The sequence below is a fragment of the Camelina sativa genome, chromosome 17 (assembly GCF_030686135.1).
Source record: "Camelina sativa cultivar CO46 ecotype springtype chromosome 17, ASM3068613v1".
Lineage (NCBI taxonomy): Eukaryota > Viridiplantae > Streptophyta > Magnoliopsida > Brassicales > Brassicaceae > Camelina > Camelina sativa.
In genome coordinates, this window is record NC_141896.1 from 23,469,806 (window position 1) to 23,540,074 (window position 70,269).

Genomic DNA, 70,269 nt, shown 5'->3' on the forward strand with positions numbered 1-70,269 from the left:
TTAAGTAATTATATTTATAAAGTCCGCAGGAGCTTGAGTTGGATCCCACTTCACATATGTGTGTAGGTATTGGCTTGTTTTGTTTTTATTTATTAAGACATCAACATCCATACCAAATTAATTTTAATAAATCAATTAACTTTTTGTATAAGAGAAATAAAAATTGTGGTGAAATTCGGTCATAATCTAATGTATTTGCCTAGTTTATTTTATTGGTCCAAGTCATATATATCTTATAATTCACAGTTGATAGATAATATATAGCTGGATAGATTTGTTTTTGCCATCTTGCGTGTGCTTTTTTTCATAAAATATTTGCACGTTCGATCTCATTCTAATGCCTAAGTTCGGCTGGATTGTTCGTAATAAACTAGGGTGATTATGTTATACTTTTCGTTTTCTTCTTTTATTTATTTTATGTTGCTGTTTTCCATTATTACCAATGTTTTCTAATTAAACCACACGAGAGAGCACATTAAACCATAACGTTTTATGAGTTTTTTTGGTTTCAGAACAAAGATAATTAATACAACAATATAAATTAGTAGTACTAATTAAATCTGGGTTACCTCTAAAACCGAATAAATAAAAATCCGCAAAGAACCAAAAAAATACACTAAAACCCTATAAATCGGTGGTTAAACCGGCGAATCGATCTCAAATTAATATATTTTATTTTTGTTACACTTCAAACTCAAACCAAATAAAAACAAATGTTATTATTTATAAAAGAATCACTTAGTTATTTTATCTAATCATTTAAAAGTTTAGTTTTAGTTGTTTAGTATTTAGCTATATATGTTTTGTTCATATATTTATAGAAAAATCTAGATATTATATTCATAAAATGTAAACAAACCAATAAACTAATTGACCTGTAATTTAACCGGTCCGACCAGTTGACTCAGTGACCCGAAAGACTTTGGGTTCACCTTCCGGTTCAATTTTAAGAACATTGATTTTAACTTTTAAACGTGAGGTTAATCCTACACTTACTAATATAGATTTGATTGTATATAACGTCGCGACGACACTGTTTTCAAAAATATTTCAAGTAATAATTTGTAATTAAGCATATAAATGTATAGATTCTACTATGGATTTGATAGATGAATTTCAATACACGTAAAAGAAAAGATTCATGTCGAAAACAACTCGTACTTGAATATATATATATATATATATATATATATATATATATATATATATATCAGATTTGGAGTTTTCAACAATAACATATTAACATATCGACTTGCATACAAAACGAAAACTACAAACAAAACTTAAATGAGAAAAATGTGGACGTTGATCATACACAAAAACAGTCAAAACATCACAAAAATGATACTTTTTCTTTCATTGTTAAATTTATAATGGCTTGAGAATATATATCCATCGGATATTATCGAGAAGATTAACCGAGTCAAGTTCTCCTAAATATATATATGAAAAAAAAATTATGACATAATTTAAAATTTGAAAGCATACTGATTGTATAACAATAGGAAAATAGTGAATTTTGGGCCAATAGAAACCCTAGAAAAAAAAAAAGGACATCACAGTCCCGTCCACTATATAGTTACTCCATCAACCAACAAAGGCAAGGTCCACTCATACTGTTCATGTGTGATAAATTACATCATCGGCTTCACTTATCACTATAGTGGACTGTGGACTAAAAACTGAGTATTGGACTAGATTAGGCTGCAAATAGACAGAGCTAGTCTAATCTAAAGATAATTTAAGTTTATTAGCCACATATGAGAATTTGTGACACTTTTATTTATTTATAAAACCAAATTTTAAGTGACGTTGTCAATTTTGGGTCTACTTTTGTAGCAAAAGGGCAAAACGACGTTGTTTGGGTACAATATAAAAAAACTTTTTTTTTTTTTTTTTGTCAAGGACAATATAAAAAAACTATTCAAGAGATTTTTGAAGCTCTATAGATTGGGTGTGGCCAAAATGGTTGGTTCAGACAAATATTAGACGGTGCGAGATTAAGATAGATTTGGAAGATATTTCAATTATGCTAAAGACTAGAAAGACACGAAAAAGTTTTATTTTCAATAATTTTTTTTCTTCTTTTAGTTAGTTTAAGCAAAGACTCCATCCTCTATATTTTGATACGACACTGTTCAATTAGTTTCGCTTCAAATAACATCCTCGAATTTTTATTTTTTTTTGATAAATTAAAAATTACAAAGAACAATAAAAAAGAGAAGTAAACATCCTCGATTTATGTATACATGTTAAAATCACAACATATACATATATATAACCGCTTATTATCTTTGTACATTTGATCATATTCGACAAGTTTAAACACTGATTCTTTTGAAATGTGAACCAAATCGAGACGTACGTACTCACTGCAAACCAAAAGACACCCTAGCTAAGTTGGTTTCGGGAAACCTAAAGCATTATTTTTAGGAGAATAATGCCAAATTATAGATTTAAACCATTCATTGTAATTAGTAATAGTTTGTATGTTTAAACTAAATAAATTCAGGTATACCAGAATGTTAAATACGTACTATCCTACTGATTCATAAGCAAATAGTTAGAGCTTTACTGCTTAGTGGTGACTCAAACGGATCAATCATAATCATAGTTAAGGAAACAATTAATTGTTTATCTTGTATAGATATGATTACGTTCTACTATTTCAGACATTTGTTCATCATTACGTATTACATTATCGACTAGTATTTTGGAAAATGATAAAAATAAGTAAAGCAAATCATGACCTAATTCTTCCATACTACAATGCTTTATTTGTTTTTTTTTTTTTTTTTTTTTTAATTTAGAGTTCTCCGCGTTTTCAATTAGTACACTTGGATCTTTTGTCTACGCCACTAGTTTTACTTTTCCACATTTAAATTAATTACTAATCATTAGGTACAAGTTTTCATTTTTTTTGCATATGCATCATCCATTATCTTATAACCATATACATTATTTTAGTATATAGTAACTTTAATTAATGAAACTTTTGCCTCGCCAAAATTTGGTAATTTTGCACCACACTTATAATATTTTCGTGTTATTTTATCAATCCATATATATATGGAGTGACATGTCTCTTTTCAGTCGACAACTATTGATGAGCTGTATCTAATTTATACTCTCATTATGTATAATCGCAATTATACTTCTTTGATGACCGTTGGGAAAGGGATTATGCTTCTTTAAATGTCTAAAATGACTCTTCACGTACGGCTTTATTCATCCTAGTGGTTAATGAAAGGTCATTTTACTTTGTCGAATGATTGGTTTATGGGATCTAGATCTCAAACTATCTAGATTTCATGTTTAAATTTTATAAATACAAAACATACTCATATAAACTGAAATCGATTATAGGTTATATATTTATAATTAAATTATATATAAATGAGGTTTCATTTGGTATAATTTTACACTTTTAAGTGATGCGAAAATGTTTTTCTTGATGAAATTTAAGTTCAAATAATTTTTTGGTCAAGTCTAGTCTGAGTTAGGTTTCAAAATTTACATCAAAACCAAAAACTAAACTAACTTTTTATTTTAAATATTTCTTTAAGTTCGATAGTACTCGGTATGATTAATTAAACCCAAAATAGAACCCTTTGGCATGTGTATGATCTAGATAACGATTTTACTTTTAATCAGTGAAAAAAGCAATTTTATAACTTTTTCGTAAAATTTGATTCATTCAATTGCATTAATATTGGCGTATAGACCACGATTAAGTTCGGTTGTGTAATCTGGTTCGTTTGAAATTAAAAACAATTATTCAATCAGATTGTAAACAATTCAACTCATACGATCAGGATCAGCCATGAGTTAGTAGTACTCACTACTTTAGTAGGCTACTTGTCCACTTGGTTTGTATGTATGTGGTGGTTATTAAGTACGGGCAAAAGCAGTTTTTAATTCTTATCATTTTCATTTCAAGCTTTTCAAATAGCTAGATAGGATTTTTAGTGACATTCTTAAACATTGTTGTCAGTGTCGTCTTATTGTAAAGTCTTGCCTATTTTTGTTTGGTCTTTCTAAAGTGTATCTACTTACTTCTACTGTTCATGTTATTCATTAATGTTCTTTAGACAAATGTGATGTCATATTGCATCAAACCTCACATTCACATATTAATTACTTTTAATTAATACAAGTTAATGAGAAGACAAATAGAAACTTAGGTCTTGATTTTGACAGCAAACCTTTAAAGCTATACAACTGGTAACATCGAATCTGGAAATATGTGGAGTAAAACGTACGTATTAGATAGATAAAATAGAAATTTAAGTTTCTTCCACTAAAAAAAACAATCTTTCTATTCAATAATTTATTTACTTTGGCTGACTAAAAGATCTAAATGCTGAAACATAATATGTGTATTCGATATTTTCTTTCGCATTATGTTCTATTATTAATTAACGTAACATATTGTGATCACAACTTTTATGATTAACTAAGAAAATTCCACGTGATCTTATATGATAAATCTTATAGTAGAAGCAAATATTAGTTAACATGAATATCCAATCCAAAACCAATTGGCAATGAGTTGAGGGATCCACGTACTATTTATATTGCCCCACAAATATGATTTTTCTTGATGTGGGATATTGTAATACATCCCCTCACGCTCATGATTGGACATTTGTAGCGTGAAGTGGGACTGGACATCTACTGGCGAACCCACAATCGAGAGAAATTTTAGTCCACAACAAGATATGCCACATATATGGATCACATAGGTGGGAAACCATTTTTGTGAGAATTTACTTGTTGGGCCTAACTATAGGCTCTGATACCATATTAGTAAACATGAATATCCAACCCAAAATTAATTGGCAATAAATGGAGGGATCCATATACTATTTATATTGCCTCACAAATAAGTGGAAGGATCCATGTACTATTATCATATATATGGTTAATATCTTTTGCATATTCTAGAATTTTAAACTTTATATCTGACATAACAACTATAGTTCATGATCTCTAACGCCAAAATCCCTTCTTAATAATTCTTTCAACCAAGTTAGTGTTATAACCCTTGGGATAGTTTTAGGTATCATTTTCAGCGTTATCCTTTAGATTCTCGTATCGCATATTAAAAAGCATATATATGATATATCTGAGATTAATTTGTTTCTAGGTAAAGACAAAAATAATGATTAAACTAGCATAATTAGGCTTAGAAGTTAGAGTAATTATATTTTAGATTCCATGTTTCACAAGCACCTTTTTCCAAGTTGCGAGTCATTTATATCATTAATACTAGTATAGTATCAGTATGTATGTATTTTCTAGTATAGTAATCATTTTATTATTATACCCGAGCCAAAAGTCTAACTTTTTTTTTTGTGCAACGATAATTTCATTTAAGAAACTTAGTTTTGGGCCAGGCCCGTTATAAAATGGGATAAAGCCCCTTTGGCAAGGGTATCCGCTAAAAGATTGAGATCACGGGGAACAAAAGTAAACAGACAGTTTTTGAAAGAAGCTGAAAAGTCAAGGATATCGAAATGAATCCCGTGAATCTCCTTTGGGTGGAGATCCGAAGTTAGTGCTGTGACCAGCTGAGCTGAATCGGTAGCAAAGATAATGTTTGTGATGCCAAGGGATTGAGCATGCGAGATGGCGTGTAGCATCGCCAGGGCTTCAGCCATCAAAGGGGATGAGACATGATCCGCGGAAGCCGACTCATGGAGGATCTCCGTTCCTGCGGAATCAAAGAAAATCCATCCAAAACCTGCTATCGAATCCGTTCTCCATGCTGCATCTGTATTACAAGTGACGGTAAGTGGATCTCTTCGGTTCGGGGTCAGATCCGCTTGTGATTTAGGTGGAGGGTGAGGGATGGAGGATTGAGCCAGGCTCCACTCCTTTGCTCGCGTTATTATCTGGGTGACAACTTCCATCGGTTGGGCATGCCGATCCTGAAAAACTCTTTGATTTCTCGTTGACCACAACGACCAGAATATCCAGGGAGCGAGAGGGACATCAGTTAAACCCGTTGGTGGAAGGCAGGTTAGGTGAGTAGTAGCTTCGAGGCCCGATCGAAAGTCATGGAATTGATTCAGGGGAAAAGGGGTCATTAGAGGTAGGGTTTGCCATACCTGTCTCGCAAAGGAGCAGCTGAAAAATAAGTGGACGACTGTTTCCTCCAAACCACAAACACCACAGGCATCAGATGGAGTAATGTTTCGTTTTCGGAGGTTTTCACCAACTGGTAGCGCTTGTTGTAGGGCTTTCCATAGGAGAAGTTTAGATTTTGGTGGGCATTTCAGGTTCCAGATTCTTGTCTTCCAGTTAAAACCATCATTCGGATGATTCTCCATAGAGTTAGTTTCTTCCGCGTTTAAAGCTTCATAGTATCCCGATCTGGTAGAGTACACGCCTGCGGCTGTGGGTAACCATGCCCATGAATCCGGTCCTCCTTTTGTACTGGGGTGCAGGGATAGGATCTCCTGTTCATAGTTTGGTAAGAGAGCCTGTATCCGTTCTCTATCCCATTCATACTTTCCATTCACCATTAGATTTGACACTGTATCTAACTGAGCGAATTCTATAGCAGGTCCAATGGGCATAAGGGGTTTTTCCAGCGAGAGCCAAGGTTCGCCCCATATCGGGGTGGATTCGTCATTACCAATCAGTTTTCCAAGATGGGGCTTTAAGAGGTCTCTGCCTAGACATATGCTCCTCCAGCCATGTGAAGCCGAGTTTGGAACTTTGCAGTGGAGGAAATGGGAACTTGGGCAGTACTTACCCAGGAGGACTCTTCCTAGCAAGCTATTTGGATTGGTAAGTAGTCTCCAGCTTACTTTTGCTAGCAGGGCATCATTGAATTTTTGGATATCTCTAAAACCGAGTCCTCCTTTATTAATAGCACGAGTCATTTTCTTCCAGGATACCCAGCACATCTTCTTCTTCTCTGTATTGGCGTCCCACCAGAATCTGGTCAGAGCAGCTTGGATGCGTTTACAGAGAGACACTGGGATTTTGAAGCAGGTCATCATATATGTAGGCATTGCTGAGAGCACAGCTTTAAGGAGAGTTAGCTTTCCTGCTGAAGAGAGGAATCTGGATGACCAACTGCGGGCTCGTTGGTTAATCTTATCAATGATGCTGGTGAACAAATCTTTCTTTTTGCGGCCAAATAACTCTGGTAAACCCAGGTATTTCCCTTTTCCCCCTTCATTTGAAATCTGAAGGATCTGTTTTGCTCTGTCTTTAACCGCTGGAGAGGTCTTTGATGAGAAAGTGATAGCTGACTTTTGTAAGTTTATTTTCTGGCCAGATGTTCTTTCATACTTTTGCAGGATCGTCAGGAGTTCTTTGCAGCTTGAAGGATCAGATTTGCAGAAGAACATCGTGTCATCAGCAAAAAGAAGGTGATTTACTCTAGGGCTGTTTAGAGAAACTTAGATTCCTTCAAGTTTTCGTGATGCTTGAGCTTTGTTGCAGAGTCCTGAGAGGACCTCACTGTAGAGGATGAAGAGATAGGGGGAGAGCGGGTCTCCCTGGCGGATGCCTCTGTTCGGTGTTACTAGTCCTTTGGCGGTCCCATTGAGGAGGTAAGAGTAGGAGACAGTGACTATACACTGCATCATCCATTGAATCCATCTGGTATGGAAACCCATTTTCTCTAGCACTTCTTCAATAAAGTCCCACTCTAGGCGATCGTAAGCCTTACTCATATAAGTTTTCACTGCCATATAGACTGTCTTCTTTGCTCCTGAGGTTTTTAAGTAGTGTAAAGTTTCATGTGTAATCAACACATTATCACTAATGGCTCTTCTGGGAACAAACGCGGATTGGTTCTCTGAGATGATGCTATGCAGGACAGGTTGGAGCCGCTTAGATAGGATCTTGGCTATAATTTTGTAATACACAGAGCATAAGGCAATAGGTCTGTAATCAGCTACCTTCTTAGGACTTGTGATTTTTGGTATCAGTCTCACATGAGTGTGGTTTATTTTTGGTGGCAGGTTTCCGGAGGTGAAGAAACTTTGGATCTCATTGGTGATCTCCTTGCCAATGGAGCTCCAATTTGACTGGAAGAAACTCGCAGAAAAACCATCTGGTCCGGGGGCTTTGTCAGCATGGATCGAAAAGCAAGCCTTCTTTATTTCCAAGCTGTTTGGGATCTTGATGAGAGCATCATTTACTTCAGGGGAAATACAAGGAGAGATGGCTTCATTGACTAGTTCTGTATTAGAGTAACCCTGGGAGGTAAAAAGATTCTGGTAGTAAGTGGATATAGCTCTTTCAATTTCTGAATCTTCATACACTGGATGGCCTTCCTCTTCCTCAATGACTGAATCCTAGTTATTCCTTCAACCATTAATGTATCAACCATCTTCTTTAATGTATCAACATTACAGTAAATCAGTTTCTATTTCTTAATAATCTTTTAAGTGGTTTTTAATTGGCTTACATAGCACCACTTTAATTTACATGGTTATATATGTATCTAATCATATTTTTCTTATATAAGGACCATAAGAAACTATTTCACCATAAGAAACAAAAAAAGGCACTATAAGAAAGTGTCATATTACTTCGATATGAAATCGTAATCGATGTGACTTAACGTTAATATATGTATCATACATGTTACAAACATGGATTATATATCCTAACTATCCGACGAGCTGTCTACCAAAAACTAGTTAGTGGCTTTTGATTGGCTTATGTACACTCAAACATCAACGGGATATATCAAACATCACGTTACAATCAGTATAACATATATATTATATACATTATGTTTTATCCTGTCTATCAACATATATGTCCCTAAACATGGATGTAGAAGAAAAGTGTCTTCTGTGCTTGTAAGAAAACTCCAAAGTATAATCAAGATTCAAGATACTAATCAGTCCGAGTAAGAAGGTTCAAGATTAGAATATATATTGAACCGTTCGAGGTAAAGGTGGAGCAAAACGTCAAAGACGTCTTAAGTGTTGTAATTGCTACGATCGAATTCTAGGAACATTTTCTCAATATTAGAATTTCAATATATTGTTTTTTTCTAACTTGTAAATACTATTAAAAATGAAGTTTGAGGTATTACAAAAGTTTTATCTATAGTAGAGTAATCTTGGCAAAAAGAATAAAAACAAGACTACAATGCATTAAAAGGAAGCGAAGTAGAAGATTCAACTTAACGAATCCAAAGAAGCATTAGCTTCCTCCATCTCTTCCTATGTTGTCTCCCTGATATGGTATTGAGGATCTCCCTATCAATAATTTTGAAGATTATCGAAGGAGAGAGTCTTTGGTTGTTATGAAGCACTTTATTCTTTTGTTGCCAGATGTGATAGACACACGATTGAGCCACTACTTTTCTTAGCATTGAAGGAGCCTGAGGAGAACGTTCAGACCAGTTGCAGATTTGACTGCTGGTGGGAGATAATCGGTAAAAGATCTGATGCCAGATAGCAGAAGCAAAATCGCAGAATATTAAAAGATGGTCCCTCGTTTCTGGATGGCTAGAGCATAGGCAGCAATCGGATGAAGTTGCTACGCCCCATGCGGCAAGTTGTTTTCTGGTGGGAAGCCTGTTGAGGTTGGCCACCTACATGTTGAAAGCTTGTCTGAGCATTCCACCTTTGAACCAAACTGAGCTTGCCCAGTCTTTTTCATCCTCTCTAAGCCTCAGAGCTTCCCAGGTTCTTTGCGAAGAGAATACATTGCACTCAAATCCATCAACAACCCAACTATACGTATCAGAATCGCAGACCTGGCTTGGGAGAGGGATGGTGGTAAGATGTGTGTGAAGGCGAATACCGGCGTCAGACCTTGGGACCGATAGCTTCCAACCTACATTATCAGACGCATCCTTTACCTTTGCTGAGAAAGGGATGCCAATTAATCTAGGTCCATCAACTCCAAAGAGTTTGATTAGGGGGCCGAGAGGTGTCCAGCTATCGTACTAGAAGGAGATGCGCTCACCATTTCCCACAGTTGTAAGTAGGCAATTCTCAGCAAACTTCCTCAATCTTAATATATTTTTCCAAGTCCAAGAGTCTCTCTGGTTTTTTGAAATTTCCCACAGAGATTTGTTTTTGATGTGGTGTTGTTTATGCCATCTAGCCCATAATGAGTCGTTGTCAACAAACACGAGCCAGATGAAACGCAAACACAAAGTTTGGTTCCAAACAGAGAACCGCCTTAAGCCTAAACTGCCTTTTGATTAGGTAAGCAGATTCCAGACCAAGCTATCTTAGCTCCGGTGCTACCCTCTACGCTTCCGGCCCAAAGGAATCTAGAACAAAGCGCTTCAATTTGCCTGACGCAGCCTTTAGACAGCATAAAGGTCGATATCCAGAAATTGACTATGCCAGTAATCACTGAGGCGATAAGCTGCATGCGACCATCAAAAGACAAGCACTTAACAGACCAAGATCTGAACTTTTTCCTGAGCTTTTCCAAGAGAGGCTCGTACTCCGCTATTTTAAGCTTCTGACTCATTAAGGGTAACCCCAAGTACCTGACCAGGAGGTTACCAATGGGGAAGCCATAATTTGCAATGGTGAGGGCTTTGACTTGTTCGGTTCCAGCCAGATAAATGTTGATTTTGTCTCTGTTGACCTGCAGGCCTGACCAAGAAGCAAAGTCATCCAAAGCTTTAGTGCTACCGTGAAGAGACGAGCAACCACCATAAAAAAATACCATGACATCATCAGCAAACATCAGGTGGGAGATAGATAGCTCAGATGTGTCAGGGTGGTAGTGGATATAGCCAGCGTCGAATCTTGATTTAAGCAAACTAGAGAACACCTCCATAGCGAGTACGAACAGGTAGGAGGAGAGTGGATCTCCCTGTCTTAACCCTCTAGAACTCTTGAAAAACCCCTCGACTTGACCCATGTATGGAGATGGTAAAGGTGGGAGTTGAGATACATTGTGGATCCAATTTATGAAGATATCTGGAACCGCTAAAGCTCTAAGGACAGAAATGATGAAGTCCCATTCGACTGTGTCAAAGGCTTTACGTAGATCCACCTTTAACATCCCTCTCGAGTCAATGTTCTGCCTATTATATCCATGAACGATCTCATTGGCCAGTAGAACATTCTCGGCTAATAGTCTTCCCAGAAGGAAAGAAGATTGAGCGGGGGAGATGACCTCTGAAAGCAGTTTTTTCAACCTTGTCGTTAAGAGCTTGGCTATCATCTTATAGAGGGTATTCAAGCAAGAAATTGGCCTAAAGTTGGTAGTCTTTGAAGCGTTTGTAATTTTTGGGATAAGAACAAGTGTGGTAGCGTTCCATTGCTTCAAAATCTGGCCTGAGGAAAAAAATTATTTCACTGCGTCCAGCACTTCTGGACCAACAATCTTCCGCATACTTTTGAAGAATTCAGAGGAGTACCCATCTGAACCACTAGCTTTGTTACGGGGAAGTGTGGAGAAAGCCTCTGCTATTTCAGCATCAGTGAAGGTCATACTCAACTCCCTAATTTGCTCCTGCGAACATCTAAATGGAAGAAGAAGGTCCATGTCGCTTTGTTCGAGCCTAGGGGCATTATCTTCACCGCTAAGCAGAGCCTCAAAATAGTTTGCACAATATACATCCATTCCCTACTGAGATTCGATTTTATCCCCATTGTCATCCATGAGAAACGGAATCCTGTTTACCGAGAATCTCATATCTGCCATTCAATGGAAGTAAGCAGTGTTGTTATCCCCTTGTAGAAGCCAAGTGACACACGACCTCTGGCAGAAAAAAATTTCCTCCGCATTGACTAAGATGTGCCATTTCCTGGTCACTTCCAACTCAGTGGAAGCATTGAGAACTGAGGGATCGTGTAGAGTATTCCTCTGGCAGCTTAGTACTAACTCATGGGCCTCAGCAACTCTCTTTTCAAGGTTTGAAAAGTTGTCTTTGCTGAAAGCTCTGATAAAGGGCTTGAGCGCCTGAAGCTTTCTGGAGATTCTAAACATGGTAGAACCTACCGTGTTGATAGAGAGCCACTGTTTCCTGATCAGGTGAACGAAATCCGGGCTATTAAAGAGATAGTTGTAGAACCGGAAAGGTCTCCTGTTTCGCTGAAAAGTGGACTCCAGTTCCACCATACAAGAAGCGTGGTCTGAGAAGTCTGGTTCACCAAAAAATGTTGATGAAAGCGGAAAGGCGCTTTTCCAGTTGTCATTTACCAAAGCTCTGTCAATCTTTTTTGCCACTTAGTCTAAACTACTCTTATTCCACCAGGTGAAAGTATTTTCTTTGTAGATGAGGTCAGCAAGCTCACACTCCTCCTGGCAGTTTCTGAATTCTCTTATCCGACTATTGACATTATTTGTCATAGACTTAGAGTGCTCCCAGGGATTTAGGAACTGGTTAAAGTTTCCAAGAATCAGCCAAGGTTTCCGTCCTAATGATTGTGAGGCTTTTAGAGCTCTCAACTCCGCCCAGAGCTCTTTTCTTGTAGCCACTTCATTTGCTGCATAGACAACCGATACCACGACCCACTGAGTCATACCTGGTAGCAAAACTTCACAAGTCACCATCTGTAACGTTTATTCAACAATCACAACCTGGACCATAGGGTCCCATAAGACCCATATCTTTCCTAAAACAGAGAACTCATAGTTCTCTTCCAAAATCTAACCCGGGAGAAGCTCATTGATGAATTTAACCTCCTTCAGTTGCTTCACATAGGTCTCTATAATAGCTCCAAAAAGTGGCTTATATATCTTGATCCATTTTTTAAAACCGCGTCAGTGTGAGGAAATATTGAACCTGCGGACATTCCAACAAAATTTTTTACTACACATACTCTAAAATTTTTACTACACATACTTATGTTGCAGAAGCACCTGCCTCTGAGGCCTCTCCGCTATTTTTTGGACAGCACCTTAGTGTAATGCACCTCATTAGGGCCAGAAGACATCGTGTCTAAGGAGTCTTCATCCACTGCACTATCTGATTCGGAAGACTGAACCACTACTCTAGTACTTGCCCTTTCAGTTGGATCTGGTCTTTTAGGTGTTGGCCTACTACCACTAGAGTCTCCTTTGGACTGGTGGCCAGTTCCAAGCAGGATACCATCGGTCTGGACTAATGAAGTATTAGTAGAGGCAGCTAAGGACCCTGGTAAGACAGCTTTGATTTTCCAGACATGTCCTGCTACCTAACTTGTTTCCACATTTCCTTTTGGTTAAGGTAATGGAAACTCCTTAGGCAGAGCTGGGGTTTTGGAGCGCCACCTGTGTTGTGCTCTCTTCTTTTTGGTACCAGGTACTTTAAGACGATGGCACAACTCAGTCAGGTGAGTGGTGGAAGAGCATTCCGTGCAGGTAGCCGGGGCTGACTTACAATGTTTCAGACTATGTCCAATTTGCTTACAGTGTGAGCAGACAGGAGGCATAAAAGGGCTCAGCACCAAGACCCTACTAATCTCCCCCGACTCGAATTGGGCATTCACAGCTTCAGGGAGGGGTTTTCGCGGGTCGATGATAGTAAACACTTTTGCGACTTCCAGGTTTGTTCTATTTGCGGTTGAGGGATGAAGGAATTGTGGGTCACCTACCAGCCCTGCTATACGCTCTAATCCCTCTTCGTGAAAGAATTGGAGGGGAACATTACGAAGCTCTAGCCAAATCGGAGCCTTAGTGAGTTCTGGTTTGGCTGGAACCACACCAGGTTCCCATTTAGCAACGAACATAGTCTTTCCCTCAATCTGCCACAGCCGCTGATTTAGGACTCACGTTCTGGTGAAGGCGTTGGGAATCCGAAATAAAAAATAGTTGCCCTTTATTTTAGACACAACTACATCTCTGTGTTGCTTGCTTCAAATACCATTGACAATATTGTGAATAGTTCCTTACGAAGGAGGGTCCGAATAGAACTGACCGATGATGAAGCAGTCCCATGCTTTTGGGTTCTGTTCGATGATGGAGTTTGGGATTTTCACACAGGCTTCTTCAGACTTAAGCGTGAAGGCTTCACCTTTATTCTTAAGCTGTCGTGAAGTGCCTTTAACCATATTCACCCAATTGTCCGAGCTTCCTACTGGGGCTTAGTTGACTGGGGCGGGTTTCGACGCAGCAATTGCGTCCTCAATTGGAGGGGCGGTAGAAGTACTAGCTTCCATGTTATTCTCCTTTGACGCTATCACGGCTGGCTCAGTTGACAGAGCAACTTTCACAGGGACTGCAACATTGGGGGATTCATCACTAGCTCTTGTAGCTACAGACAGATCTGGATCTATGGCCAAGACTATCTTAGAGACCGTCGATTGAGCATTAATTGAGTTCAGCGGAGGAGGAGAGGTTGAGACTGGGGAGGCAGTTTCATCCCTAGCAACAGTTGAGCAGGGCGGCAGCGGAGATGAAGGATTGGGTTCACGAAATGGGGATCGAGTTTTGGGGGTTTCTTTTTCGACTTAGATTTGGAGCTGGATTTCTTTTTGGGCGAGTTTCTCTTCCCATGAGGAGGGGAGGGCCTGAATACGACTAGAATTTAGGGTTCCGTTGTCGTGAGAGACGCCGATGAGCGGCGGAGAAGAGGAAGACTTTTTGCCCTTTCGAGAGAGAGAAAAGTCACCTTTTCAATTTCCTTTTTTAAAAAAGAGAGCGAGGGATGCAACATGAAAACTTCCCGGGAGGTCACCCGTCCTAGTACTATTCTAGCCCAAGCACGCTTAAAGAATCTGTATATTCGAGTTATCAAATCATTCAGCTCTTGTCTGTCAAATTTATATTTCTTCCTCACGCTCGAACAGGTCATCACTAGTGAGATCATTTTGTAGAGAACTTTACAAATTAGCGATGAATGCACGCAACTAAGATGCAAAACCTAGCTATGTAAAGTCCTTTTAACAAAAAAAAACTAACAATGTAGTTAACTTACAAGAGTTTTATCATTATGTAAAAATTGTGGACGATAAAAAATGTTTACAATTAGTTTTTGTTTTTTGGTGAATGAGGGGAAACAATATCTCTTATTTTTATTCAAAAAAAAATTACAAACGAATACGATGTGGGTACGCAGTTCCATTCACATTTTCCAAAAGGATTGAGTTTAAAACATCCGGATAAGAAACCACACTATGAAATATAGGAGATAAGACTACATCCTTGCTGTTAGGATTATATTCTCTAACTACCGCATATCTCTAACGTATATTGTGTGTATATCTTAGTTTAGATATCTCCTTATCTCTATAACCCTATGTATATAAATAGGTGTTGTACCTCTCTTTCATATACATACAAAAACACATTTTTCTCAATCTTTATATGAAAACCCAATGGCAAAAAAAAATATGATTAGCTAATTCATTGGTAAGATGATTAACTTTCTTATAAACATGCAAAAAGCGAACTATCCAGTCTTTTGAAATGAAGCCATAATACAACCGTAATAATGGAAACTATAAAAGATGTGAATCACATATATATCCGTGTCCGTACTAGGAACATTTTGTTTATATGCATGCAACTAAGCAAGCGTGACCTTACTTCATTTATGTATTTCTTTATCGTGTTTCAGTATGTTATTTTTGACAAAAAGATAAGGGACATTACATATTGGGAACCAACAATGGTTTACCAAAATATCATGTAAAATAAATATTTGTTAAAAATATGCATGATCTCCATGTTATTTTTTATTTGAAAACATATAAGATATAAGTACACCAATTTCGATTTGTCATCACTCGTTTCTGCATATACTGCAAATCTGCAATTACTTAATAGTAATAAATATATATTTGAAAAGTAACAAACATGCATGATGTCAAATTAATTTAATATGGTGTTTTTCTAAGCATTTTTTAAAAATACATTGAACTTTAGCTATTGATAAAAATTAAGAGATTAATCTTTTTGTTAAAGAAATTAAAATTTAATACCTTAGGACAAGCTGTATAGATATAAACTGGTATAATTGATATATGCTATTTGAAACTTGTATTTAAAGGAATATTTCTTATGCCATCCATAAATTTATATAATATTAAGAAACGTGACACGAGAAAAATATGTTATTCTGTATGTAATTATCCATTTCACAACCATACACTAAAAACTAAAACAAAAAATGTACTATTAATGAGACTTACTGTTTCGTTGGAAATTAAAACAGTGTGACCCAATTTATTATGTTCCCCTTTAATCTAACTTAAAAGTTATCATTTTAAAGTTGAAGATTTTATCTATTTTGTCGTGTGGACAGCTAACAACTTCCACATTTTGTTAAGAAAATAAAAATTCTGCAATAAATCAAGTATCGATGATGACCTCAAAAATTCAATACAAATTAGAGTATCCTACTATATTAATTGAGAAGTGCAAATATGAAACTAACCTAAAATGTGTAAAAAATTACATTCAATTACTATTAAAAAATTTTAATTAAGCTTAATTAATTAATTTAAATAAATATAATTAATTAAAAAAAAAACACTTACAGATCAAATAGAAAAAAATCTAGAAAAAAAAACACTTTCTCTCTCTAATAAATTATGGATGAAATTACTAAATAATTTTTTTAAAAAAATATAAACCAATCAGAATTTTAAAAACTAAGATTTTATATCCAAATATACAATATAATTATTTTTAATAACTAAATTTCGGAAATTTTGTTAAGATTTCAAATTATGATTCTCCTATCATCTTTATTTTATTTTATATACAATTTTTTTGGAATTTTCATATAATAATTATTATTAATAAAGTGCAGAATTTTTTCTGCATATGTTGTGATTTGAATTTTTAAAAACGAAGATATATTAATCAATCTATGAAAAATATATGTTTTAATTTCCACATTGGCGGGTTGGTAAACTAAATTTATATAGATGATAAATTAATAATTTTTATTTTCTCACAATTATAATATTAAAATTACTACTTTATATTTCACAAAATAATGATGCAAATACAACAAACAAACAATATAAAACTGTAATATACGTCAAAAATAAAATATTATAATATTCCAAAATACTTAGTATTCAAATAGACTAATAGATTAACAGAAAAATTAAAAATAAATATTATCTCAAACAAAATAACTTTTTTAAAGTTATATAACAATAACTTTTATTGTATATTATAATTTTTTTTAAAAATGTTGACCCGTGCTTAAAGCATGGGGTATCTCCTAGTTCGCAATTATTTATGACAACACAACAAGATATATATATATATATATATATATATATACATGAACAGTTGTAAAATTTTTACCATATTAATTTTTCACTATGTTCGAAGACTATCTAGTAATTGTTTTTGTTTCATAATATGTGCATAAACACATAATATGTGATTGTGTTTATCACCAAATATTTATGTTGAATTATTTCCAATTGTATATATATATATATACTTACATGTTATATATAAATAGATATATGCATATAATTTTTTATCAAAAAAGTATAATGTAATTTATGTTAAGTTTTTTACAAATAATGTTTTTAATAAGCTCTGTAAATTTTAGGAACGTATTGACGTATTGTTGTGTTTCTTGGATCCAATTAAAATGATGTTAGTTAACCAAGACTATATTTAAATAATGATTTGAAAGAAACGTAATATTTTTATCAGCCAATATGTATTAGATATGTATGGTAATAAATATATTTATAAATTGTATATATTTGAAAACAAGAAGTTCCATGTTCGACCACATTCTTACATGTATCAGTATCATTTTGTTGTTTTCTAACTAGAAAACCTAGTAATTGCTATTTAACATATGTTCCCAAAAATTTGCATGGTGACAAAGGCCGCCTTGAGCAACAACTGAAGAAACCTTGGGCTTGAAGGCCACTTACACTTTTATATATTTTAAAAGGCCACATGAAGAAATGCCAATAAAAGTTTTTTGAGTTTTAAGTTGTTTATCCCCTCTTGTATATATGATATATCACTTTTTTTTTATTAATAAAGTTGACATCTCAACCAAGAAAATATTAACCAATATATAGATGAATGTTAAATGTCAAAATAACAGTATAATTTATAGGATAAAAATTGTATTGTATTGTTGTAATGTGAAAAAAACTTGAAAAAATGAGTTTATACTAATGAAACTCTGATAAATTGATGAGAATGTTAGTATATAATTAATAAAAAAATATATTTACGCGGACTATTATTTAGTGGTATATTAAAAATGTGTTCAATATTTTCTTAATTTTAATATTAGAATTTGTTAGGGTATATATTATTTCTGATTTGCATTTCTCATATTTTTATCAAACTTTTCTACGAATATCATAAACTAAAAATTTATATAAGAATTTATATCTAAAATATCAGAGGGAATATAGGACTGGTTTTCAATTAAAACGTCCCACTTGCTAATTGCATATCATTGTCGACGTGTGGATTGGCTGGCAAATAATAATATTATAATCTTTAGGGTTAAAAGAAACGTGGAACCATAAAAATAAAATAGCCATGAAATTCAAATATGATTGATGATGACTTCTAATTATGTAATCAAGAAGTCTTCGCCTCTTGCCCTCTTGTTTCAAGTAGGTTGCCGGCCAAAAATTTCGGCGGTTTATAGAGAGTTTTATGAGAAAATCGGTACTTAGCCAACTTGACCGAACAAAGAACCAACAAGATGTTTTTGGCAATTCCGATTTGGTTAAAGTGGTGTTTACACCAATAGAATGGCAACGAGCTAGAAATCAAACCGAGTTCGCCCTAGCCTCCCCTCTCTCTCTGGCACGAACTTCGAGATCTACTCCCCCAGCGGTGCTGAGCCCGATCGGCGTCGCTAGGACTTGGATTCTTCTTCTCCATAGTCTCCTCTTTTTTTGTAATCTACTTGCTTCCGTTTTCAGTCTTCCCGGAGATATGTTGAGATTTCAGATCTCATCTCTGCTGCTACTACAGCTTCAACCATTCTATTCGCCTCCGCGCCTGGTTACTTCCCTCGGTGAACCCTCTACATCGAGTCCTCTCCGCTTTGGTTTTACTCGAGAGATCTATTAGAGTCCCTCTAGACTCGTCCTCCATCTATCCCACCACCCCCTTAAGCCGTCAAATATCACACCTTACCTATCCTCGGATTCAAATCCTCTCACCAAGTACATTGCTTGGATGCAGCTGGACGGAAGCACTGTTTTGAAGCCGGCACCGGTGACCCGTTTGACGAAGAGACCCTCCTCTTTGGCGACCTCTGATTCCCTCTCGATAACCCTCTGTCCCAGGTCTGTTCCCAATTCTTATATTGAAACCCTGGAAGGTAGTTTACATTGGTTAAACTATAAGTATAAGTCATCCATGACCTGGAATTGCCTTAGACCCCATGACGTTACTTGCTTATCTAGACCAAACCGATTAGTATCTTTGTGTCCTGCTTGGTCAAGTCGAGTTACACTCGGTAGCAGACCCCTAGATACTTCGATTGTGGTTGTATCCTCCCTATGTCAAGGCCAGTTATTTAGTTTGGTTTGGAAGCTTGCATTGCAGCGCATTGATAATGTTGTTGATCTGCCAATCGGTTTATCTCTTTTGCTGGCTCTCTCTGATCCTTTATCCTACATATTACCATTAACCCAACTGTTCCAGTGTCAACTTGTAACTAGGTATAGTCTGAATTCCACTCTTCCTCTTTCTAGTCAATGGTTGTTTAGTTTAAGGATACCGCTAGTCCGAAGACTGCTAGTGAACCTTAACCAGCATCGTTTGCTTGATTGGCCAAAGAGTCTCGTAAGAACCCTATTACTCGAAGCAAAATCAGATGACTCTCTCGAAGGAGACAGTTTGGGGAAGCTTGGCATTATGATCCCACCTCTAAGGAGTGGGGGTTACCGATGCTTCACCAACTCTATACCCATACCTTACTTAATCTTAATGATCCTTAAACAGCTAATCAACTACTTTTTGAAGTCCTCTCAGTTTAGCTTGAAGACTAGTGGCATTATGACCCTCACTCCAAGGAGTCTTCTATCAACCTTGGATCAATAACTACATGTGTAGTAACCGGTCATCAGAGCCATAGCAACCCTGTTCGTCCTCTTGGCAACTCAGCTGTGCCAGTTTCATCTCCGCCCAGTCTTCGAAGTCTCAAGACAATGGCTCCCTACTCCTTTGACTTGCTTATGGAGTCTGCATCGGTATATCTTGATCTCACAAGTTCCATATTGCTCCTAAGCAGATGGTTCACAGCTCTCAAGTTTGTCACATCGATTGCCCTTATCTATCTCTGTACTGTTGTTCCTCTATGCTTTTACTTAGCTAACCCTGTGTTGTACCTTAAACTATCATGTATGTTACTTTCTATTTAAATGGAATGATAACATCTTGTTTGATCAAAAAAAAAAAAAGAATGGCTAGTTTTTGCACTCTGTCTAGATAAAATGGAAAAAAACAAGAAAGATTTTTCAATTATTTTTTTATTTCTTGTTTTTTGTAGGACCAATATTAAAACGGATTAACTAGTATGGTCTATCCATGTTTAGTTAATTTTTTTTATTTTTTGTTAAAACAGATTATTTTTTAATTTTTTATTTCTTTTTATTTCTTGTTTTTATTTCTTGTTTTCCGTAATACCAATATTGAGAATTGCCTTTATTTTTAACTAGATAAGGCCCGCGTTAATACGCAGTTAAAAACAATAAATAAGTCGATAATAATTCAAATATGAGTAATTATCTACACATTTTAATGATTTTTAAAAACGAAATTAAAATTCATTATATCTATTTCTATTACAATTTAACTGTTTTTACTATCATAATAAACCATATTTTAATTTTTACAAACTTATATTAAATACAATCTATGCATCTTAGTCTATATCATAATAAGAATTATAATATTTGAAAATTAACAAAAAAAATAATTGTTAAAAAAGAAAAACCACTAAATTTTTAAGAAACCAACATTGGCTAAGATATTTTATCTGTATCGTTGTCCTAAATAGTAATTTACCTCATGCCAAAAAATGTTTAAAATATATATATATATATATATATATATATATATATATATATATATATGCATAATATGTTAACATATGCTTTAAGACACGTAAACACATATATATATATATATAGATTAGCTTGGTCTCATAATAAAAATGTTTAAAATATGGGATCAATTATACAATTTTTGTGTAGTTTTACTTTATAATATGAAACATCATCATAAGAATAATACAACCTCATCAGAAAAAAATAATAGTTTTACCAATATAACAAAGTTTAAGAAATTACATTGTTAGGTGAGAAAATATTAGATAGTTTAGTTGTTGGATAGAGATGAGTCTTTATAATCCTTTTCTTTTAGGAATAATAATTTACTACTTAATATTCTATGAATTAACTTGTAGTATATCCTTAATCCATTTTCTCTTTTTAAGAATAAATGTAATCCTTTTCTTTGTAGAATTAGTAACTTAATTAAAATTACTACCTAATCTACTATTTTTTTTTGAAATTATATATTTATTTTTAAAAGTTCCAATTTTAAAAATTTAAAACACATATATTTTGAAAATATCCCCTTTTCTATGTCACTTTCCAAAAATACTCTTTTATGATATCCATTTTCAAAGATGCCCATTTTTAATATATAAAATGATTAAATTCTAAACCCTAAACCCTAAATACTAAACCCTACCTCCTAAAAACTATACCCTAAATATAAAATAGAGAACCCAAACCTAAAAAAAAATTCTAAGGATTAATTTAACATATTGTAATTGTGTAAAAGAGGGTTATAGAATTTGTTATAAATACCTTTTTTGAGATACCCTTTTTCAAAATACCATTTTTCTTGAACATTTTTATTTTTGCTCACTTTTACATAATTACAATATGTTTAGTTAATTTTTAGAATTTTTTTTAGGTTTAGATTCTCTATTTTACATTTAGCGTATAGTTTTTGAGGGAATAGGGTTTAGTGTTTGATGTTAGAGCTTGAAATTTAATCATTTTATACATAGAAAATGGTATTCTTGAAAATGGACAACATGAAAGGGTATTTTTGAAAAGTAATATAGAAAAAGAATTAAAATAAAATTTTTACATGTTAAAATTACATTATTCAAAAACAAACTTCTTATATACATATTAGAATTATGTTTTTCTAGTTTAAAAATGTTTTAAATATATATTTTATAATTATAGTTTTAAAATATAAAACATTAATTTTCTTATATACATATTAGATTTAAATTTTAACATTATAAGAGTTTTTAATTTATAACCCTTTCACTTTTAAAAATTAATTAAAAATGAATTTGTTGTTTTTATACGTATTAAAATTAACTTTTTAAAAACTTGTAGAAAATAAAAGTGACACGTGTCACGATCTGATAAATTATTAACTTTGATATTTAATCGCTAAAGTTGACACGTGTCACAATCTGGTAAGTTTTTAATTTTAATCTCTGATCGTTAAAACTAACACGTGTCACAATCTAGTGAGTTACTAAGTTTAAAAACCAAGGTTTATATAATAAGGTGTTGTTTTCCTTTTTTTTGTCAAAACTTTTTATTGTTGTTTTGAGTAACATATTTTTCTACTTTTAAATCATGATAGATATCCTCTAAAATATTTATATCCCGTTCTAAATTTTTGACCACCATGTTACATAAGTATCTTATGTCGGAAAATATTGATGTATTATTCTACAATATGAGCTTATGGGCAAGAACAAGTGAGCAAATTTTAATTACTTACATCAACACAAAGTGATGCCAAAATAATTTTAAATTAGTTCAGAGAGTTAAAATATAGCAATTCACCTAAACTAAATACAAATATTAGATTTGTCTAAGTAAGGAGATGATATTAACCCACTTCTTGCTAAGGTCTGGCAGGTTCACTGTCCCCAAAAAATAAAGCATTTTATGTGGCAAGTTTTGTCGGGATGTATCTCCGTCTCGGCTAATTTGAGTAGACGGGGTATTAGTTATGAGGTTGGTTGTACACGGTGTGGGGCGGAAGTGGAAACCATTAATCATGCTATTTTTAGGTGCCCACCGGCTCGTCAGGTCTGGGCTCTGGCCCATGTTCCTGTTGGGCCTCTCCACTTTCCGACAGATTCAGTCTATGCTAATGTTGACCATTTTTTGGGTTCTACAAACCTGGGATCACAGGTACAGATTTTTCCTTGGCTTATGTGGTATATCTGGAAAGCTCGGAATGCCCGAGTCTTTGAAAATCAAATGGATCGACCTGATGAGATTGTGCGTCTCGCGCAAGGAGAAGCGAACTCCTGGCTACAGGCACAGGTGGACGACGAGGTTGAGGAGGTTCCCTCCCACCCAATAGTCCCATCTATTCGGTCGTGCGGACGTCCCGCTTCCCTCCCGGGGGTTTACCCGGGTTATCGGTGTTTTGTTGATGGTTCTTGGAAAAAGACAGACGTTTATGCAGGAGCAGGATGGGTTTGTACTTCTTCTCAGGGACTGTCCCCTATTTTAGGCGCTACTAACTACCAGCGTAGTCTATCTCCATTATATGCCGAGATTGAAGCTTTCATCTGGGCGATGCGGTGTATGATTGGCCATGACTTCCGATATGTGGCTTTCTTTTCAGACTGTTCGGACTTGGTGGAGATGGTGTCTTCCCCACACGACTGGCCGGCCTTTGCAACCTACTTGGAGGGTATTAAGTTGGATCGAGAGGAGTTTTCTTCTTTTTCTTTATCTTATATTTCTCGTAATGCTAATGTTAAAGCGGACTCTTTGGCACGCCAAGCGCGCCTATCTCCGCTTCATGTTTTGTTTGTAAACAACTTTCCGCCAAATTGGCTCACTTGAGCTGATTCTTTTGTTGACAAAAAAAAAAAAAAAAAACATAAATTATTAATACATTTTGTGGTTATTTTTGGTAATCACATGATTGTGCTGGTAGTGTAATGGTTCAACTGTTGGCTCAGATGCCATCTTCAGGTTTATATATCCACAAGATGAGGACCCGCCCGATGTGCGGGTTTTAAGTTTTATAAATTAAATTAAATTAAAAATATATATATTAAAAATTTTTGTTAGTTATTTATAAATTTTATTTTTGTTATAATACACTAATTTATATCCATTTACAAATCTTTTATGTATGTTACTATTAAAACTATATATTTTTTACACCTAAATATACTTTTTGTTACAAATATATTCTTTATCACCACCTAGAAAATGTCTATATGAATACATTAAGCCAACTATTTTACTTTCATTTCTGCATAGTTTTTTAATTACTAAAATTGTTGGCTCAAAACACATTTTATATTAAAAAGTATATTACATAATATACTAATTAATGATATATCATCAAAATAATGTATGACCACCATGGAGAAAACCTCAGCTCCGCCTTCATGCCTTATGGAGAGAACCTTGCGTGCAACCTCCTCCATCATGGAAAGAACCTTGGCTCCGCCTTCCTCCCTTGGGGAGATAACCTTGCGTCCAACCTCCTCCACCTTCCTCCCTTGGGGAGATAACCTTGTGTCCAACCTTCTCCACCATAGAGAGAACCTGGCTGTATCGTCCTTCTATGTGGAGAGAACATGTTCACGTCTTTTTGCTATCTCAAAATGGCTTGCTCCGACAACCAATGAAAGTAAAAACATTTTTCTAACATTACAAAATCTTTTGATAGTAACTAATGTTAAATTTTCTAATGTATTTGTGATAGTAACTATGCAGAAGTGAAAGTATAATAGTTGGATTAATGTGTTTATATATTACATAATATACTAATCAATGATGTATCATCACAATAATGTATGACCGCCATGGAGAAAACCTCGGCTCCGCCCTCATCCCTTATGGAGAGAACATTGCGTCCAACCTGCTCCACCATGGAGAGAACCTTGGCTCCGCCTTCCTCCCTTGGGAGATAACCTTGTGTCCAACCTCCTCCACCTCCCTCTCTTAGGGAGATAACCTTGTATCCAATCGTCTTCACCATAGAGAGAACCTCGGCTCTGCCCTCCTCCTGTGTGGAGAGAAAATGTTCACATCTTTTTGCTATCTCAAAATGGCTTGCTCTAACAACAATTTAAAGTAAAAACCTTTTTCTAACGTCACAATATGTTTTGATAGTAACTACTGTTAAATTTCCCAATGTATTCGTGGAAATGCCTTTGACACACCATGATGTAGTCTCTGTCTCTGCAACGCCTAAACTGCCAGCTTGCTTAGTGAGCCCATGTCCACTCTCAGTCCATGGCCCAACTTCCTAAGTGAGCCTTACATCTATTCTCGGCATGTGGACCAACCCATATTTGATGGCAGGTTTGTTACGTCTTGGAGGCTTTAAAAACTTGTTTACCGACCCTACAAATCAACAAATGATCTTTTCTTGTGTTTTGTCCTCACTCGCACAGTTCCGACAATCACTTCCAGGAAAGTCACCTATCATGAAGTTCTCTCAGGACCCTTGACCAAAAAAATAATTGCATTTTGATGACATATGTGGTCATATCAATTCTTTTAAACCTTTCCGCAAACTAGGGTATTAGAGTCTTTGAGATCCTATGGATCTATCAAGAACGATTTATGTTTTTCCAATATATCTATCTATGTTTGGTGTAAGCTTGTGTTTGATTAACTTATTTTATCCATCCATTAGGTTGATGAGCTTCTACTCGTTATCTCCATTTGGGATTGAGTGAAAATAATGGTAACAATTATGTTTGCAAAAAAAAAAATGGTTTATGACCAACCAATCAAGGTTGAGAAATTAGAAGAAAATTAATTTGGCATAATTAAAAAAACAATAAAAAGTTATAAGCATGGTAATATATCCCAAATAATTCAAAGATGAAAATATAAACTAATAAATTTTAAAATACAGTATTAGGAAAAGAAGGCGTGTATATTAATCTTTTTTTTAGGTCAATGAAATATATATATATATACATAATCTCCTTATAATCAAATTTTTTTTGTATTTTTAATAAATTCTGTAATCTTTAAGAATTATCTTTTTATACTATTAATATTTTTAAAAACAAAATATTTAATTTTTGTTGTAATCATATTCCTCTTATTAAATATTAATATTTACACATGTCAAAATCTAAGATTGATAATTTGACACATGTCAAAATCTTGTTAATGGCTAACTTTCAAAACCCAACTTTATATAATAAGATATTTTTATTCTTTTTGGTGTATAGTAATTTAAAATCAGTGAGAAGAAAAAGAGGTATTCTCCAATTTACCTTGTTGATATATTTGGGTTATTAATATTTTTTTTTTTGTCAACTTTTCTTTTTAACATGTTTTTTTGGTGTCAACTTTCCTGTTTTAGCATCTACTTCATGGTTTGCTAAAAAGGAAAAAAAATACTGTATTGTTGGTTTGACCCTATAAAAAAAAAAAAAATCTTCTTTGTGGTTTTCAAGAAGACACATATTAAAACTGGAAAGCATTTCTAAGGCCACTTGAAACAAAATTTGTACCTACAATATAACCTCTATATATTAATAATGTTGAAATAAAAATATTTTATTAATTTATAATAATTCATTGAAAGATTAATTTATTGATAAGTACTTTACAAAGAGATTTTCTTAACTTCAATTTTTTTTTTAATTTCTATTAAAATAAGCTATTTTTTATAATCAAATATTTTTCAAGAACCAATTATAAGTAGGAAAACAATTATAATGTTTAAAGAAGAAAACCAAAAATATTTTGATATAAGAAAAATTTAGAAATGAATTTTAACAGGAATTAATATAAATTCAAAAAATATCAGAGTTACATGTCATTAAATCTTTTGCTAAATAAATTTTCGTAGATAATATATATATATATATATATATATATATATATATATATTATAATTTTAGTTCATGATTCGATGGGTCATATATTTGTATATAACTTTCAAAAAAATATCATATTATTATTTCATCAAATTGTATTAAATATTATATTATCTCAACCATTGTTCTAAAATACGCTATATGCTAGATGTACGACACAACACCGTATAGTTTACGGATAATCTTCTGACTTTTTACGACTAGAAGAGTTCATTCTATATTCATATCCCATGAAAACATATTTTAAAAGTTCTAACGTCGAATGTCGATAGTTGGCCACTTGGCCTAATTATAGAGATCATAAACATATTGATATCCCAATGTAAATATACAAAGTTTCATAAATATTTTTAGTGTTATGTCATTACAACGGGTTGTCCAAATGTATCACTTGCTATAATAGAATTTCCGACCAAGTTAAGAATGCTTAGATGGTGAAACGGTTAAACCCGACAATGAATATCCGTCACATATTTTTCTAAAACCTCATATGCTATTTTCCGATGTTAATTTTGTGATGCAACCTCAGCTTCCTCTTCTCAAAAAAATATAATGTACTTTAAATATGTTGTTTCTCCTCATGTTTTGGTTTAAAAGCATTTGACAAAATTAATGAAATCTCAAGCTTGTTTAATATTTTACTTTTTTGTTATGTTATAGAATTGTAGTTTAAGTTGATAATATGTCTTCTTACATATGCTACACAAATCACATGTCACTTTTTATAACGGCTTACTTATCATCTTTTCAATATTTTGTAACCATTGATTTTGTATTTTTAGATGAATTATTTTTTCAAGAGTCTGTTTCATAGTTTTCCTAAAAAAAAATGTTATCCTTATGATGTCATTATTTTTTATCAAAACATTTAAGTTGAGTTGAATAATTAATCTTTTATTTTTCTTTAAATAAAATTTAATAATAAATCTTTTTAGTATACATTTCTAATTAGAAACTAATGTTTCACTTCAATTTTATTTTTATGTTTAGAAATTTATAAATACAATTACATAAATTATTTGTTTACATTACTATGCATTAAAATCTTACTTTTATTGTAAAACTCATTAATCCATTCTAAATTTTGGAATATAATCATTTTTAGTTAAAATTTGAATGATAAGTCAACAATTATAAAAAAATAGTTCAAACGGGTCAATTATGATATAGTAAGTTTAAGATTACATTAATTTATTATGATATAAAAAAAAAAAAAAAATTTAAAAACGGGTCAATTACTTTTAGGTTGAACAAAAAAAAAAAAAAAATCTAAAAAAAAATAATAAGAGAAAAGGACAGGGACTAGTTTGTCAATAAAATCCACCCCACTTGCTAATTGAAGATCATTGTCGACGTGTGAATGAGCTGGCAAAGAATATTATAATAACCTTTTACGGGTCAAAAAGTAAAAAACGTGGAAAAATATATATTACGAAAACTCGCCTCTTAAAGACCAAAGTATTATCCAAATTTGTCTCGATCTTTCCGTGTTTTTTTCATTACCGTAGTGATTACTGTACGAACAAAGAAGATTCTTCATCATCCAATCCAACAACAAACAAAGGTACCCATTTCTCCTCCGATTTCTTCTCTGTTTTTTTTTTCCCGATTTCGTAGCAGAAGCTGCGTTGACTTCGATTTGGGAACTAGTTTTTGAGAATTTAGGGTTTGGGTTTATCTGGGTATTTTACAGATTAGTGATTTGATTCGTTTTTGTAATCTTTTTCAATGTAAAGTTTCGATCTTTTTTTTTTTTTTTGAACTGTATGTTCTGTTTTTTCATAAGCTTCTATGGATATAATAAAGTTTATGTCTTTGTTGGTTTTGGTTGGAGAATTTTGATTGTTTTATGGGGTAATTGTGTATAGTTTCAATATAAATGTGAAAATATCTGAGATTTCGAATTGTGTAATATTGAAAAATTGTTGTGAAATACAATTGTGTGTGTTTTTTTTTTTTTTTGGTGTGTTTTCATATAGAGCAATGTAAGATGGGTTTGTTCCTCTATGGTCTTATAAAAATTATGCAGAAGCTTAGAGGCATTGATGGAACAACCTAGTGACAAGACTTCTCAAGAACAAGCCCGTGAATCTCTCATCGAAATCTCTTACACTTCACCTGAGGAAGAGGAGTATATAATAACCTCCTCAGATGTGAAACCTGTCATCAGTAGTACTACCACAAACGGAGCCACAAAAGGAGGAAGCACCGATGATGCGGACAAGCTTAGAGCTGAGCTGATTTCCATTTCTTATGACGAGTCACCTTCACCTTCACCGGATGTGGATGTAGCTGTTTCGCCTACCCTGCCCAACGGTTTCTGTCGTGGATAGGATTCAAAATGTACAGCTCTGAGTCTTACTTGTTATGCATAAGACTTTGGTTTGGTCTAAAATTAGACTATTGTTATATCTTTAACGTTTCTCCTAAACTATATGTTGCAAAATCAATGGAAGTTGTCTTTTTTATGTGTGCTTCTCTTTAGACCTGTAGTCTTGTATAAGTTAAAAGCTCTCATCATTGCATGATCTTGTAAACCAAATTAGTATCACACAGATACAAGCTATAAGAAACATTGACAAGTGAACGGTTGAAACTTTAACATGGATTCTATTGTTTTGCTCTGTTTCTTTATGGCATTTGGTGAAGATAAAAAAAAAAAAAGAGAAGAAACCCTCTAGTGAGCAGCGTCTTCGTCTTCGCAGAACTTGGTGTATTCCTTTGGACCCATCAAGGTTTCTAACTCCGCAGGGTTGCTTGGTTTCACCTTTATCATCCAACCTTCTTCATAAGGGCTTGTGTTGATCTACGCAGAATGATAAAAATGGACTAATCAGTTTGATCCGTGCGCCCACACAACCACTAAGAGTTATTATTCAGATGGTAGAAACTTACCAAACCAGGTGACTCTGTGAGCTTTGTGTTAACCTCAATGACTTCACCAGAGATTGGGGAGAGTATCTCACTAGTGGCCTTAACACTCTCAACAGCTCCAAAGTTTTTTTCTTTGCTCACTGAACTGTTTAATTCTGGCAGCTCCGCAAACACAACTTCTCCTAAATGTCCCTGCACATCATCAATAAAACTGATCTAAACTAGTCTCTAAGCTAAACTGATCTAAACTACATAGCTTTAAAGTTTATGTTTTTGTTACCTGGGCATGGTCAGTGATACCAACTGTAGCAACTGAGCCTTCATGTTTTACCCACTCATGTGAATTTGCATACTTAAGCCCTTCCAACACTTTAAATCCCCAAACACCCAGTAAAGAGTTTAATTCAGACAGAATCCTAAAACAAAAGCAATGCAACACACAGGTTTTGCAAGAGGATGTTGATTTGTTTTTTTACCTGAGGAGAAGCATCTGGAGATGGAGAAAGCTGGAGAGAGATGAGATTTGGAGACAGTAGAAGAGAGCTTGAGAGCATTTGCTGTAGAGGAAGCCCACATTCTCAATGCCATTTTCTTTCCTGGTTTGTTTGTTTTACTCCTGTTTTTTTTCGAAGTTGTCTCAAAGGGAAAGTGGGAAAAAATGTAAAGAGAGAACTTAATTGCTTTTATTCACGTTTGTGTTCTATCTTTAGATGTATGGCAGAAAACGAAAGCCTCATCCTTGATGAATGTTGTTGTCGAAAAAAGTGTGAACCAAACCTTCTCCACGACTGAGAAGCTTTCGAATTTATATTATGTCTGTGATGTATTTAAAACCTATTATTAATGGTAAAATATATATTTTTGGAATGAACAGAGGAAACTAAAAACTCAAAAGGGCTTATTGTTTCGGTCCAAAAGGCCAATAAACATGAAAAAGCCTACGAGAAGTAGAGAACAAGACAAATTACTTGAGGCTTACGCCAAGTATAGCTGAATACATGACCACACATTCCAACTTTAAAAATGTATAGCTAACTACACAAAGTAAATGTATTGCATGGTCACATGTATCAACTATATGATGGCATGTGCTCAACATCATGATCATTTTATTCTGGTATACGGTTTGTCAGAATCCGGCATTGACTAAGTCTGGCCGACGTTGACTAGGTGTGACCGGTGTTGATCAACAATTTTTTTTTTTTAGTATTTTAAACAAAAAAAAAATTGTTTTGTTGAATCATTTATGGTTTAAAACATATCTATATCCAATGTAAAGATATATTATATATGTTTAATGCATTCAATCTTATAATAGTTAGTTTTTTTTAAGTTCAAAACTTAAATAAAACTGAAAATAAAAATCATTAACAGTTTTTTAAGATATTGAAACCTAAATTAAAACCGGAAAATTCATGTTATATAATAAATAAAATATGGAAATTACATATTATACATTGTTAACCAAATTTTAAAAAATATATATATATATATTTAAATGCAAAAAATATTCTTCAATATCAAAATCATTATATGAAATCGTTAGAATCAAACCCAAATTATATCAAAATCATTAGAACTACTGAAATAAAAGTCATTTACTCATACACTAGGATATTGTTTTAAAAAGTTATATTGTTTGAGACACTATTTACTTAATATTGCAATTATTTGGTAAATTTACATATATCTTTCTGAATACTAATTATTTTAGAATATTATAGTATTTTAATTTGTTTGATGTATATTACAGTTATATATTGTTTGTTTGTTTGTTTGTTTTATTTGCATTATTATTTTGTGAAATATTTTAAAGTAATTATAATATTGTAATTGTGAGCAAATAAAATTTATTAATTTATCAACCACATAAATTTAGTTTTACCAGCCCATTGATGTGGAACATTAAAACACAAATTTTTTCTTCATAGATTGAGTAATATATTTTTGTTTTTAAAAATTCAAATCACAACATATTCATAAAAAATTATAAGGTTAGTTTTATATTTTTACTTCTCAATTAATATATTAGGATATGTGGTAAAATAAAAGTTTTAATATCTTAAAAATTTTGGTTTTTAATTTTTTTATAGTTAAGTTTTACAATTGAAAAAAAAAACAGGGCCATTCCATCAAATCTTTGAGAAGGGGCCTATATCAACATAGCAAACTAGAAAACTTATCCGCTTGTCAATTCTTGGTGTAATCTGTAAATGATTGGTGTCAGAATTTTTCACTGATCAGGTGTGATCAGTCTCATCCGTGTAAGAATTAGGAATTCCTCTTCCAACTCGTCCCAGAATGGACGTAAGATTGATTGCATTAACAAATATAAAATATATATTTATAATGAATATAGACATTTTGTTAATTATTAAAAAGCCATAAATTATTCTATAAAACAGTTTTATTTTTTCCTTTCTAATACTATAATAAAATAATTTGTTTTAAAAAAAAAATTGGCTGGTCAACATTGGTCAACGCCGGTCAAACTTGGTCAATGCCGGATTCTGATAAACGATGTACCGGAATAAAATGATAATGATGTTAAGCACATGTCATCATATAGTTGGTATATGTGACAATGCAATACATTTACTTGGTATAGTTAGCAATACATTTTTAAAGTTGGGATGTGTGGCCATGTATTGAGTGACACTTCGTGTAGCTGAGCATCGTTTATCCTCGAAAAAAGTGTGAACCAAACCTTCTCCACGACTGAGAAGCTTTCGAATTTATATTATGTCTGTGATGTATTTCAAACCTATTATTAATGGTAAAATATATATTTTTGGAATGAACAGAGGAAACTAAAAACTCAAAAGGGCTTATTGTTTCGGTCCAAAAGGCCAATAAACATAAAAAAGCATACGAGAAGTAGAGAACAAGATTTTTTACCAAAAAAAAAAAAAAAAGTAGAGAACAAGACAAATTACTTGAGGCTTACGGTACCTTATGATCATAATAATGTCGGCTAAAAATTGAAATATTGAATCACTAACTAATCCCACATCGGAGACTTTTGAGGATCTCATCAGGTATATAAGAAGCATGATACCAATTGGCTTAGTGGTAGAAACTCATGATCTTCCTTTGGTATCATAATCCTCGACCCAATAGGGCTCATTCAAATTGCAAAAGGGAAAATACATGATCCAAGATATGAATATAAGCGAAAGCCATGTTTCATCTACAAGGGGAATAACATGAGGCAAAGCCAATTGGGTTTTTTTTTTTTTTTTTTTCTCTTTTTTTTTGCTGTCTATAAGAATCCATAATAGCTCAAGATGTTAAACAAATTTTGAATTTTGTGCTATTTTCTTGTAGTAATTGGTGAATTTCGTTGTTTGGTTTCGTTAGGGATCAATGATCAGAGGGGTTTGTTCACAAGTTTAATATGATTAGAATGTAAAAAATTGGTAAAAGGGAAATGTTAAGACATGTGTTCCATTATGTTCTTACTCTTACTTTAGATAACTCTTTGACATGTATGATATATACCAATAATATAGATTATTTAAAACTAGTTGTAGTATTTTTACTTTTCAAAGAACATGTCATGGATCAGCTAAATGCTTAATATGCTTTGTGAATATTTACAACCATTACTGATCAGGTTATCATCTTCCCACCCAAAATTGTAGGTGGAAAATGTCTCATCAATCTATATCTCTACTGAAAAATCTCAGTAAAATCACTACCGGGTCAGCAGAGCCGTGCGAAGATTAATTAGTATAAGAAGCGAACAAAAATAAAATGTCTTAGTTTAAATAAATAAAAATGTCCACAAAAATTTATCACATCTTCGTATAACAAAATTAAATAAAAAACAAATTAAAACAAATATTAGTTCTTAAACATTTGTTTTCTTTTTTATTACATTGCAATTTTAGGAAAAAACATTTAACCAAACAGAATAAATAGAAAAGAAAAAAAACATATAACTACAGTTTAAGTTTGATAGAATCAATTTGGTGAGAAAATGTTGATAGAAATATCTGTTACTGTGTTACCTTAACTAGAATGGAAAGATGACGCTTAAGGACCAAAGAGAAACCTATCAAAACTGAATTTGTAACCCTAATGTCTAGTTGTTTAATAGCGTAGGTGTCGTAAAAAAAACTTAAGCATAAGGTATGTGTCTAGTTCTTTTTAGTTCATTAACATACTAAGTCCATGTTTAAAATAAAATTGCAATATTATAAACCCATAGAGATAAACTATAGTATATGTGAGTATGTGACCTTAATAAATATATGCCCTAATTTTTTTTCAAATTTGGATGCCCGAAGCGGCTGCTTCTTTTTCTTCAACTGTTGCACGGCTGAATTCAGACCCGCTTCACAACATATATGCCTAGACCCGTTACGGTTATCCACAGCAATGTGACAAACGCGGTGCACCAGGTGTTGGAAGCAATGCACGCACCGGTCTACTTTGAGACATATGATATAATGGGAAATATGAATCATTTCCCGCGGGAAGTGGTGGAGTCGATACTGCGGAACAAAGTGTGTTTAGATGGTCGACTCAAGACCTCCTTGTGTGCTGGTAAAAGAGAGGAGCTTGACCTTTTTGCATCTCTTGTCAACTGCTTCAATCTGAACGGTCAGCCGAGTCGCCACCAGAAGGTTGACATTGTGGTAATCAGAGAAAGCACGGAAGGTGGATATGCAGGGCGTGAGCATGAAGTTGTTCCCGGTGTCATTGAGAACTTTCAGGTGACAATGACAAAGTTTTGGTCGGATCGTATCGCAAAGTATGCTTTTGAATATGCTCGACTGAGCCAGAGGAAGAAAGTTACAGCAGTTCACAACAAGGGAAAACTAGCTGATGCATTCTTCTTGAAATCTTGTCAAGAAGCTGCTAAATTGTATCCAAGCATCACCTACGGCGAAATTTCTGTTAATAAATGCTGTTTGCAACTTGTAGAAAAACCAGAGCGGTTCGACATCATTGTAACTCCGAATCTCTACGGGAATCTAATTATAAACATTGCTGCTGGTGTTGCTGGAGGAGGCAGTGGTGAGATTATGCCTGGAGGAAGTTTTGGTGCTGAGTATGCAATCTTTGAGCAAGTTGGATCAGTGGGAAACCATAAAAGTCCGGTGGCATTACTGTTCTCTTCGGTTATGATGTTGAGACATCTCCAGGTCCCTTTATTTGCAGACCGGCTTAAAACCGCCATGATACGTGTTGCCACTGAAGGAAAGTGTGGAAACAGTGATACTAGCACACAGGAGATTGTTGATGATGTAATTGCAAACATGGATTGAATTCAAAAACCGAGTTTTGTAACCATATTTCTTCACAAGTAAATCGAATGAATGGGTTTTCGAAATTCCAATGAAAAATGTCTGCAAATAAGTATTCTTAATACGTTTTTGGGTTGTCTTTGTAAAAGTTGTCATCTCTGCTCCATGTAAAGAAAAAAAAAAGGTTCATATTTCAGACAATGTAATTTGACTCTCCTACAGCTAACTATATGATGTTCGTCATCAAAGCCCGCTGTTTAGATCAGGCGCAAGCTAAATGGTTTGCCTTGCTCAGAAACAAACTGTCCGCTATTTTTATGTTCCAAAAGAAACGCCATATCAACAACTTCAATCGTTCTAGACCTTCCAATATATAACTACGGGAATAGGTGGTCACTAATTTGGACTGTTCATAACATTTTTTCATAATTTTCTAACCAAAAAAACTCAGGAGGCTGACCAAAAATGAGTTGATGTAGTAAAGAGAGCTCTTCTAACCATTTGTCAAAGTCCTATGTACTCGCATTTGTGTCCACTATTCTTTTGCCGATTCAATCTGAGTTCTTATATTGCAGCTTTTCCAGCTCCTTTGGGCATTTTCTTTGATGCAGCTGAAAAATATTTAACATGGGTTTTATCTTTAGAGATTGAAAGATTCGATTCTACAAAAGAGAAAGTATTAACAAAAAGTATAATTGGAAAGAGAGAAAAAAGGTACATACCATCTTCGACGTCCTTGTGCTGGTAGTAGTGAGGAGCTAACTCAATCAACCATTCTGGTTTCAACTCTGTTACCTGCATTTTCAGAGTTACGAGAGTTTTTTAGCATACCAACAAACCAATGAATGAAACCATAGAAGTAAGACCGAAAAAGAGATTCAATTATGAGTTGAAAAAACCTTGCATGATCAAACATATCACGTACCTGTCGCATATATTCCTTGGAAGTCAGCACTAGTTCATGATATACAACCCATCTCGGCAATACCTACAATGCACATTGCGAAGAACACATTAATATTTTAAGCTTTAAGATTCTACCAATAATAAGATATTCTGGTTTATGTAGAGTGAGAATTAATTTACCTGAGCTAACCCTGAATTGGGATGTATGTGCACTGTCTGGGGATGCTTCACAGTTCGATATGATCCATTCTTCTGCAGCTTTGCAGTGTGCGGGAAAAAACCTGATTAACAGTAAGAAGTTCATCAGCAGAGGCATAATTGTAAAGATTTTATTAATTGTAACCAATAGAACGTGAAGGATCAGCAGAGGCATAATTGTAAAGATTTTATTAATTGTAACCAATAGAACGTGAAGGAGAGTAAGGAATTTACCGGCGACGATAGACTTCCTAACTGAATCCAACTCATTCAGGTTTGAGCTGATTTCTATTTCTACCCTTTCGAGAAGTCCCTCCAATTGATCACGGATATCTCTGGCTCTTTTCATGCTTCGGACCTGAACAAATGTTTGACCCAAAACAAATGTCAAAATGGACTCACATCTGAAACATAAAGAGACAACTTGATACCTGAATGTAGTTCTCGTAGCACCACTGAGTAGAGTAGTTTGTTTCCTTCCAGGAACTGTAAACCTAAAGAGAAAAATGAAGACGATAAACATACAGAGAATAGCACTATAAACTGGTGAAAGTGAGCGGACAATAAGGAATACAGAGGGTTCAAACCTTCAGCAACGCGATATGGTCTCCAACATTCCCTGTGTGGAAGTTCATTCTTGCATTGTCAGCGTGAACCTGTTTGTCCTTAGGACGGTAGAAGATAGAGCCACCAATTGACAACATAGCAGCAATTGATATTATCTCATCGGAGCACTTATACTTGTCAGAAACAACGATCATCTTTGACAACATTGGATCAAGTGGAAACTCTGCCATCCTTCTACCAGCTTTAGTCAATTCGCCGAGCTTATTTAGAGCACCCAGAGCAAAGAGCAGTTCTAAAGCCTTCACAAGTGCTTCAGCAGGTGGAGGATCCATAAAATCAAAGTTTATGAGATCATGAATTCCAAGACTCTTCAAAGCAAGTACCACACTAGCAAGATTTGTCCTCTGTACTTCTGGCACCGTGTTTTCCTCTAAGTCGTTGTTGTAGTTAAATGCTGTGTACAGACGGTAGCACTTCCCTGCGCTTGTTCTTCCAGCTCGACCAGCTCGTTGAGTTGCAGAAGCCTTAGAGATGGGAGTAATAAGCAATGACTCCATTCCGGCTCTTGGGTTATATGATTTCATCTTGCTAAAGCCTGGATCAACAACATACTTTATACCATCAATGGTCAATGATGTTTCAGCGATATTTGTTGCCAGGACTACTTTCCGTGCCCCTTCTGGAGTTGGCTCAAATATTTTTGCTTGGAGTTCGCTTGGAAGGTTCGCGTAAATCGGGCATATAATTAACTCGCGAATCTTTGTACCCAAACCTCTTATCCTATGCTTCAAGATCTCTTCTGCAGTTTCAATTTCCTCTTGACCAGTGAAGAAGACCAATATATCTCCAAGTGGCTCCCTCACATGGATTGTAAGAATAGTAACTATTGCTGCGTCCATGTAATCAGCTTCAGGTGCACTTGTATAATTGATTTCAACTGGATACCTTCTTCCTGGGAAACTAAAAATCGGGGCTGTATCAAAATAATCAGAAAACTTTTCTGCGTCCATTGTTGCACTAGATATCAACAACTTCAAATCAGGTCGAAACCGTGCTATATCCTGTCATATATAAGAAAAGTCAATCAGAATGTATCGAAGAATTTAACCCAAATTACACAAGTAAGAAGAGACATTGTAAAAAAAAGTTCACTTGCCTTGACTAATCCAAACAGTATATCGGTTGACAAGGTCCTTTCATGCGCCTCATCCACAATAACGACACTGAAATGTTTCGCAATCAGTAGGTAAAAGCGTTCAGCTGTCCAACAGTAATAATATAAAATGTGCATAGTATTTCTTACCTGTAGCTGGCCAGATCTGGTTCGCCAAGCAGCTCACGCAGAAGCATACCATCAGTCATATACTTCAGAACAGTTTTGTCAGAAGTACAATCCTCGAATCGAATGGAATAGCCAACCTGTGAATAGCACCAACCAAAGGTTAGATTCTGAGAGTGTACCGAAAATTGTGAAACAACCAACCACCAGTAGCAAAAAGTGAAGAGAAGCCAACATACCTCATGCCCGAGTTTGACACCCATCTCTTGTGCCACACGGGCAGCAACACTCATAGCTGCAACTCTTCGGGGCTGTGTACAACCAACCTGATATATAATAGAAAAGCATTATGGTACTTTATTTGATATATACTTTTGAAGCCATTCAGCCACAAAGTCCATGAACAATGCCTAAATGGAAGTACACCTTTAATAAAATCAGTTTTGAAGAAGGAAAACTTCACAGTAAAATAAGAAACGGCTAAGTTTGTTCGCAACAAGCTAACAATTCTTGGTTAAAGAATAACATACCAATTTGTAAGTGACTTCTACACTAACCTTTCCTATTTGAAGGACATATGTGTGTTTTAACTATATGCTGCAAGTTTTGACCAAAAAAAAAAACTATATGCTGCATGTTGGGGTAAGTAGTAGGTTGTACCTTTCCACGTTTTGTGTAACCAGCTTCATGGAGATATTGTGGTATCTGTGTAGTCTTTCCCGAACCAGTGTCCCCCACAATGACAAGAACCTAATATATTCAAAAGTTGAAAAAGGTGTCATTCTAATAACATGTAGCACAGAAAACCATGTAACTAGAAAAGAAAAAATTATGCACAATTTCACAATCAACACTTCAATCTACATATTCATATGCAAATAATACTAAAGTGTTTCCTTCTCTATTAATCTTGTATTAGTTACACATACTTATAGCTGAAATATACTTTCGATAGCGATTGGTAAAATAAGCTTCTCATCTGTTATTAGATGGCTGTTAAAATGGCATGACAGCTTGAATTACCTGATGCTCTTCCACAGCCTTAAGCAGCTGTTCACGATAGGCATAAATTGGCAGACTTCTTCTGACTTCCTGGTTCAGAAATAAACAGATGCAAGAATATGTCAGGGATAAGGGATAAGTTATAGATTTTGCTATGGATATTAATACAAAGAAACATACAATCTGAACTTATTCCGAATTACATGCTAAAAATAAAATCTGGTGGTTGAGTTTGATCAAATAGAGTTAACGGAGAAGAAACCAGAAAAGGATAGCACCTGAAGTTCCTCTAAAGCTGTTTTCTCTGCCAAATCTTGAGATTTTTGTTTTGCATCCATATCATCTTCATACTGCATGAAAAATACAAGCAGTCAGCTACAACTCGACATATCACAGGAAGTATCTTCAGATTTAATATATCATAGGCAGTACATTTTCACCAGCCATCACAGATTCCTTTATGAAATTTATTTGGTCCTCAAACACAAACCTGCAAATAAAATAAAAATTTAGAATCCCCAGATCACGGGCCTAATCCATAAGAATGTAAGAGTTATAGCAAGGACGATTTCTCAAACGAGATAAACAAATTCCAAAGCAGTAGGATAAGAATAAAAGACATATATGCAACAGATCTTACTGATAATCGTCTGAGGCTTTCTTATTCTTTGCACCAAATTTTAATGTTGCTTTCCCTGCATAAATAAAGTCACTAAAATCAGTGGGAAGTAAAAAAATAAAAAAGACTGGTCAACATAAATAGAGATAAAACAGGAATTACCAATCTGATGGTCCTCCCAAGCTTCTTGCTCTGCAAATGGATTCATTTTCTCCGTTGAATCCAGGTCCCTGGACGAAAACTATTATATAGAACACCCCAAAGAATTTTCGCAAAATAATAAACATAGATACTGCGTTGGATCACAAGCAAAGAGCTCCTTGTAAACTCACTTGTATCGCTGTACAGCAACAGAAAACCTTTTTTCTTGATCAACACCTCCATCTTGATCATAAGCATCTGGAATTCTATACTGAACTCGGAAGTAGCAGTAAATGGTTTGTGTTAGATATATAGAAATTAAAAAGAACCAGGAGGGAGTCGAGTCCAGCAAGATGAAAACGCTACCTCCTCGACATCATCTTCATCTTGTGTTCTTTTCTTCACGAGGTCATAAAGCTCTTTCTTGTATCTATCAGAGAAAAAAGATCAACCCAAACTCAATCAACTATAACCAAACATACCTTCTTAAATATGAATACAATCCATATAAATTTTATATTGCAAACAAATAAAACAAAAAATGTACTAGAATAAAATTCCAACGAGAAGTGATTTTTTATCCAAAGAATGCAACCAACCACCTTGATGCAAGAAAGATGTAACAATTACCTAAACTCACGAAGCTCTGTTTCTGTGAGCTTTTCACCTCCAAAAAGATATTGTTCATCCTCTATCTCATCCCTATGGAGAAAAGAAGGAACAGGAGCAATCAATCAAAGAGAAGAGATCAATTAAGATAAAGATAAGTGCAAAAATCTATATGTCGTGTACCTTAGTTCATCCAATTTCTTCTGTTCTCTCTTCTTCAAGTATTCTTGTCTCGAGACTTTCCTGCATCAGACCCAACAAAAGATGATCAATAACATGAATATCACAATATAGCCTCCAAAAAGATAAATTCTACAAGGAGATGATTGACAGAGTCAAGAATTGTTAACTGAGAATCAAGTTTGCAACTTCATATAGTATTCCAACAATGAGATTGAATGTACGACACCCAAGTACATTCTTGACTATTGTTCTTGTAACATCTAGGTAACTTTACTTAATTGCCTTCTATCTCTGTCAGAAATCAACCATCACAAGCACCTAAAGAAGGAAAAAGTCCATTACCTTAGGGAATTTAAATCATCCTTCTCCAAAGCATTAGCTCTTCGAACAGCCTCTTCTGTTTTGCAACAAAAAATAAAATCCAAAATGAGAGTACAAAAAATAAATACTTATGACTAGATAACAATGTATCATAGACTTATTATGTTCATGCGTAAATTATAACAGATTGTACCTTGCTCTTTCTTCGACAGCTTTTGCTCTGTTAGCTGGTCAGTAAAGAAACGAAAAGAACATGTCACTGACTTTCACATGTACAATACATCGATAAGTAAACCATGCGAACTATATACTTCTCATTTGGCTAAGGAAAGTTTTCTAGCATAAAATAAATTGAATAAAATATGAATATGTATGTTTTTCTTTAACTCATCTTTCCTACTCAAACAAAGCTAGATATGCCTGTTATAAATGATAAGCAAACTCATTCATTAATAAATCATACATAATTGCCGACAATACTTAGCCCCTGGTTGGCTACAAAAACAGGAAAAACATACCAAGGATCAGATCGAGGCATACCTTCCGTGTCCGTGCAGTATCACGATCTCTTAAATGCTGCTCCAGTTCTTCTCTCTCCTTTTGGTCACGCACTCTTTCCTCTTCTGACTGTGCCGAGTGGACAAGTACGATGAATATTAGAAAAGCATGGATGTATCCACATCTATTTATAGAGCATCTCCTATTCGACTTCAACAACAAAAGCCAAGGACCCAGAAGATAGTTGAAATGCCTAAGAGGATCAAAATATACCTCAGAACCATCATCCTCGTCTTCAGAAACCTTTCTTCTAACGTGTCTACTGTCCTCTCTGACGGCCACCTACATCATTGTTCACACAGTTTTATCAGATGAGATGCCACGCTATATCTTACCATTTAGAAAGAAAGAAATTGGAATCTGTCAATGAGGAAAAGAAGTTATATACCTCGCCATCACTTTCATCTGACTGCCCACTTTTCTTTCTAAACCTTTTCTTGCCCTTATCTGACTTTCTAGATTCAGAAGCTGAAGATCTTTTCTCCACAACGACTTCTTCTTCATCATCATCAGCATCTAAAAGAGCATATGTTTGTTGCTTCCTCACTAGCATTGCAGCCTCTGCTTCATGTTGTTGGTAGAGCTAATATAGAGAAAGAAAAAAAAAAATTACGAAAACCAGGCTTAAAAACTACATACTTCCCCCAGAAACAGAAACTAAATAGCATCTAATTCCGAAAAACAGAAAACAAAAGAGCAATAAACTTTGCAGCAACTCATTGAGAAACTCACATTCACTCCAGTGTTCTTACGGGGAACTCTGGCAAAAATTTCTTCCGCAAAGGAACGAGTTTCACCAGAAGAAGAAAACCCATAATCCACCAACTCTCCCACAAGTTCAGTAGGTGATTTTGTTTTTTTAGCTGCACGAAAGAAAGATAATAACACAACATGTAAGCTTTTAGAACAGTAGTATCAAAAAAAAGTTTCTTTCATAATCTCCATGATCCCAAAATCGAAAACATCAAATTACCCATTGCAATGAGATAGTTAACAACAGCTGTTTGAGAATAGCCAAGTAGCACCATCAGCTTATCTGAAACCCAGGTCTTCAAATCATTGCTCGCCATTCTCACTGCATTGGAATAACAAAAACAACATCACCAATTTCAAACTCGTTTTATCAACATACCAATCTAATTAGTGTAACTATCGAAGCACAAGAGCATCGATTACAAAAATTTATCTCGCAGCTTGAATTCTATTAGCTAGCAATCGACCGTATGCAGAGTAATCAAACATAAACTATCCTAATCATCGAACGAACGGAACAAGTTTACAAACCCTAGATTTCGGAAACTAAGGTTCAGGTGTCTCGAAGCTTACGGAGTGAGAAGAATTAGAGAGTGAGGATCTCTGGTTTCTAAGCTACTGGTAGGAGCTTGAGTAGTTGAGAGTATACAGCAGAATCTATCGAGATGATTTCACCGGTGACGGTTGGAAAGAATAGGCGGTGAGAGTCTCCAACGTCGATGGAGGTTATAAAAAATCAAGTTGTTTTTTTTTTTTGCTTATGGAGATTTCAAATAAAAAGCGTGTGGTTTTTTCACATATGAAGAAACCTTCGTCGTTCATCATATAAAAATCACGTTGTTTTGCTTATGCAGACACCAACAGTATAACGTTTGTCCGAATACTAAAATAAATAACATCACGCTATTTAACTCATATAGAAGAGAACTGCTTGTTGTTTTTTCATCGTTTTTAAAAATTAAACGGGCCTTCTTCTCCTCCTAGCGGGCCTTGTATTGTAATGAACAGACATAAGAACGACGCGTGTACACCACGGGATCTGTGAAGGAGGACAAAGACTTTTCAGAGCAAGCATTTGAGGTGATTCCTGGCTTGGTCGCGGATTTCTCGATTTGGAAACTTCTCGATCACCTCTGATCCAAAAGAGGATATGAGAGCTCTTCTTGCAGTCTCCAAGTCGATCCCACGAGCTTGGAAATAGAAGAGTTGGTCTTCTTCAAGATCGCTGATTGCAGCTCCGTGCGAGCACTTGACATCGTCTGCAATGATCTGAAGATTCGGTTTTATGTTCACCGTGGCTCGTGGTTTCAATAGGAGGCTCCGCGTTAGTTGTCCCGCGTTGGTCTGTTGTGCGAATCTGCCATATTACAACAAAGAATTTAAAACTGGTGCTTAAACCAAACCAAAAACAGAATAATCAAAATCAAACCATCGAAATGAGAGACAGAGAGAGAGAGAGAGAGATTACTTGTTAACTCGGACATTGCCATCGAAAACAGCTTGGCCAGAGGAATGAGCAACAATACACTTGTGGAGCTGTCGTGAAGTGCCTCGGGGATGGTCTAAGACAATTCTGCTATGGAGATCTAGAGTCTGCTCATTGACACACATATGAAACGTGGTTAACTCCGTGAGCGTATCCGGCCCAAGCTGCTGCACATGAAGATTGTGCCTCCCCAGTTTCCCGCCGGTACTCACTTCAACAAGCTCATATTCACTCTCTGCCTCCTATAGAGATCAATCACATGAACAATTCACTCTCCTGAACAATTAAAGTATAAAACGTTCCAATTGTCGTACAAAAACATCCAAAAACTTTCACTAAGCTATATGACCTCTAAAACCGAATAAGAAGAGAACACAAAAACAAAACTCACATGAGGCTGAAGCTAAACTAAACCTATTCTCATCCTCCTCAACATTTCAATCATAAAGATTACAACTTCTCGCCAACTTCAGCGGCAACAAAACTAAAGTAAGTTACTCTCCTCAACCTGAAACTAAACTAAACTATCTTATCTTCCTCAAGAATTTAATCATAAAGATTACAACTTCAGCAGCAACAAAACTAAACAAAGCCACTCTCCTGAAACATTCAGAAACAAGATTCCTACTTTCATACTCATCGATACCACAAGAGAATAATAACAAAACCAACCTCAAGTAAACTAAACTACTGATTCTCCTCAAGAATTCTACTGATACCAAAACTAAACTAAGCCAATTCGTTACTAGAGAAAGACAAGAAGAGAATAAGCAAAGGTTGAAACCTGTCGAACAAAAGTCCACTTGATATGAGCAGAACCCATGGACTCTTTCTGCAAATACGAATGCTTCACTTTCCCATTCTTCTGAACAACAACTTCGAAAACAGGATTCGTCCAATAAAAACCTTGTTCCTCTTTCCCCACAAACTCCTCAACTATACCAATCTCTCCTCCTTCCTCCACCATCACAAAAACCCTAGGATTCGATACCGGCAACCGTTTAGATTCCCGGTCACCGGTTTCACCACAAAAGTACCTCAGATAAATCGGATTCTCCACTTTACATCCTTCAGGAACATAAATCACAGTCAAATCCGGCGCCCCCATGCCGTTAATAGACCAGAACAAATCACCAGAATCGAAATTCCCAACGAATTCAGAAACCCGGTTCGTTAACTCATCCGGTAGACCAGCGAAGCTCCCGAAGTAAACACCATCGGGCAAATCCGATGGACCAATCGTCAAACTCGACACGAACCCATCGATAATCACGGCGTTTGGGAACTGGGTTTCACTCAGATCATCCAAAAATTCATAATTTCGTTGATGGGTCGAGGAGACGGGTTCGATTTGGGAGTATCGGATGAATGATGTATCGGTGAATCTGAAAGGTTCGTCTTTTTTCGACGGCCATGGTGTTGATAAAAGAGTCTCAGCGGAAGATTCTCGGATTCTCTGAAGAGGTGATGAAGAAGAAGTTGAGAGAGAGTCTTCGAGTGATTCAGCTAATTGAAGTACAAAAGGGTCGGAGAAGGAAGCTTGAGCTCGGATTGAAACACTTGTCGGAGTTGTTCTTCTGTTTGATTTCAATTTCGGTTTACAAGATAGATTTGGTATCAGTGATAAGCGACCGAGAACTGTGGCAGCCGCCATTAATGATGGATTCGTCCCTCTCTGTCGCTCTCTTCGCTTTTGCAGCGATCTGTTTCTTCTCTCTCCCTTTTTTTTTTTTTTTTTTTTGGGTTATTTTCCTCTTTTGTTTTTGTAATCTTGTTTATATTTAGGGATGATCGGCCCAATTGTATATATATTTCCTTAATTAAAACAAGGTTTTTTTGAAGGTTTGGTATTGCTAATAACTAGGAAATCGGCCATGCGGCGCACGGAAAAATGAAAGTGTTTGAAGAGATTAACATTAGTCATGTTTTAAAAATAAAATTTGATAATAATTTTCGTATTGAGAGTATTTCGATTATGGAATTTGTAAACTAGTTCTACGGCTATTCACTTTTCTGATTTATCAGGTTTTGTTAAAAACATTCTTTTATAATCTTAATCACTTTTAATTTGGATGTGTTCATCATTGACTCTTTTGCACGAAAGAGGAAAGTGCTAAGGTATTGTATATAGATAATTTGGGAGTGCCTAACAGTTTTTCCTAGCTTCCTCGACATTGGAGTTGTCAGCTTGGCTTTAATTTGTATTGTTATAACCACATCTTAATATCAATAAAAGTATATCCTTCGCCCGAAAAAAACTACAAACTCTATTATTTATGTTTTACCCCAACATATATAGAGACATTTATCAGCAAAAATAGAAATGTTACAAAGTCATGAGCTCATTCATCAATTTTAAATCCAGATCCATATAAAGTGTCCAATGTGAACAAAAACACAAATCATGTGTGAGAAAAAATAGAAACATAAACATATATATAATACATCTACTGCCCATTTTAAGTTACAATTGATGTTATAATATATATACTATATAGGCGTATATATACTCAATTCGAGCATATTGCCAATACAATGTCATGATAGTTGTGCATGTTGTCCAACTAATTAAACTCTTATACGTTAAAATTAAAATCCGAATTAACATTATACTTATGTACTTATTACAAATATCTTTTTTTCAGTAAACCAAAAATAAAATTTAAATACATATGTATTTCATCAATTAAGAGGAATATATATATATATATATATATATATATATATATATATATATAATATCTTCACTTAAATTTTAAGATGCTTACCAGTTATTTTTTTTTTATTTAAGAGTCAAAAGGAACATTGGTACTCTATGGTACTTTATTCAAACTTATTTCTTGGTCACCTTTATATTTCGTAGTTACAAATTTTAAAATGATGAAATTGACACTTTCGCCTAAATTTCCCTATATATTCTCCACTATTTACTTATAATTTGAAGATGCATATGCTGCAAAAGAAATTATGTAGCAACTTATTAGACACAATTAGGGTAGTAACCAAACCACAACGCATAGAAAGCAACATTACTTATTAAGTTACCCTTGACATGGATTTTATCTGCCAAATACAGAAAAGTATACAACAACGTTTCCAAAACAACACTGTTACAATTTTTAAACTATAAACCTAAAAGAACATAAACAATGTCAAAGGCAATATATTCGACTTATGCTCATCATAATCCATAACAGATAAACCATTTCGAATTATGCAAAATACTCTCCCCTCTAATCAAACATTCAAAGAATATTTCAAAAATTAAATATACACATAGGCATTTTAACTAAATTTGTTCAATTGGTATAATAACCCTTGGATGAAATATAAATTTTAATTGTTGCAGCATGTTAAGTAGAAATTGTAACATTGTTCTACTTTTAGTAAAGTCTCCCACATCGAGCATCATTATATTTACGAAGAAGAAAAATATGAATGTTTTTACAACAATTTATTTTTAAAAAGAAAGACCTCATGAATATTATGGGTGTAGTCAGAAAGGCATGTATTGTAACAGTGTTGTTTTATAACACCCATAATATTTATGGGTGTACTTTCATATGAATATTTATGGGGATATTATGGCTAATCATAATATCCTTTTATAGTTACAACACAAACATATAAGATGGCTAAACATCTGTTAATTATTTCATATATTTTATTTTATTTTTGTAATAACTGGCCAATATATTTTAATTATTTTATTATACCTTAGATTTGATCCTGTAGAGCTGTTCTATACCATATAAGAATACAATATGATAATAAAGAAATCGAAATCATGACTCAAGCGGTGCAACGTTAGTGACAAACTGTAGTATATGGAGGTGGATAGTTTTGGTGATGCGGGTGCGTGTTGACTTCCCAAACGTTACCACCGCCAAATTAAAATCTTTCCAATATGTCTTTCTTCCAACAAAAAACTTAACACTCTTTATGTCTGGAAACAGAGAAATCTCTTTCCTTCATCAAACAGATTCATGACCCCTTGTACGAAGAAGTTTTTGTTTTGAAAGCGAAGAATCATTGTTTAATAACTTAAGAAAGATTTAAAAAAAAAAAAGTCATTGATTAGAATAAAAACTTTTCGAAGCTAAGCTGCTATATCATATCAAACGGATTGATAACAACAACAGGTCTACCGTCTATGACATGAGCGATTAAATGTCGATAATATTACATACGAAAATGATGAAAATCAGAAACACTGATGATCTAACTAAAAAAAACTCGGTCCGTATCAAATCCAAACAAAAACGAGGTTGTAATCAGCAAATGAACTAATTCATCAAAGTCAATCTAAACAGAACATTACAATTATAGTTAATAATATCAGTTCCACAGAAAATCAACATATGGCTTTATATATTAACATGCCTTTACGACAATTAGTGGACTAAGCGACTAACTCAGAGTCTCAGAGGGTATGATGAATTGATCCCCATTCAAGGACTAACCAATATAGTTCTCCATCTGTCGGAATGAAAGTAACTCCCATCTGCAGATTTCCAATATAATTTTAAGAATTACATTTATTTCAGAACGTACAAGTCAAAGGATTACTGGTGAGTTTAATTGTTACATTGGAAAATAATTAAGAGAGACAGAAGAGGTAAGAGTTACATAAAAGAGAACAACGTACGTTCCTCTCGCCATCGCCACTGTAGCAAATTTTAGAAATATACGTTAAGAAAACGTATGTAAGTGTTTGCTTCTCGATAAGTGTTTGGGATCGCCAGAATTTTCTTCTGGGGTTGGGATGCTGATAAGTGTTTGGGATCGCTAGAATTTTCTTAACGTATATTTCTAAAATTTGCTACAGTGGCGTTGGGATGCTGATAAGTGTTTGGTTTCTTCTGGCGATCGAAATGAGTAGCGATGGTAAGATTCTGTACTGGCGGCGAAATTAGGCAACGTTGCACACACTCACTGGAAAATGTGAAAATTAATTAGATCACCTTTGTACCGTTTTGATTTTTAGTTTCAGTCGTTCAAATATTTTCAACATGCGAAACCGTAGAATGAACAACAGAGGAAGACAAAAATTAAAAGAGTTAATTGATATATAAATTCTGAAAAGAGGCAACTCAGCAGGGTTGTGTCTTTTAGATTATAGAGAAGCACTGTTTCGGGAAAGACCGTTCGTTTTGTTTTAACAAAAGAGGCTACTTTTACTTTCATAAAACAATCTCGACTGTTCGTTTTGAAAGAGGCGAAGAAGATGACGTTATTGATATTTTTTACTTTTTAGAGGGTACTGTCCTGCAATAAACTTTGTATGCTTGAATGTTATACTCTTTCCCAACTTAATTGAAAAAAAAAAAAATTGTGACTGAACAAAAAAAAAGAAAGCCACGTAAACTCATATTTTGTCCCACTGTATCTAACAGTAATTATAAGCTAACCGGAAAAAATTAATAGGTTCGGTGAAGTAATACTAACAGGTCATTCGTAAGCTTTAATAATTTAACCGAAAAAAAAAATTAACAGGTTCGGTGAAGAAAAACTAACAGGTCATTCGTAAGCTTTTGTCACTCGGTGAATTCAAAAATCTTTCTATATTCTTAACAAACACAACAAAAATATATAATTACTTTGAATTAGAGATTGATGTTTGTTAGTTCAAAAACATTTCAATAAAACAATTTTTTAGTTTTATTTAATAACTTGTAAGTTTTGAAAATACTCAGAAAACAATTTTTTGAAACTTGTTTATGTTATCGAGAAAAGTTTATATATAATAAACAAAGAAGTGTAAGACATAGATGTGTGAAATAAAAAGGTGTAAAAATGAATAGATGTGATGTTTGAAACCAAGAGGTACAACAAAGAGATGCAAAGACTAAGAGGTGTGATTTAAAAGGTGTAAAAATGAATGGATGTGATTTTTGAAACCAAGATGTACAACAAAGAGATGCAAAGGCTAAGAGGTGTGATTTGTGATTTTTAAAACCAAGAGGTACAACAAAGAGATGCAAAGACTAAGAGGTGTGATTTTTAAAAGATAGGGGTGCGACGAAAAGACAAGATTAATAATTTTAAACCGTTGGATTAAAACCGGAACTAATCTCATCCGTTGGATTAAAAGTTGACACAAAAAAGTGGGTTTGCTATTATATATAGATATGAAGCACATGTTCTTTATTTTCAGAAGTCTACAAAAATATCAAACCTGAACAAAAAGTAAAAGTAATGGTTAGGTTTTAGCGGTTTCGACCGATGTCTAACTCTCAACTTCTTCTCTTGGGGTTGAACTGGTGTCGTTGTTTACAGCATTAGTCTGCCGTGCAATCGGGGTTTATTTCCTGAGGAGTTAATTAACTGGAATTTGCAAGTTATATATATCTTCGGTTGGTTTTCCTGGCTTTTGTAAATCTATATCACACTGCAGTTTTAATAATACTTTAGTGACAAAACTTTTGTTATTTTTTGCCAAATTAATATTTTAAGAATAACTTTATAAATGTTGATGTATATTCTTGGAAACCCTCCATTTCTCTTTTTTATATAAAACTAGATAAGGATCCGCCCGATGTGCGGGTTTAAAGTTATAAACTTTATTTTTATTATAATACACTGATTTATATCCATTTACAAATCTTTTATGTATGTTACTATTAAAAAATTATTTTTTTACATCTATATATACTCTATGTTACAAATATATTCACCCACCTAGAAAATGTCTGTATGAACACATCAAGCCAACTATTTTACTTTGACTTCTGCATATTTTATAATTACTAAAAAAATTTTCGAATTAAAGTTATATTACATAATATATAAATCAATGATGTATCATCATAATAATGTATGGCCACCATGGAGAAAACCTCGGCTCCGCCCTCGTCTCTTATGGAGAGAACCTTGCGTCCAACCTCCTCCACCATGGAGAGAATCTTGGCTCCGCCTTCTTCACTTGGGGAGATAACCTTGCGTCAAACCTCTTCCACCTTCCTCCCTTGGGGAGATAATCTTGTGTCTAACCTTCTACACATAGAGAAAACCTCGGCTCTGCCCTCCTCCTGTGTGGAGAGAACATGCTCACGTCTTTTTGCTATCTCAAAATGGCTTGCTCCGACAACCAATGAAAGTAAAACCTTTTTTCTAGCGTCACAAAATTTTTTTGATAGTAACTAATGTTAAATTTCCCAATGTATTCGTGGAAGTGTCTTTGACATGTAGCCTATGTCTCTGTAACGCCTCAACCGTCACCTTGCTTAGTGAGCCTATGTCCACTCTCAGTACATGGGCTCACCTTCCTAAGTGGGCCTTACATCTATTTCCGGCTCGTGGACCCACCCATATTCGATGACCGGTTTGTTATGTCTGGGAGGATTTAAAAACTTGTTTACCGATCCTACAAATCAACAAATGATCTTTTCCTATGTTTTATCCTCACTCGCACAGTTCCGACAATCACTTCCAGGAAGGTCACCCATCATGAAATTCTCTCAGAACCCTTGACTATAAAAATAAGTGCATTTTGGTGACATATGTAGCCAAAATCAATTCTTTTAAACATTTCCGCAAACCAGGGCGTCATAGTCTTTGAGCTTCTATGGATCTATCAACAACGATTTATATTTTCCAATCTATCTATCTATGTTTGTTGTAAGCTTGTGTTTGATTAGCCTATTTTATCTGTCCATTAGGTTGATGAACTTCTACTCGTTATCTCCCTTTGGGATTGAATGAATAATAGTAACAATTATGTTAGCAAACTAAAGAGGGTTTATGACCAACCAATCAAGATTGAGAATTTGGAAAAAAATTAATTTGACATAATTAAAGAAACAATAGAAAATTATAATCACGGTAATATATGAATCCCAAATAATTCAAAGAGGAAAAAAAATTAAATAATATAATCTAAAAATACTACAATAAAATTTAAAATACAGTATTAAGAAAAGTAGACGCATTTATTAAATTTTTTTTGGGTCCACATATTAATCTTACATATTTCCCAACTGAAAAAGGAGAAAATATGAGAAAATTTTGGTTTAAAAAAATAAGAAAAATTTACCTTCTCATTAAAAAAATTCCCAATTAAACAAAGTTGAAAGCAGTGTTTTTGAATAACTTAAAATTAAAAATAATTAAATAATATTATAATTTCAAATTTTATGAAGTATATATATATAATATTCTTATAATTATTTAAAATAACTTTATATTTTTTTTTATAATTTGTTGTAATCAAATTCCTCCTATAAAATATTAACTTTTACACATATCAAAATCTGAGATTGATAATTTGACACATGTCAAAATCTTATTAATAGCTAACTTTAATATTCTTATAATTATTTAAAAAACTTTGTATTTTTTTTTTTATAAATTCTGTAGTTTTTGATAATTATCTTTTTACATTATTAATATTTTTAAACAATATATTTTATTTTTGTTGTAATCAAATTCCTTCTATTAAATATGAACTTTTACACATGTCAAAATCTGAGATTGATAACTTAACACATGTCAAAATTTTATTAATGGCTAACTTTCAAAACCCAACTTTATATAATAAGATAATTTCAGTTTTTTAAATAAAATTTTATGCTTGCATCAAAATATTGGGTTTGTTGTGAACTATGACTACAAAACACTTTTAAATTTTATGTTTTGTAACACTTTATAAATAGAACAAGAACTAACAAAGAGAGAGAGAGAGGGAGAGAGGAGAAGCCACGAGAAAGGGAGAGAGATTGGGAAGCTTATTTGATCAAAGAAAAAACATATGCATTACTCTCTTACAACTCTGTATATATAGTGTATTACAAAACACATGAGTCACACCTCCATTAGTTTTGGTAATGACAAGTGTTAGCACTACAAAGATAATGAAACATTACATGGACAAGTGTAATGACATGTGTCTTGTGATGGAATAATCACACATGTGTTTTACAATACTCCCCCTTGATTATCCATCACCATTGACGAGTTACGTACTACCTCATTAAAAACCTTGTCACGGAAAAATCCATTGGGATAAAAACCATGACAAGGGGAAAAGAGTATAGTAACGTAATCTCGTAGATGACGCATTCCAATACTGTGAATATGCTTTCTGAATGTGGTAGTCGGAAGCGCCTTTGTGAATAGATCTGTTGCATTGTCACTTGAGCGGATATGTTGAATATCAACTTCCTTCTTTTGCTCGAGTTCTTGTGTAGGAGAAAAATCTTGGAGGTATATGCTTTATTCTGTCGCTCTTGATGTAACCTTCTTTGATTTGGGCGACACAAGCAGCATTGTCTTCAAATAATGTTGTTGGCTCTTTCTTGGTGACTATTCCACTTGATTCTTATATGTGGTTAGTCATTGATCTGAGTCATACACATTCCCTCGATGCTTCATGAAGAGCAATTATTTCTGCATGATTTGAGGAAGTGGTGACCAAAGTCTGTTTCTGTGAGCGCCATGAAATTGCAGTTCCTCCAATTGTGAAAACATATCCATTTTGGAATCGGGATTTATGTGGATCTGATAAATATCCTGCATCTGTAAAACCAACTAGACCAACCGAAGAGTTTCTAGGATAGAATAATCCCAAGACAATCGTACCTTGAAGATAACGGAGAATATGTTTTATCCCATTCCAATGCCTGCGGGTAGGGGATGAGTTGTATCTTGCAAGTATATTCGTATCGAATGCAATATCTGGTCTAGTGCAATTTGCAAGATACATGAGTCCACCAATAGCACTCATATAAGGTACTTCGGGACCATTGGAGTAATCAAAGGAGTCGCTTTGTCCATATTAAAGCGCTTTAAAATCTTTTTCGGATAGTTTGATTGATGCACAAATATTCCATCTTGGAAATGTTATATTTGGAGTCCAAGACAAAATTTAGTCTTTCCAAGATACTTTCATTTCAAACTCTTCTTTCATATGAATTCTTGCATCATCAATCTCCTTTTGAGTTCCAATTATATTCAGATCATTAACATATACAGCAATGATCACAAATCCCGATGGAGATTTCTTTATAAAGACGCATGGGCATATTTCATTATTAACATACCCTTTCTTTAATAGGTATTCGCTTAAGCGATTTTACCACATGCGCCCGGATTGTTTTAATCCGTAAAGTGATCGCTGTAATTTGATCGCACAAATTTCATCAGACTTAGAGTCTAATGCCTCAGGAATCTTAAATCCTTTTGGGATTTTCATGTATATATCATTATCCAATGATCCATATAAATATGCTGTCACTACATCCATAAGGTACATTTCTAAATTCTTAGAAGCCGTTAGACTCATTAAGTACATGAATGTAATTGCATCCATGACTAGAGAATATGTTTCTTTATAATCAACTCCATGTCTTTGAGAAAAACCTTGTGCAACAAGTCGGGCTTTATATCTTGTGATTTCATCTTTCTCATTTCTTTTTCGCACAAATACCCACTTGCAACCAACAGGTTTTACATCTTTAGATGCAGTGACAAGAGGTTCAAAGACATTTCTTTTATTGAGGGAGAGCAACTCAAGTTGCATAGCCTTTTTCTATTTCTCCCAATCAGGCCTATGTTGGCATTCTGATACGGACCTTGGATCTGGATCATCTTTTTCATGATCGATCTCTTTAGATACAAAAAAAGAGAATATTCCATTATTATCATCGATTTCATCTCTATACCATAACATTCCATTTTGAGCATAGTTAATAGAAACCTCATATTTTTATGTATCATCCTGAGGACTTTTCTCTTTATTTGGTTCTTCCTGAACCTTTTCATCTCCCATTTTCTTTTTCTTTTGGGGATTTTTATCTTCAGAGCCCATTGGCCTACCCCTTTTCAATTGAACCTTAGGTTCATTAGCTTTGCTTCCATCAAGTTCCTCTCTAGGAATTTCAACTCTTGATGGTGCATTTGCAGCGGGGATATATGAATTTGTCACTCTTTTTGTATATATGAACGCATCTGGTAATTGATTTGCCAAACTTTGTAAATGTACAATTTTCTGAACTTCCAGTTCACGTTGATTTGTAGGGGGATCAAGATATATCAAAGATGGTGTATACCATGTAAGATCTTTTGGTACTTGTTTAATTCCTCCCCCTAATGCTGGTAATTCATCTTCATTAAATTGGCAATCGGCAAAACGTACCGTAAACATATCACCAGTTTGCGGTTCAAGATATCGAATTATACTCGGTGATGCATAACCGACATATATGCCCAATCTCCTTTGTGGCCCCATTTTTGTTCTTTACGGTGGGGCTATAGGAACATAAACCGCACATCTAAAAATACGGAGATAGGATATGTTTGGCTCTTGGCCAGATGCTAATTGTAAAGGAGAATATTTATTATATGCGCTTGGTCGTATTTGGACCAATGTGCAATATAGCATGACCCCATATAGAAATTGGGAGCTTTGTTCTCAATATTAACGGTCTAGCAATGAGTTGTAGCCGTTTAATCAAAGATTCAGCCATGCCATTTTGTGTATGAACATGAGGAACCAGATACTCAACATCGATTCCTATTGACATACAATAGTCATTGAAAGCTTGTGAATTGAATTCACCAGCGTTATCAAGTCTGATTTTCTTTATGGCATAATCAGGGAATTGAGCTTTCAAACTGATTATTTGGGCAATGAATTTTGCAAAGGCCGTGTTTCTTGTTGTCAATAGACACACATTTGATCATCTACTAGATTCGTCAATCATTACCATAAAATAACGAAACGGCCCGCATGAAGGGTGGATAGGTCCACATATATCACCATGTATTCTCTCTAAGAACAATGGTGATTCATTCTCAATTTTGGCTGGCGCTGGCCGAATTATGAGTTTTCCTTGAGAACATGCATCACATGAAAACTCATCAGATCTAAAAACCTTTTCGTTCTTCAATGGATAACAATTGGAATTTTGCACAATTTTTTGCATCATGACTGAACCAGGATGTCCAAGTCTTTCATGTCATATCTTAAATGTACTAGTAGACTTAGAGTTTACTGTAACATAAGATGCAAAATTATTTATTTTTGTGCAGTAAAATCAAGAGGATAACATTGGCAATTCTTCCAATATATGTTTCTCCTTAGATGTTATGCAAAGATATTCAAAGTCATTCTTATTCAGAGTCTCTATATGATATCCATTTCTTCGGATATCTCTGAAACTAATCAAGTTTCTATGAGACTTAGGGCAATATAATGCATCAATTTCAAATTTTGTTCCCCTTGGCATTGAAAAACTGGCTTTTCCAGAGCCTATAATAATCTTTGCATTACCACATATAGTGCTCACGCTTCTAGCGGAGTCTTTTATTTTGAGAGAGGAGAAATATTTTTTCTCTTTAAGTATTGAGTGCGTTGTAGCACTGTCTGCTAGACACATATCTCCATCCTCAATCTCAAATTTTGACATTTTCTGAGATAAAATATTTATAAAATAAACATTAATAAAATAACAGAAAGTCTTACAAAAAAACTTATTATATATTACAATAAAAATATTATCCAAAAAGACATTTTATAAACATAAAGTACATATCAAACTATGACAAATCATATCATGGCATATCGTCCTTATTCGCATGATTTTCCGTTTTCATTATCAACGAGAAAATCTGCTATATCAAGATGGGGTTCATCGTTTAGGCCATGGAAAGAAGGTCTAGTTTTATCATAGATGAGGTTGTTCTCAACATCCCTTTCTTTTGCCTGTTGAGATGCCATATACAGATCGGCCAAATGTTTTGGAATACGACAGGTTTGATACCAATGTCCTTTCATGCCGCATCTGTAACAAGTACTTTCACCTTGTTTCTTTACAACGCGACCAACATTATTGATATGGAGATTTTTGTTGGTTTTTCTTGCGTTGAAATCATTAGGAGAGAGACCTCTTCCTTTTCCTCGTCCGCGACCTTCTCCACGACCTCCTCCACGACCATGACCACGGCCTTCTCCACGACCTCCTCCACGACCATGACCACGGCCTCGACCGCGTCTGCGTCCATGTCCTCATCCTTACCAATTATTATAGCTGGATGTAGCAACATTCACTTCTGAAAGTGGAGCTGATCCAGTTGGATGGGTTAGATGATTTATCATCACGAGCTCATTATTTTGTTCAGCAACATGCAAAACTTGCATCAATTCAGAATATCGAGCATACCCTTTTTCTCAATGTTGTTGCTGCAGGAGTACATTTGAAGGATGGAAAGTTTGGAATGTTTTCTCGATCATATCATAATCAGAAACTTCTTCTCTGCAGAGAGCCATCCTTGAAGTGATTCCGAACAAAGCGGAATTGTACTCACTTACACTTTTGTAATCCTGAAACCTCAGGTTTAGCCATTCATGTTTGGCTTTTGGTAAGATCACATACTTTTGGTGATCAAACCTATCATTGAGCGCGATCCAGAGATCTGCAGGATTTTCTCTCGTGATGTATTCATTTTTCAAACCATCATGGAGATGTTGACGCAAAAACATCATGGTTCTTGCTTTTTCCTCTTTTAACCCCGTTTCTGACGGATCAAGGGTTTTGAAAAGCCCATTCCCTTTTAGATAGAATTTTACATCTAATACCCATGTTATATAGTTTTTCCCAGAGACATCAAGGGCGGTGAATTCAAGCTTTGCCAAGTTTGACATGATTACTATATAAGTAATAAAACAATTTGTTAAATTTAAAAATTTATGAAATAATTTTGTAAAATCTTGTTTTAGCAATAAATATAAACTATAAAACAAAATTATAAACTATATAATATATTCATAAATTGAAACAATCAATTTAGGAGGCATAGCCTTCAATATGATTTAAAATATATAGATCTGAACATATGATGAAGGAGGCAGAGCCTACCATTAGATCAAGAATGTAGATCTAAATGATCAAGGAGGCAGAGCCTACCATTAGATCAAGAAATATGTATAGTCTTTTACTTTATAAACTAGATTAAGACCCGTGCTAGAGCACGGATTGAAATTCATTTTATTTATATTGTAATTGTTTTGTAAAATATAATTTATGTGATTAATTTTAAAAGTTTTTTTGGATAAAATATTATGTAATAAAAGCATATGCTAAATATGATAACTTGAAAAAGACATTTATTTTGTAAGTTTTATATTGTTAATAATTCTAGATAAGTACTCGTGCTATAACACTGGTTAAATTTTATTTAATACAAAATTTTGTCTATTTCTATTTAAAAATAAAATTTTAATATGTTGTATTAGTTTATGTACTTGAAGTTATTTCAATAATCTTATTCTACCTCATGACTTGAATGTCATTATAAGACATAATTTTGTGAATTTGGTTTTTAAAAAGCGAGTTATTATATTATGAGTAATTTAATATATTGTTATACTTTCTATTTTAATATACTTGGTTTTTAAAAATTCTTTCATATTATAGTGACATATTATTGACATTACTATAACAAACCAATTTAGAGTGTTTATAGTTTCTAACTTTAATATCAAGTTTCAATATTTTTAAAATATTTCAAAATAAATTATTTAAAGTTTATTATATTATATAAAATTATAAAATTCAAAAAAGTATGAAATTGAATGTAAATATTCAAATTTTGACCCGTTACTCAGTTAAATTTTAATTCAATAGATATTATTTTTAAAGAATAATATTAATAAAAATTGAATATTTTATAGATTGAATCATTTATATTTGTTTTTAAAAATTCAAAGTATGGTTTATCCGGAAATAAAACTATTTTTAATTATAATAAATAATATGATAATTTATTTGTTTCACAAAATATACTCATATATAAAAATGAGAGGTGAAATTAATATGTTAAGTTAGATATCAAAGTATGTTAATATAGACAAGAATTAACGAATTCTAACCTTGTTCCTTAAATTAACAAGGAAAGTTCTTGACTTTACAATACACTTTCAGACAAGTAAGTAATCTTCAAAAACCCCTTTCGGTCTGTAATATTTTTGAATGCGAAAAAATAGATGTCAGTATTACTATTTAAAAATCTGTAACACTACTTTATGCAAGTTTTGTTAATACTTTTAATCAACCTTTAAACCTTTTGTATTCTTCTGCTATTCCTATAATCTCTACCAAACGGTTCAAACTTACATTTTTTCCCTTTTTCCTCTACAATTCAGCATCATCAACTTACATCTTTTATTGTTGATTTGGCCGTCCTGCTTTACTCGGTTTCTGATATCATAGCCTTTATTTTATTACTGTTCCTTGAGCTTTAAGAAACACAACAATAGGACTTAGGGTTTCATTCTGTGAAATCTATCAATAATACGAATATACAAGATGGTGGGATCATCTTTACCACCACCTAGTTTCAGATTTCATCCAACAGATGAAGAGCTTGTGGTGGGTTATATAACTTGCACAGAAGAAACGAAGGGCTTGAGATCGAGCTCGAAATAATTTCATTTATGGATTTATACAAGTTTGATCCTTGGGAGCTTCCAGGTTTGTTGCTTCTTGAAAATTTTTGACAGAAAAAAAATCCATTTTTTCCAATCTATAATATAAATGATCATCAATATTTTGTTTTCTTACAGAGAAATCGTTCTTGCCAAATCGAGATATGGAATGGTTTTTCTTCTGTCATCGCGACAGAAAACACCAGAACAAATGTCGAATAAACAGAGCAACTAAATCGGAATACTTGTTTTCATAGTTTACCAATTGATAGTTTTCTTTTGGTATTCTTCCGCTTTATAGGGATACTTTGCGTTGTGTCGTGTGGTAGGTAAGACGAAATGAGCATACGGTTAAGAAATGTGAAACCAACTCACCGGAGGTTTCAGATGACCCATTAAGAAAACAATGTTGAGAGTTCTTGTCAAGCAAGTGACCTAGAAAAGAGTTCTTGTGATGCAAGTTACACACGCTGGTCTTCTACTAATTGCATATCCGTGAATTATCTTTTCAGGTTTAGCTAATTAAATCCAAACTCTGAGAACGTTCCATTCACTAATCAATGTCACCGTGTCTCAAACAATTCATTATTACTTTCTTGCAGGAAAATTCACAAATCTCAAATAGAAAAAGATTCCGGTTTCCAAATATTTGCATCGCCCGAATTCGAATATCCACCAGAGTTCTTCGCAGCTGATTTGAATTTCGATTGGGAATTGGAAAATCCGTTCATGTTCGATTGTCATTCAGAAGCTCATATGAACAATGAAGTCATGAACGATCACATTCTTCGGTAAAGAAAAAACATTATACAGTTCACTGACTAGACTGAATCTCAAAACCAAACACTCCCATGGATCAAGATTTAACTATAATCTTGTTTATAGAATATATATATATATATATATATATATATATATATATGTTTTTGTGTGTATACACAGATAAAGTATATAGTTGCATATTATAAAATTTAGAACTACAAGATTCTCTTCACCTTCAACTAGTAGTTATAAACACACTTTTCATAGACTTTTAGGTCTAATAAGTATGTATAATCAATGTTGTACAATTACATAAATGGAAATGAATTATAATTGGATACGTTTATTGGAATTTGTTGCGATTGGTTTTGTAATTAATACAAAGAAGCAATATAGGGGTTACAAAAGACCAATACATCATCAAGACTAACCTTATTTTCATCTCCAAAGATAGATTCTTTCCCATCTTTCCTCTTAGCATATGACAAACCCAATCTTGATTTAGCCATCCTCAAATCGCCAACGCCTGAGTTCGTATCCGGACCCGCAAATCCGCCCATCACGGGAGCTAAAGGCGGTCCTATAAGAAGCCCATCAGCTCCGAATTGAGGCCCTCCGCGTGCATAATCAAATAGAGCTGCTCCACTTCCTCCAATCTTTGGAAGGACGATTGGGTCATCACAATCGTCGAGCCAATAGAAGAGGAAAGCATCAAATGTATCGTAATAATCGTCAGTACTTTTATAACCTTCTGGGCTAAATCCACCAAACTTGAAAGACTTGTCTTTAGCGTAAGCTATGATAACACATGGACCTTTGAAATCACAACGTTCATGGAACTTTGTTGCACTAAACCCATCAATGCTTGCCTTGTAGCAACATTTTAATTCTCTTCCTAGTAAAAAAAAAAAAAAAGATTATTACAAAGCTTGAAGAGCTTTAGATAAGACATACTTCTTCACATGGATTCAGAGTTTTAGATAAGATTATTACACCAAATGAATTGTTTGCACACATAAAACTCAAACTAACAAAAGTTAGATCTCAAAAAGGACTGAAGGAATATGGATTTTGTGTTTCGAGAGTTTACCCTTTAAGAAGGTTTTGTTTACCAACGAAAGAGAGAAAGGAATCTGGACGTCGTCGTGGTAGGCTGGTTGTTGCGGCAGCCGGATATTGTCTGTTTTCTTGTCGGAGTTCCAACCGAATAGACCGTTGTAAGGACTTATTCTCTTCGTGGTCTTGAAGGTTACGGTATGAATTGTGTTTGAGATGGCACACGAAGCCATTTTTTCTTGCAAATAACGGCCACACAACAAAACCCACAACAAGAAAACTAGGCACAGCATTTAAGTAATTGTGGTTTTTAAGAACTTGTGGTTGTCAGTGCTTTTGCTTACAAGTGTCCAAATCCACTTTAACCGAACAAAAACCAAAACCGTATTGTAATATACCGATTTAGAAACCGAACCGTAGATACTTGTTTTTCTCCAAAATCGAATTGAAGATCATCCTTAATAAGATTGGCTCTAAAAGTTCTGATCACGATTGTAAGGTTATATTTTACATCGTGCAGGATCTTTTGTCGGAAAAAAAAAAACAAATTTGGTGAGTATAAATATCTCTCAAAGAAGAAGCTAAGCTTTTATTTTTTTTACTTACAAAAGTAAAAAACTGAAGTTGTGATGAACTCTTTGGAACCAGAAGCTAATTTCAGCTTTTATGAGGTAGCTCCAAAGATACGGATTCGCTGTTGAATCAAACTTCGACAACAAGGACAAGTGACTTTCCTTCCGCCATTGTTGTTGCTCGCAAAGAAGCTATCACTGCAACTACCACACACAACTTGATGCGCACAAGGAAGGAACACCACAGAGACTTCATCTTTCATACAGATGATGCATTCTCGATCATAGTTTGCTTCATTCTCATTAGTCCCTTCAAGTTTATCGAGTTCTTCAAGCAGCTTAGCAATGTTTTCTCCTTGGGATTTTTCGGCTTTCCAAACGTTGTTGGATAAGTGGCTTGAGTCGGTATCTGAAGAGGCTCTGAGTCTAGAGAGTTCTTGCTCTAGTCTTTGGTGATCATCTTTGTGTCTTTGGAAGTCTAGTTCGATTTTTAACCGTAGCGTCTCGAGCTTTCTCTTGTTGTGACCCTCAGCTGCTTCTTTCGAGCGTTGTTCTTCCTCCATTTGAGCCAGAGCTTCCTCCTTTGCTTTCTGCTCTTGTCTCCATCTCGCCTGTGATTAACATATGAACGAAAATATATCAAGAAGTCGACAGACTAACCTTTCTATGATTAATATTTCATGTATCAGCTACAGTCCAAGTAAGCAAGCAAGCAAATCTAAAGCAAGTTTTCGAACAAAATATGCAGCAACATAGGTAATGTCCCCGCAATTAGGTAATAATACCCACCCAGGAAGAGAAAGAATATATTGACCACCATTTAGAGAAAAAAAGCTATCCCGTGAAACTTATCACTAGTTATAACAAATCATCTGGCTGAGTACTACAACTCAAAACTGATTTTGTAAGATTATACTCATATCAAATCTAGGTTCCATACACCCTCGTGAAAATGCATACTACAATCTAAGACAGGACCAGCTTGGCAACTAGATGTATGCCTCAAATGAGACATGTGTAAAACATTTTTGGCTTCCTAAGTAAAATATGTACTTCACAGAATTCTAGAGTCAAAAGTTGTGGAGGATCTAGACTATAGAGAACTTTCAGAGTGTAAATAAAGATAATACATGAACCAACGTACCTCGATGTCCTTTTCATCCTGTGTAGTCTGAGCTAAAGTCCTATAAAGAGCATTGATTTTGTCTTTCTCAGCGGTAATCTCATCCTGCAACTTGAGTTTCTGCTTCTCCCATGCCACAAGCTTCTTCAAGCATTTTTTCTCCTTCTTTGTTTCTTCCATGCACGCTTTAAGCGATTCGGAAGCACTTAATTTGGAACCCTCCCTCTCTGCTCGGATTTCTGCATTTTGATTCTCAAGCTTTCTTACTATCTTATTTGCGCTGTCCATTTGAGTAGTAGCTTTTTTAACTTCACTTTCCTTGTCGTCTAATCTTTTAAGGGTTGATTCTTCAACAGCTTTTTTCCCCTTTTTCAGCAGCAGTTGGATTGCTTCTCTTTCACTATTCAGTGACTTAAGGTCGGCCAATTCTTCGCTAACCTTTTGGGCAGCTTGCATTGCCTTCTGGTGAGCCCATTCCTTCCTCTCCTTTAACTTCTTCTCGAGATCCTTGACTTGATGAAGCAGATTGACTATCACACAATCCTTACCATCCTCACCCACCGATTCAAGATTATCATCATCAAGGTTCAGATCACGAAATTTCTCCAACACCGAACTAACACTTTCTTCACTCCCTGACTTGCGTGGCTGCTCACAAGTTTCCACACGTGCAGGATCGCCACTAGTTCCAGACTGAATCTGCTTCTGCTTCATACTAGCACGAAACCCAGCAGCAAAAGCTGCAACATTCCGCTTCAACAAGGACTTCATGGAAGGGGAAAGATTAAACCTTTTGGGACAATCAATCTCTCTCTGCAGTTTTAACTCAGCAGCAGCACCGCTTGTAGAAAACCCGTTACCAGAAAACTCAGGCCCTCCCCCGTTCCCAAAATCCCAACCCCCATGGAAACGACACAATGCTGGCGCCATGAAACCAGCGATATCTAAACTAGTACTACCAACAACATCTTCTTTATTGCTATCATCATCCTTAGTACTACTAGTACAACAACAACGAGCTCTATTCCCTGGAGTAGGGATATCCATAGTAGTCGCCCTACCAACATGGAGCTCACTCATTAACAAACACCACATTGCATCACCTTTACTCAAATTAGGCTTAACTTGTTGCAGCAAGTAAATCATACCAGCAAGCGAATACTCCTCCAAATCTCTCAAATCAGTAAAATCAGTCTCTGATCGATCCTCAACTTCACCATCACAACTAGTGCTGCTATTCAGATAAGACAATGAATTATTCACAATGTTGGTCAAAACATCCAACTCACCATAGCAGTGACCATTACTCAAAACCGCTTTAACCGCGACACCTTCCTCGTAACCCAAGTCAAGAAGCTTGGAAACAGCTTGGTTATAGAAAAACTCCAAATGTTTAAGCAATATCTCTTCCAAATGCTCCTCAGTACAATAACCCCACATGTTCTCCTCCTCCTCCTCGCTAGGGCTCGACGACGAATTAACAACAACAGAGCCAGAATCAGTAAGACCTGGATGATAAACAAGGTTTTTGAGACTTGACTCCACGATTGATTTCGACAGAGCAATCCTCTCGATCAAACATAGAGGCGGGTCGGATCTTAAGGCAACGGGTCGGATCCTACGGCTCGGTTTCACATGCTTCTCCCTCACAGTACAACCCATTTCTATATACCAATACAGAAAGGGATGAAAACAAAAATTGAAACTTTACCCCAAACAAAAATTTCAAAAAAAAATGATAAAGAAGAAATGGGCATCGAAGAAAAATGATAAATAAATGATTCGAGCAAAGAGATGGGACGAATAACTCACTGATCGGTGATGGCTGAATTTTTTGTTCTCGGCTGAGAATATGAGTTTCGGCGAAAAGGTTATGCGAGCGACTGAGAGAGAGAGAGAGAGAGAGAGAGAGAGAGATAAACTTTGGTTTCGGTTTCTTCCATTTCTGGCGGCGCCAGAGAATATATTTATGGGCTTTGGGCCCATTTACATGATACGGACTTTTTTTTGGTCTTTTTGATAAGATAGTCGCATGGGTGGAGAGAGATCCGGTCAATTTGTTTGGTTTCGGTTATTAAGAAAGTGAAAACAAGTAGTAAATGTTTTTGCAATTTTGGTTTGGTTTAGTTTGATTTTGGTTTTGATTTGGTTCGTCATTTTGTTAGAAAAAACTTATATAATATACAAATATAATGACTTTGCTAATATATATTAGGCATGTTATATTGTATTAATAATTTTAAAATGTATACATTATATATGGTCATTATTTTGTTTAGTACCGTTACAAAAAAAAAAAAAAATCGGTTTCAAACACGGCCGATTAGAACAAATTCATATGATCATAAAACCAACTGGTTAGAAAGCAAATCTCCTTTTGGTTTGGATTCAAAGATTCATTGAGGTTAGGTTCAGTTTTTAGTCTTCTATTATTATTACATGTCTTGTACGTGTCCCTTTGATGCTTATCTATAAAAACCCCTAATTTATAGAATGGAATAGATGTTTTGAAAATTAGGTTTGACAAGAAATGGGATCGTATATATATGACAGCTTCATGGTGTTGGGATTTCTTGATTATAATAACTTCCTACTAATTCAAGTTTTCGTCAAAATTTCGTAGGTTAAAAGTAAAATATATTTTCTACGAATTTTTTTTAGTAAATCATTTTGTTTTTTTTTTTTTCGTAATTTGATGATGTTGTTCGTTTGGATGATTTATTTTTATAGATTTTGTTCGTTTTCGTTAAATTAGCATATGTTTTATTTTGTAGGTAGGAGTTCGGAATTGGTATATATAGTGGGTTTCTTCCCTTTTGTGATTATTCTATATGATTGTGTTACATTTTATAGAATTTACCACATTCTCATCTTTATATAAAAAGACGAATGAAAACAAAAAAGGCTTTTGTATGCATCTTCTTAAGCTGAGCCATCACAGTTTGGAGTAAGACGTGGACAACTCCATAGCCGCACTTTGATGGCTATCCAAGCGTCTCTTAGAGACGTCAATGTCCAAAATGTTCTAATCTAACTCTTTCCTTTGTCCTTTTATTCTTTCTCTCCTCCCATTCCTCCAAATACCACACACATATACATAGGTGCATACATACATGCATTGGCTTGGTGGTCATGATGGAATGGGATATTGATAAATATTATACTATGTATGCTTGCTTCTGGAAATGGCATCTTCTGTTGAAGTGTCTTTTACAATTTCTTTGGACAAGATGTTTGGATTTTCCACTGTGACCTCAAAATCTCTTGTTCCAACCCATAAAATCGACCATTTTGTCACATATATCTACACACCCATTTGATATATATTGCCTCCTTTTTGAATAAGAGCATTTGTTTTCATATATATAATGGTATTGAACGGAAGAGTGTTTCCTTTTAATATTCACAACATTCTTCAAACTTTCATATTTTCTTTCTTTTCTAAAGTTAATGGTTGATCCAAAAGATTTGTCATATTTTTGTATATAGCTTGGGTTTACAAAAAAATGTAAACCCATATACATATTTTGCAAAGTTCTATGACCGATGCCATTGGTAGAGAAGTTTCTCCTACGAATCTAGCTAACCTATCAACTTGATCACCAAACTGATTGTGGACAATTCTTTTTTTTAGGTTAATTACGAACTAAAAACAGCTAGAAGGACCCGACGAAGATTCACAAACTTGATCCAACTGGTCATAATGATTATGCTTCCTTGTTTTTAATTTATTTTATGGCAAGATAGTAAAGTACAGTATCGGTCTATAACTTTTGTAAAATCTCGACATGTTATTCCTTAATGATATTTACATGATTTACCCCCTAAAAAAAAGTTATGAACTCTGCCTTTCTTTTGATTTTTGATTCTATTTTCTATTGCACCTTCGTTACTTAACCAGTTAGAATAGAAATCATCATTATTACAATCTTATATACATTCCATAACAAAACGAAAGAAGTTTTTACGATGGAGATCGTGACTCACACCATGTCACATGTGAAGTGTACTTGACATAACAAGATAATAAAAGAAGAATATATATATATTTTTTTTGGTTCAAAAATAAAAGAAGAATATAAAAAAATGGGTTTTTAGAAAAAAGAAGCATAAACATATATAAGAGAAATTGGCCCCATCGAATAAGTAAACAAACATTGGCAAACCAAAACTTGATATGATATCCAACCAAATAATCACACTTATTGTTACCCTTACCCACTGCATTTTCATATAAAAGTTCACTTTTAAGATTTAGCCTATAGAATAATAATTGTAGATTGAATTGAATGAACTGCCAAACAATAAATTGTAGGTTTGGTAAAACAAAAGTGAGAGAAAAACTAAGTTTCCACTGATTGGGTAACTGAATTTCCTGTGTGCATGGCCCATGGTAAGTTTTATTTTATTTGTTGCCTAGCCTGGCCCGTAGTAATTTGGATCAATTGCATATTTTTTACCATACCTATTTTTTTTTGTTATGCAAAAAAGTTAAAAATGTATTGAATTTGACAGTGAAAATATATTGAATTTGATAGTGAAAAATATTGAATTCGATTGAAGTTTACGTTATATATGTTTCCAACGGACATGTATATTTTTCCAATTTTTGCGGAGAAGTGAAAGATTATAACTTGCACACTTAGTTTTTTGTCAACAATTGATGAAGTTGATGTATACAGTAAAACTTCTACAAATTAATAATGTTAGGATCTTGAAATTTTATTAATTTACAAAAGTTTTAATTTCTCGATAAATTAATAAAATATTAAATTATAAATAGATTTTCTAATCATATTTTCAAAATTTTTTATTTTAAACTATAAGTTTTTTTGTTCTAATTCATATTTCTTTAGAATTTTCTTTATTTATAGTTTTTTATGCTTTTATATTTTACATTGTTTATAGTTCTTTACATATGTTGCAGATGAGTTTCATCAAGAATAAATATTCAAAAGTAAACAAACAACACTATTAAAATTATATTATACTACATTTTCTTAGATATATAAATATATATATATATATCAGTTTATATAATTATTAATTTATGATACTGATGGGACCATATGTTTACATAGAATTTCCTAAAAAATTATTTTCTTATTATTTTATCGAATTATGCCATTTTTTACACTGTTTCAACTCAAGATTAAAATAATTTATTAATTTATAGTGATTATTAATTTATAGAAATTTTACTGTATGAAATTAATCGTTAATGAAAATATATTACAAACAGATATGTTTATGTCCAATTTTTGCGGAAAGATGGAAGTTTAACTTTCGTGCTTAGCTTTTTGCCAACCATCGATCGGAATTTACGTTATATATGTTGTCAACAGACATGTGAATTTTCTCTAACTTTTGCGGAAAAGTGAAAGATTAACTTATGCACTTAAAGTTTTGTCAACGATCGATCGAAATTTTGATATATTAATCTAATCATTAACGAACATATTTATATATTTATAATATTTTACTAACGGACATGGCTGTATCTCAATTTTTGCGGAAAGATGGAAATTAAACTTTCATGCTCAAATTATTAGACTATAAACTCCAACCGATTATTTTTTATATATTTTTGAGTTTCAAATTGTTTATTTATAAAAAAAAGTTAGAATTTTACAAGAAAATTCCCATTTTCTCAAAAAAGTTGCCTCTTTACTATAAGTTCATATTCACAATTTTATTTTCTTTTTCTCTTCTTTTGTTTTTTTTAATAGAAAGTTTTATGTTTTCATTTATATACTCTATCTAAATTGATAAAGGCAAGTTGCAAGAGAGGGTGTGTGTTTGCCCCACTCCTCTTCTCACATCATAATAATACACAAACTTCAAAGTTTCCGCAGTTCACATTCCTTTTTCCCGTAACTCCCCAATACATCATTACACATATACATACAAAAAAACATACACAACCAAACGTTATGTAACTGCAAAAACATAAAAAACGAGAATTTCACACTCTCTCTAGTCAAAGAGCTTCATGGCGATGGTGTGACCAACCCCAAAAAAGTAGTCCTTCACATGTTTCTTAAGTTTCAAGCATTGAATTGTTTTTCCTTTCCTTTTATAAATAGTGAAGACTTATCTTCATTTTTTTTTTCATAATAGCTAAGATTTATTTTCCTTTGAAAATAACTACAGATTTGTTTCTCTTAATTGTTAGATATAATTTTCATACTTTGTTATCATTGTTTCTATGTGCTTTGTTTTTAGATGATGAAAGTGAGGAATTGGGAGAAGAAGTGAAGAACATAATAAGATGAGATGTGTCTTCTTCTTCTAAGTCACTAAAAACATCAACAAAGAGAGAATCCATTATTATATAATATATATAGAGAGAAAAGATTTATCAAAATTTTTTTTTGCAATCATCATTCTTGGAGTTAATAATAATGCCAGTCCCCCTTGCACCATATCCAACACCTCCAGCTCCGGCGATGGCGCCGTCGTACACTCCTCCGCCGGCAAATGGTAAAATATTTTTATTATATGAAAAGATCCTCTGTTTTCAGTTTCTTTAACAATTTTTTAATAAAGTTTGATTTTTTTTTTTGTTCAAATTTCCAATTTTTTGTGTTCCCACCCCTATTGATCAATTATTTTCCCAGAAACCCATTTATTTATTCCACATGTGTTCATAACTCCATTAATTTATTTATTTATTTATTTTGGCCAAAAGAGGACATAAACGATTTGAGATTTGTAGGTAGTACAAGTGGGCAGAGCCAGTTAGTGTGTTCAGGTTGCAGAAACCTTCTGATGTACCCCGCCGGAGCATCCTCTGTCTGTTGTGCCGTCTGTAACGCCGTCACTGCCGTTCCTCCGCCGGGTAATTATTTGTCAGATCATAAAAACAAGTTTGGTTAAAAGAGATATTCGAGGTTTTTTTTTTTTTTTTTTTTTAATAACTGATTGGGGCAATGTAGGAACGGAGATGGCACAGTTGGTGTGTGCAGGTTGTCATACACTTCTTATGTACATTCGTGGAGCTACAAGTGTTCAGTGTTCTTGTTGTCACACTGTTAATCTTGCCCTCGAAGGTTATATATATATATATAAATACATGCATATATTTGGTGTTTAATCAGTTTTTTTATTTTATTTTTTGTTGATTGTTTTTTTTTTTTGGGTTTGTGGTTTAGGGGAATACAAGAAACAAAAACCTTTTTAAAACTAGTTTTACGAGTTCATTATATATATATATCAATTTTTATTTAATATTATATTGTGTGTCTTGGTTAATTTATTAGTTGTTTTTATTCAAAACTTTTTAAAAATTAAATATTTAGTTTTGGTTTTTGGTTTTTATGATAAAACAATAAAACTACTTTTGTTTATATGTGGGTCTAGGTTAGTTTCGGTTTCGGTTTCTTATGAAAAATGTTCTAAGTTTTAACTCTAAATGTCTTGCATGTGTGTGTTCAGCGAATCAAGTGGCACACGTGAACTGTGGAAACTGCAGGATGTTACTGATGTATCAATATGGAGCAAGATCTGTGAAATGTGCCGTTTGTAACTTTGTTACATCCGTTGGGGTTAGTTCTCTCGTTATCCCAAAAAAAAGAAAACAAATTATCTTCTTTTTTTACATGATAATGCTTCGTTATATAATGTTTTTTGTTTTTGGTTGCTATTGTTTTGATAATGCTTGTAGGCTTCAGCGAGCACGAGTGATGCGAAATTTAACAGTTAAAACTTGGACCAAACCTATCAGTATAGAGCAAGAATCAAATCAGTTTATCTATCTCTCTTCGATCAAGAATCCGGCGGTGTGATGTTTTATGAGTTTGAAATCA

At 34.1% G+C, this 70,269-nt stretch overlaps 9 protein-coding genes across 14 annotated transcripts in view; 4 read left to right on the forward strand and 5 right to left on the reverse strand.

Annotated features, from left to right (window-relative positions):
* The first annotated feature begins 22,838 nt into the window (after positions 1-22,838).
* On the forward strand, positions 22,839-23,753 carry LOC104759625 (uncharacterized). The gene has a single exon (XM_010482535.2). It carries the CDS (start codon positions 22,839-22,841, stop codon positions 23,751-23,753), a length of 915 nt encoding a protein of 304 aa, XP_010480837.2.
* Positions 23,754-28,818: 5,065 nt separating this feature from the next.
* On the forward strand, positions 28,819-29,241 carry LOC147924252 (uncharacterized). Its single transcript, XM_087494259.1, has one exon. The coding sequence runs from the start codon at positions 28,819-28,821 to the stop codon at positions 29,104-29,106; it is 288 nt and encodes a 95-aa protein (XP_087350385.1). The 3' UTR covers positions 29,107-29,241.
* Positions 29,242-29,273: 32 nt separating this feature from the next.
* LOC147924253 (glycine cleavage system H protein 3, mitochondrial-like) lies at positions 29,274-30,448 on the reverse strand. The gene is made up of 4 exons (XM_087494258.1): positions 30,124-30,448; positions 29,928-30,016; positions 29,669-29,839; positions 29,274-29,579 (listed from the first exon to the last, which is right to left on the reverse strand). Exons 1-4 carry the CDS (start codon positions 30,233-30,235, stop codon positions 29,451-29,453), a joined length of 501 nt encoding a protein of 166 aa, XP_087350384.1. The 5' UTR covers positions 30,236-30,448; the 3' UTR covers positions 29,274-29,450.
* Positions 30,449-33,298: 2,850 nt separating this feature from the next.
* Positions 33,299-34,923, forward strand: LOC147924254 (putative isocitrate dehydrogenase [NAD] subunit-like 4). Of its 4 annotated transcripts, none has more exons than XM_087497164.1 (2): positions 33,299-33,367; positions 33,976-34,923. In XM_087497164.1, the coding sequence occupies exons 1-2, from the start codon at positions 33,299-33,301 to the stop codon at positions 34,921-34,923; spliced, it is 1,017 nt and encodes a 338-aa protein (XP_087353290.1). The 4 variants fall into 4 exon arrangements, with proteins under 4 accessions (XP_087353290.1, XP_087353292.1, XP_087353291.1 ...); XM_087497166.1 differs by having other exon boundaries at positions 33,299-33,359; positions 33,977-34,923; XM_087497165.1 differs by having other exon boundaries at positions 33,299-33,356; positions 33,974-34,923.
* A 266-nt stretch (positions 34,924-35,189) lies between these two features.
* On the reverse strand, positions 35,190-42,916 carry LOC104757618 (pre-mRNA-splicing factor ATP-dependent RNA helicase DEAH1). 2 transcript variants are annotated; one of them, XM_087494268.1, is made up of 28 exons: positions 42,612-42,916; positions 42,259-42,360; positions 42,018-42,148; positions 41,674-41,868; positions 41,499-41,567; positions 41,268-41,354; positions 40,921-40,954; positions 40,749-40,803; positions 40,407-40,466; positions 40,245-40,316; positions 39,981-40,044; positions 39,806-39,885; positions 39,636-39,703; positions 39,495-39,549; positions 39,287-39,344; positions 39,133-39,204; positions 38,876-38,944; positions 38,513-38,602; positions 38,092-38,178; positions 37,877-37,992; positions 37,730-37,796; positions 36,594-37,634; positions 36,438-36,500; positions 36,241-36,364; positions 35,989-36,089; positions 35,828-35,890; positions 35,625-35,697; positions 35,190-35,513 (listed from the first exon to the last, which is right to left on the reverse strand). In XM_087494268.1, the coding sequence occupies exons 2-28, from the start codon at positions 42,353-42,355 to the stop codon at positions 35,467-35,469; spliced, it is 3,138 nt and encodes a 1,045-aa protein (XP_087350394.1). In that variant the 5' UTR covers positions 42,356-42,360; positions 42,612-42,916; the 3' UTR covers positions 35,190-35,466. The 2 variants fall into 2 exon arrangements, with proteins under 2 accessions (XP_087350394.1, XP_087350395.1); XM_087494269.1 differs by having other exon boundaries at positions 39,833-39,885; positions 42,612-42,797.
* Positions 42,839-45,354, reverse strand: LOC147924255 (protein ABCI7, chloroplastic-like). Its single transcript, XM_087494270.1, has 3 exons — positions 44,309-45,354; positions 43,507-43,766; positions 42,839-43,395 (listed from the first exon to the last, which is right to left on the reverse strand). Exons 1-3 carry the CDS (start codon positions 45,176-45,178, stop codon positions 43,101-43,103), a joined length of 1,425 nt encoding a protein of 474 aa, XP_087350396.1. The 5' UTR covers positions 45,179-45,354; the 3' UTR covers positions 42,839-43,100.
* Positions 45,355-59,938: 14,584 nt separating this feature from the next.
* On the reverse strand, positions 59,939-61,154 carry LOC147924256 (uncharacterized). The gene is made up of 2 exons (XM_087494262.1): positions 60,801-61,154; positions 59,939-60,605 (listed from the first exon to the last, which is right to left on the reverse strand). Exons 1-2 carry the CDS (start codon positions 61,057-61,059, stop codon positions 60,085-60,087), a joined length of 780 nt encoding a protein of 259 aa, XP_087350388.1. The 5' UTR covers positions 61,060-61,154; the 3' UTR covers positions 59,939-60,084.
* Positions 61,155-61,193: 39 nt separating this feature from the next.
* LOC147924257 (MND1-interacting protein 1-like) lies at positions 61,194-64,387 on the reverse strand. Of its 2 annotated transcripts, XM_087494260.1 has the most exons (3): positions 64,274-64,387; positions 62,483-64,125; positions 61,194-61,949 (listed from the first exon to the last, which is right to left on the reverse strand). In XM_087494260.1, exons 2-3 carry the CDS (start codon positions 64,121-64,123, stop codon positions 61,431-61,433), a joined length of 2,160 nt encoding a protein of 719 aa, XP_087350386.1. In that variant the 5' UTR covers positions 64,124-64,125; positions 64,274-64,387; the 3' UTR covers positions 61,194-61,430. The 2 variants fall into 2 exon arrangements, with proteins under 2 accessions (XP_087350386.1, XP_087350387.1); XM_087494261.1 differs by lacking the exon at positions 64,274-64,387 and having other exon boundaries at positions 62,483-64,166.
* A 3,850-nt stretch (positions 64,388-68,237) lies between these two features.
* Positions 68,238-70,269, forward strand: part of LOC104777286 (protein LOL1) — a 2,227-nt gene continuing 195 nt past the window's right edge. The window contains exons 1-6 of the mRNA XM_010501501.2: positions 68,238-68,482; positions 68,687-68,944; positions 69,180-69,302; positions 69,400-69,513; positions 69,899-70,008; positions 70,128-70,269. The exon at positions 70,128-70,269 is cut by the window's right edge and continues 195 nt beyond it. Of these exons, the coding sequence (XP_010499803.2) occupies positions 68,866-68,944; positions 69,180-69,302; positions 69,400-69,513; positions 69,899-70,008; positions 70,128-70,166 (465 nt within the window). The 5' untranslated portion in view covers positions 68,238-68,482; positions 68,687-68,865 and the 3' untranslated portion in view covers positions 70,167-70,269. The remainder of the gene's footprint in view (positions 68,483-68,686; positions 68,945-69,179; positions 69,303-69,399; positions 69,514-69,898; positions 70,009-70,127) is intronic.

Bases quoted from the DNA above. Each gene is read 5' to 3' on its own strand.
- LOC104757618 (XM_087494268.1), bottom strand. From the start codon at position 42,355: ATGGCGAGCAATGATTTGAAGACCTGGGTTTCAGATAAGCTGATGGTG. The intron at 38,945-39,132 runs GTGCTATCCTTT...TTTCTGAACCAG, and splicing joins CAGCTTTAGAGGAACTTCAG to GAAGTCAGAAGAAGTCTGCC. The intron at 36,090-36,240 runs GTAAATTCCTTA...ACTGTTAATCAG, and splicing joins TAGGAAGTCTATCGTCGCCG to GTTTTTTCCCGCACACTGCA.
- LOC147924256 (XM_087494262.1), bottom strand. From the start codon at position 61,059: ATGCTGTGCCTAGTTTTCTTGTTGTGGGTTTTGTTGTGTGGCCGTTAT. The intron at 60,606-60,800 runs GTAAACTCTCGA...TTTTTTTACTAG, and splicing joins AAACAAAACCTTCTTAAAGG to GAAGAGAATTAAAATGTTGC.
- LOC147924257 (XM_087494260.1), bottom strand. From the start codon at position 64,123: ATGGGTTGTACTGTGAGGGAGAAGCATGTGAAACCGAGCCGTAGGATC. The intron at 61,950-62,482 runs GTACGTTGGTTC...TGTTAATCACAG, and splicing joins AGGATGAAAAGGACATCGAG to GCGAGATGGAGACAAGAGCA.
- LOC147924252 (XM_087494259.1), top strand. From the start codon at position 28,819: ATGGAACAACCTAGTGACAAGACTTCTCAAGAACAAGCCCGTGAATCT.
- LOC147924253 (XM_087494258.1), bottom strand. From the start codon at position 30,235: ATGGCATTGAGAATGTGGGCTTCCTCTACAGCAAATGCTCTCAAGCTC. The intron at 29,840-29,927 runs GTAACAAAAACA...GATGATGTGCAG, and splicing joins GTATCACTGACCATGCCCAG to GGACATTTAGGAGAAGTTGT. The intron at 29,580-29,668 runs GTAAGTTTCTAC...CATTCTGCGTAG, and splicing joins TCACAGAGTCACCTGGTTTG to ATCAACACAAGCCCTTATGA.
- LOC147924255 (XM_087494270.1), bottom strand. From the start codon at position 45,178: ATGGCGGCTGCCACAGTTCTCGGTCGCTTATCACTGATACCAAATCTA. The intron at 43,767-44,308 runs GTTTCAACCTTT...TGATCTCTATAG, and splicing joins AGTGGACTTTTGTTCGACAG to GAGGCAGAGAGTGAATATGA. The intron at 43,396-43,506 runs GTAATCTCTCTC...GTAATATGGCAG, and splicing joins GGCAATGTCCGAGTTAACAA to ATTCGCACAACAGACCAACG.
- LOC104759625 (XM_010482535.2), top strand. From the start codon at position 22,839: ATGTGGCAAGTTTTGTCGGGATGTATCTCCGTCTCGGCTAATTTGAGT.
- LOC147924254 (XM_087497164.1), top strand. From the start codon at position 33,299: ATGTCTCATCAATCTATATCTCTACTGAAAAATCTCAGTAAAATCACT. The intron at 33,368-33,975 runs GAAGATTAATTA...TTGCACGGCTGA, and splicing joins CCGGGTCAGCAGAGCCGTGC to ATTCAGACCCGCTTCACAAC.